The 72,089-nt window shown below is 45.0% G+C and overlaps 2 protein-coding genes and 2 long non-coding RNA genes across 5 annotated transcripts in view; 3 read left to right on the top strand and 1 right to left on the bottom strand.

The window, feature by feature from the left end:
• Window positions 1-42,510: 42,510 nt before the first annotated feature.
• Window positions 42,511-46,627, top strand: LOC119279327. Its single transcript, XM_037560600.1, has 7 exons — window positions 42,511-42,871; window positions 43,380-43,965; window positions 44,704-44,892; window positions 45,194-45,259; window positions 45,881-45,946; window positions 46,045-46,107; window positions 46,278-46,627. Exons 1-7 carry the CDS (start codon window positions 42,711-42,713, stop codon window positions 46,419-46,421), a joined length of 1,275 nt encoding a protein of 424 aa, XP_037416497.1. The 5' UTR covers window positions 42,511-42,710; the 3' UTR covers window positions 46,422-46,627.
• A 3,645-nt stretch (window positions 46,628-50,272) lies between these two features.
• Window positions 50,273-52,379, top strand: LOC119280833. Its single transcript, XR_005138192.1, has 2 exons — window positions 50,273-51,907; window positions 51,989-52,379. It is a non-coding gene; the product is annotated as an uncharacterized LOC119280833 (long non-coding RNA).
• Window positions 52,380-53,348: 969 nt separating this feature from the next.
• Window positions 53,349-55,755, bottom strand: LOC119274805 (putative pentatricopeptide repeat-containing protein At3g15200). The gene is made up of 2 exons (XM_037555525.1): window positions 55,503-55,755; window positions 53,349-55,287 (listed from the first exon to the last, which is right to left on the bottom strand). The coding sequence occupies exons 1-2, from the start codon at window positions 55,564-55,566 to the stop codon at window positions 53,735-53,737; spliced, it is 1,617 nt and encodes a 538-aa protein (XP_037411422.1). The 5' UTR covers window positions 55,567-55,755; the 3' UTR covers window positions 53,349-53,734.
• Window positions 55,756-70,210: 14,455 nt separating this feature from the next.
• LOC119280832 overlaps window positions 70,211-72,089 on the top strand; it is a 3,930-nt gene continuing 2,051 nt past the window's right edge. For both annotated transcript variants that reach the window (XR_005138190.1, XR_005138191.1), the window contains exons 1-3: window positions 70,211-70,361; window positions 71,143-71,249; window positions 71,723-71,848. This is a non-coding gene — a long non-coding RNA (uncharacterized LOC119280832). The remainder of the gene's footprint in view (window positions 70,362-71,142; window positions 71,250-71,722; window positions 71,849-72,089) is intronic.

Below are 72,089 nucleotides of genomic sequence, written 5' to 3'. Positions count from 1 at the left end.
CATGGGGCATCTTACCCACCATGGCACCCCCGCACTCCGCTTGCTGGCCGCCCACCACCTTTGGCTTCACGTTGAAGGTCTTCAGCCATAGGCCGAAGTGGGGCATAATGCGAAGGAAGGCCTCGCACATGACGATAAATGCCGAGATGTTGAGGATGAAGTTGGGGGCCAGATCATGGAAGTCCAGCCCGTAGTAGAACATAAGTCCGCGGATGAACGGGTGGAGGGGGAATCCCAATCCACGGACGAAGTGAGAGAGGAATACTACCCTTTCCTGGGGTTTCGGGGTAGGGATGATCTGCCCTTCGGCCGGAAGCCGACGCGTGATGTTTGCGGACAGGTATCCGGCTCCCGAAGCTTCATGATGTCCTCCTCCGTAACGGAGGAGACCATCCACTTGCCTCCCGCTCTGGACATGTTCGGGGTGACTTTGCGGAGAAGGTGAAATCTTGGGCGCTGGAGATCGAGCGAGAGAGAATGGATGAGCAGAGGAAGAAGAAGGCATGGGTGAAAAGGGGGGAATCCTTATCCCTTTATAAAGGCAGTAGAAACTATGTGCCTCCCCACTTGCCCTGGAAACTCGCTTATTTCCCAAGCGCCGTTTTGATGAGACGGTTGGGTTACCCACACCCGTATTGATGAGAATCCCGTGCTAAGGGGAAACAATCTCTGCTTCGACAAGACGTGCCAATAAAACCGCCTCTCAAGATGTCTAGTAGCAGGTTGGGAAAACGGTTCGAATAATGACCGGGCCGCGTCATGATGTCATGCTATGAAAAAGTTGTCAGCAGATTAGACTTGTGGAATATTGTGCTCTCTACGGTGGTATGTGGAATTTGTTTTGCACAGCCGGAGATGATTCTTGTGTTCAAGATCTTCTTTGGAGTATTCGGGGAAGGAACCCGCCTTGCAATGCTGAAGACAATCTGCGCGCCGGACTCATCGTCATTGAAGCCTGGTTCAGGGGCTACTGATGGAGTCTTGGATTAGGGGGTCCTCGGATAGCCGGACTATATGCTTATGCCGGACTGTTGGACTATGAAGATACAAAATTGAAGACTTCGTCCAGTGTACGGGTGGGACTCTCCTTTGCATGGAAGACAAGCTTGGCAATTCGGATATGTAGATTTCCTTCTCTGTAACCGACTCTGTGTAACCCTAGCCCCCTCCGGTGTCTATATAAACCGGAGGGTTTAGTCCGTAGGACAACAACAATCAGAATCATAGGCTAGCTTCTAGGGTTAGCCTCTACGATATCTAGGTAGATCAACTCTTGTAGTACTCATATCATCAAGATCAATCAGGCAGGAAGTAGGGTATTACCTCCATAGAGAGGGCCCGAACCTGGGTAAACATTGTGCCCCCCGCCTCCTGTTACCATTAGCCTTAGACGCACAATTTGGGACGCCCTACCCGAGATCCGCCGGTTTTGACACCAACAGCCACAAATACGATGTCAACTACATGATCATGCAAAGCAATATGACAATGATGAAGAGTGTCATAATAAACGGAATGGTGGAAAGTTGCATGACAATATATCTCGGAATGGCTATGGAAATGCCATAATAGGTAGGTATGGTGGCTATTTTGAGGAAGGTATATGGTGGGTGTATGGTACCAACGGAAGTCGCGCGGTACAAGAGAGGCTGGCAATGGTGGAAGGGTGAGAGTGCGTATAATCCATGGACTCAATATTAGTCAAAAAGAACTCACACACTTGTTGCAAAAATCTATTAGTCATTGAACGAAGTACTACGTGCATGCTCCTAGGGGGATACATTGGTAGGAAAAGACCATCGCTTGTCCCCGACCGCCACTCATAAGGAAGACAATCAATGAATACCTCATGCTCCAAATTTGTTACACAACGGTTCACCATAGGTGCATGCTATGGGACTCACAAACCTCAACACAAGTATTTCTTAAATTCACAATTACTCCACTAGCATGACTCTAATATCACCATATTCATATCTCAAAACAATCATAAAGAATCAAACTTCTCATTGTATTCAATGCACTTTATATGAAAGTTCTAAGAGACTCTCAAAATAATATAAGTGAAGCATGAGAGTTCAACAATTCCTTCAATGAGTAGTCGAATAATTATGTAACTATGTGAAGACTCTCTAACATTTAAGAATTTCAGATCTTGGGATATTATTCAAACAGAAAGAAAAACAAAATAAAATAAAATGACGCTCCAAGAAAAACACATATCATGTGGTGAATAAAAATATAGCTCTAAGTAAAGTTACCGATGAACGAAGACGAAAGAGGGGATGCCATTCGGGGCATCCCCAAGATTAGCCTCTTGGTTGTCCTTGAATATTACCTTGGGGTGCCTTGGGAATCCCCAAGCTTAGACCCTTGCCACTCCTTATTCCATAGTCCATCAAATCTTTACCCAAAACTTGAAAACTTCACAACGCAAAACTCAACAGAAAACTCGTAAGCTCCGTTAGTATAAGAAAATAAAATCACCACTTAGGTACTGTTCTGAACTCATTATAAATTCATATTGGTGTAATATATATTGTATTCCAACTTATCTAGGGTTCATACCCTCCGATACTACTCATAGATTCATCAAAAATAAGCAAACAGCACATTGTGTACGAATCTCTAAAAAACAGAACAGTATGTAGTAATCTGTAACTCTAGAATACTTCTGTAACTCCAAAAATCCAGACAAATTAGGAAAACCTGAGAAATTTGTGTACGAATCCAGATAAAAAAGAATCAAATCAAATTCTCGTTTCTGTGAATTATTAAAACTAATTTTCTGGGCTTAAAAGTTTCTGATTTTCAGCAGGATCAACACAACTATCACGACAAGCTATCCCAAAGGTCTTACTTGGAAATTTATTGAAACAAAAGCTATAAAACATTATTACTACAGTAGCTTAATCATGTGGACACACAAAAACATTAGGGGTAAATGTTGGGTTGTCTCCCAACAAGTGCTTTTATTTAATGCCTTTTTAGCTGGGCATGATGATTTCAATGATGCTCACATAAAGGATAAGAATTGAAACATAATGGAAGCATCATGAAGCATATGACTAGCACATTTAAGTCTAACCCACTTCCTATGCATAGGGATTTTGTGAGCAAACAACTTATGGGAACAAGAATCAACTAGCATAGGAAGGCAAAACAAGCATAACTTTGAGATTTTCAAACAGATAGAGAGGAAACTTGATATTATTGCAACTCTTACAAACATATATTCCTCCCTCATAATAATTTCCAGTAGCATCATGAATGAATTCAACAATAGAACCATCACATAAATCATTATTTTCATGATCTACAAGCATAGAATATTTTTTACTCTCCTTGTAAGCAAAATTCTTCTCATTTGGAATAGTGGGAGTATCATAAGAAACTCGAATACTATAAATTGTTTCCACATTAAAAGAGTAATGTTCAGAAAAAGGGTAATCAAAATCATGACAAGTTTTATAAATATAATCATCACTACTTTTTATAACATAAGTATCATCACAATAATCATCATAAGTAGCAACTTTATTCTCATCATAATCAATTGAAACCTCTTCCAAGATAGTGGAATCATCACTAAATAAAGTCATGACCTCTCCAAATACACTTTTATAATTATTATAATAAGATTCAACACCCTCCAAAATAGTGGGATCATTACTTCCTAGACACTCTTCCAAACCCACTTTCATCAATATAATCATCATAAGTAGGAGGCATGCTATCATCATAATAAATTTGCATATCAAAACTTGGGAGACTAAAAATATCATCTTCATTAAATATAGCATCCCCAAGCTTGGGACAAACATTAATTGCAGCAAATAAATTCTCAAACATGTCATTCTCATCAAACATATCATCCCCAAGCTTGGGCCTTTGCATACCATAAGCATAATCACTCTCATCATTAATAGTATGGATAGCACCAATAGTATAGAAATTATCATCATCACAATGAGTAATAGGAGCAATATCATTTGGTAGGGATACATTTTTAACTTTGCTTCTCCATCTTTTCTTTTTCTTCTTCACATTATGTGTGGGTTTAATCCTATTTTGGAGCTCCTTATTAATGAGATTGGTTGAATAGAAAGCTCCTCCTCATTACCTGATTCATCATAAGAAAGAATAGGAGGATATTGGGAAACCTTTTCCCTTTCATTACTATTCTCTTCATATTCTATTTATTTTCTTGTGTTTATGTAATTGACAATATAAGGATTTTCAATGCAATTCACCGCACAATACATATAAATTTCCTCTAGATCAAAATCAAGAACATTATCAAGGACAAATTCTAGAATATCCTTAGTTATACGTTTCATTTCTTCATAACCTAGAAGAAAACTAAGTTCATTATGATGCGCAAGGGAAATCAAGTCATCACAATTTTTGGACACGATTCGATCATGAAACAATTTGCATTGGAGATTTAAATGACCATGTTCATTGCAAAGTTCACAAGTATGGCTAAGAAAATTTAAATTTTTAGAACAAACATCTAGCCTTTCTTGCAACCATTTAGTTTCTAAATACTTATGCCTCTTACAAAATCTATCTCCCCTATTTGGTGTGTACTTGCAAACTCTATGCACTCCACAAAAATTGACATGCTTATAAGAAACATTTTCATCATGACTAGTGCAATCATCATTAGTACTATGGATATTCAAAGAGTTCATACTAAAAACATTGCAATCATGCTCATCAATCAAAGATCTAGTGCCAAACATTTTAATGTATTCTTCTTCTAGCACTTGGGCACAATTTTCCTTTCCATCAATTTCATGAAAGACATTAAAAAGATGAAGCATATGAGGCACCCTCAATTCCATTTTTTGTAGTTTCTTTTATAAACTAAACTAGTGATAAAACAAGAAACAAAAAGATCCAGTTGCAAGATCTAAAGATATACCTTCAAGCACTAACCTCCCTGGCAACGGCGCTAGAAAAGAGCTTCGTTGACGGGATGTGAGTGTCGCTTACCTAGCCTCCCCGGCAACGGCGCCGCAAAAGAGCTTGATGTCTACTACAAAACCTTCTTCTTGTAGACGTTGTAGGGCCTCCAAGTGCAGAGGTTTGTAGGACAGTAGAAAATTTCCCTCAAGTGGATGACCTAAGGTTTATCAATCCGTGGGAGGTGTAGGATGAAGATGGTATCTCTCAAACAACCCTCCAACCAAAGAACAAAGAGTCTCTTGTGTCCCCAACACACCCAATACAATGGTAAATTGTATAGGTGCCACTAGTTCGGCAAAGAGATGGTGATACAAGTGCAATATGATAGTAGCTATAGGTTTTTGTAATCTGAAATTATAAAAACAACAAGGTAGCAAGTAACAAAAGTGAGCGAAAACAGTATTGCAATGCTTCAAAACAAGGCCAAGGGTTCATACTTTCACTAGTTCAAGTTCTCTCAACAATGATAACATAATTAGATCATATAACAATCCCTCAACGTGCAACAAATAGTCACTCCAAAGTCACTAATAGAAGAGAACAAATGAAGAGATTATGGTAGGGTACAGAACCACCTCAAAGTTATTCTTTCCGATCAATCCATTGGGCTATTCCTATAAGTGTCACAAACAGCCCTAGAGTTTGTAGTAAAATAACACCTTAAGACACAAATCAACCAAAACCCTAATGTCACCTAGATACTCCAATGTCACCACAAGTATCCACGGGTATGATTATACGATATGCATCACACAATCTCAGATTCATCTATTCAACCAACACAAAGAACTTCAAAGAGTGCCCCAAAGTTTCTACCAGAGAGTCAAGACAAAAACGTGTGCCAACCCCTATGCATAAGTTCACAAGGTCACTGAACCCACAAGTTGATCACCAAAACATACATCAAGTGGATCACGTGAATATCCCATTGTCACCACATATAAGCACATGCAAGACATATATCAAGTGTTCTCAAATCCTTAAAGATTCAATCCGATAAGATAACTTCAAAGGGAAAACTCAATCCATTACAAGAAGGTAGAGGGGGAGAAACATCATAAGATCCAACTATAGTAGCAAAGCTCGTGGTACATCAAGATCGTGCCAAATCAAGAACACGAGAGAGAGATCAAACACATAGCTACTGGTAAATACCCTTAGCCCCGAGGGTGAACTACTCCCTCCTCGTCATGGAGAGCGCCGGGATGATGAAGATGGCCACCGGTGATGGATCCCCCCCTCTGGCAAGGTGCCGGAACAGGGTCCCAATTGGTTTTTGGTCGCTACAGAGGCTTGCAGCAACGGAACTCCCGATCTAGGTTTCTTTTCGGGGGTTTCTGTATTTATAGGATTTTTTGGCGTCGGTTTCACGTCAGGGGGGTCTCCGAGTCAACCACGAGGTAGGGGCACGCTCCCTGGGGGGTAGGGCACGCCCCCACCCTCGTGGATGACTCGAGACTCTTCTAGCTCAACTATTTTGCTTCGGGGGCTTCTTCTGGTTCATAAAAAATCTCTGTAAATTGGTAGGTCAGTTGGACTCCATTTGGTATTCCTTTTCTGTAAAACTCAAAAACAAGGAAAAAATAGAAACTGGCACTGGGCTCTAGGTTAATAGGTTAGTACCAAAAATCATATAAAATAGCATATAAATGCATATAAAACATCTAAGATGGATAATATAATAGCATGGAACAATTAAAAATTATAGATACGTTGGAGACGTATCAAGGAAATATTTGTTCTACATTTAGCTCCTCGTTGAGTTCGACACTCTTACTTATCGAGAAAGGCTACAATTGATCCCCTATACTTGTGGGTTATCAAGACCTTTTTCTGGCGCTGTTGCCAAGGAGCAATAGCTTGGGGTGAATATTCTCGTGTGTGCTTGTTTGCTTTATCACTAAGTAATATGTATTTCCTGTTCTAAGTTGTTCTCTATCTTCAGTTATGGATATGGAACACGAAATACTAAAAAAATTAGGTGTACTTGCTACTCATGGAGATGGGGAACCTCCTAAAATCCTCGATGCTCGTTATGTGGAAAATATTAAACACTACTTTGATAATCCTGAGAAAACCCCATTCAACTTGATAATGGGAGACACATTGGATCAACATGAATACTTTAGGGATTATCACATGACTCAAAAAGGGAAACTATTATGGGATCAAATTCATATGTTGCATTGGTATGCTTGGAATATGCTTGAGATATGATTATACTTGTTGCTCTAGGATGAAGGCTCCACACCTTCTCTTTTCGTGTAAATTTAACGATAAGAAAACCTTAGCTTCTTACGCTAATGGTATATATGATTACTATGATGTGGGACAAATAGAATAATTCGTTGCTTTTAAGGGTGCTTATGAAATTGAATCTTTGTTTGTAAAGTGTGAAAATTATGAGGATGTTGTTTACAGACCTGAAAATTATGTTGTACTTCAATATTGCTATGAGAATTATGAATATAATGTCGATGTTAATGATTTTATTGAAAAAGTCTCCGCTGTCCAAGAAGAGATTAATATTTTGCAGGAATCTATGGAAGAAGAAATTGGTGACACTATGAGCTCATTAGATGAAAAAGATGATGTGGAGAGCGAAGAACAAAAGTAGGAAGAGCGGATTAGCTACCCGTGCCCACCTTCTAATGAGAGTAACTCTTCAACTCATACATTGTTTAATTTCCCTTCATGCACCGAAGGATGATTGCTATGATCCCTTTGATCCGTTTGAAATATCCCTTTTTGATGAACTTGGTGCTTGCTATGCTTGTGGCCGTGATGCCAATATGAATTATGCTTATGGAGATGAACTTGATATAGTTCCTTATGTTAAGAATGAAATTGTTTCTATTGCACCCACACATGATAGTCCTATTATCCTTTTGAATTCTGCCAACTACACTATATCAGAGAAGTTTGCGCTTATTAAGGACTATATTGATGGGTTGCGTTCTACTATTGCACATGATGATTTTGACAAATATAATATGCATGTGCTTGCTGCTCCTACTTGTAAATATTACGAGAGAGGAACTACATCTCCGCCTCTATATGTTTCCAATACGATAAAATTGCAAGAAGCTATTTATGCTATGTATCGTCCTTTACTATGTGTGCATGAATTGTTCTTTTATGACATTCCAATGCACAGGAAGAGAGTTAGACTTCGTTGTTGCATGATATATGTTACTTTGTGCTCACTACTAAATCACAAATCATTGTTAATTAACATTGGATTTGATATACCTTGGGATCTGGGTGGATCCATTACTTGAGCACTATATGCCTAGCTTAATGGCTTTAAAGAAAGCGCTGCTAGGGAGACAACCCGGAATTTTTAGAGAGTCATTTTATTCTATTGTGTGCTTTTAAAAAGTTTTAAAAAAATATAGAGGGGAACCTAAAACTTTTATAAAAGGAAAGTGAAAGTAAGAAAGACGAGCATCGTTGAAGTGGGGGAGCTCCTTGAACTTTGTTCATGCCCATGGAAACTTTGCAAATCTTGAATTACAAAAACTTCTCAACAAAAATAATTATCCCCTTGTAAAAATCCATTGTATTATAAAAATAATGTGCCAAGATTTGCCTTTAGGATGATTAGATTGCTTGTTTGGTTTGTGCCGTGCAAAAACAGAAACTTTGGATGTAGTGCGTGATTTTTCATGTTTTACTGGAACGTCTAATATTTCTAAAATTTTAGTACTGCTATACAATTTTTTTTATTTTTTTCCTAATTTGTCAGAATTTTTGGAGTTACAAAAGTATGGTAGATGTTTAGATTTCTATAGACTGTCCTGTTTAAGAAAGATTATGTTTCTAATGCATTGTTTTGCTAGTTTTGATGAAACTATCGACTTTATCGGTGGTATAAGACATGGAGAAGTTATAATAAAGTAGCTACAATGCAAAAACAAAATATGAATGGGTTTGCAACAGTAATTAAAGTGGTGATTTGTTTTATTATAGTAATGGATGTCACGAGGGTTTTGTTAAGTTTTGTGTGGTTAAAGTTTTCAAGTTTTGGGTGAGATCACGATGGATGAAGGAATAAGGAGTGGCAAGAGCCTAAGCTTGGGGATGCCCGAGTCACCCCAAGGTATATTCAAGGAATCCCAAGCAACTAAGCTTGGGGATGCCCCGGAAGGCATCCCCTCTTTCTTCCAACGACCATCGGTAATTTTACTTGGAGCTATATTTTTGTTCATCACATGATATGCGTAAATCTTGGAGCATCTTTTGTGTTTATTTTTATTTTTATTTTATGCACCATTCTGGTATGAGATAGTCCTTGGTTGATTTATAGAATGCTCTTTGCACTTCACTTATATCTTTTGAGTATGGCTTTATAGAATGCTTCATGTGCTTCACTTATATCTTTTGAAGTTTGGATTGCCTGTTTCTCTACACATAAAAAACCTCCATTTGTAGAATGCTCTTTGCTTCACTTACATTTGTTAGAGCATGGGCATATCTTTTGTAGATAGAATTAAACTCTCATGCTTCGCTTATATCTATTTAGAGAGTTGACATGAATTGGTCATTCACATGGTTAGTCATAAAATCCTACATAAAACTTGTAGATCATTGGATATGATATGTTTGATTCCTTGAAATAGTTTTGCGATATAAAGATGGCGATATTAGAGTCATGCTAATGAGTAATTATGGATTGGTAGAAATACTTGTGTTAAGGTTTGTGATTCCCGAAGCATGCACGTATGGAGAACTGTTATGTGATGAAGTTGGAGCATGATTTATTTTTTGATTGCCATCCTTTGTGTGGAGGTCGGGATCGTGTGATGGTTAACTCCTACCAACCATCCCCTAGGAGCATGCGTATTAGTACTTTGTTTCGATGGCTAATAGACTTTTGCAATAAGTATGTCAGTTCTTTATGACTAATGTTGAGTCCATGGATTATACGCACTGTCACCTTTCCGCCATTGCTAGCATTTCTAGTACCGCACAACTTTCGCCGGTGCATAAACCCTCCTTATATCTTCCTCAAAACAGCCACCATACCTACCTATTATAGCTATTTCATAGCCATTTCGACGTATATTGCCATGCAAATTCCATCATCATCATATACATGACTTGAGCATTCATTGTCATATTGCTTTGCATGATGGTAATATAAGTAGCATGATATTTTCGTGGCTTGTCCATTTTTTATATCTTTGCTATGCTAGATCATTACACATCCTGGTACACCGCTAGAGGAATTTATATAGTCATCATGTATCAGTTTTATCGAGTTGTAAGTAAATAAAAGTGTGATGATCATCATTATAGAGCATTGTCCCATGTGAGGAAAGTATGATGGAGACTATGATTCCCTCACAAGTTGGGATGAGACTCCGGACTAAAAAAATAAAAAGAGGCCAAAGAGCCCAAAATAAAAAAAGCGAGGCCAAAGAGCTGCTACGTCTCGAGCTTGCGTTGGTTTTCCCCGAAGAGGAGGGGGTGATGCAGCACAGTAGCGTAAGTATTTCCCTTAGTTTTTAAGAACCAAGGTATCAATCCAGTAGGAGGTCACGCGCAAGTCCCTCGTACCTGCACAAAACGATAGCAACTCGCAACCAACGCTTAGGGGTTGTCAATCCCTTCACGGTCACTTACGAGAGTGAGATTTGATAGAGATGATATTTTTGGTATTTTTGGTATAACGATGCAAAGTAAAAAGTAAAATAAAAACAAGTAAATAAAGTGATGGAGATTGATATGATGAGAATAGACCCAGGGGCCATAGGTTTCACTAGTGGCTTCTCTCAAGAGCATAAGTATTCTACGGTGGGTGAACAAATTACTGTTGAGCAATTGATAGAACTGAGCATAGTTATGAGGTTATCTAGGTATGGTCATGTATATAGGCATCACTTCCGTGACAAGTAGATTGAAACGATTCTGCATCTACTACTATTACTCCACTCATCGACCGCTATCCAGCATGCATCTAGAGTATTAAGTTAAAAACAGAGTAACGCCTTAAGCAAGATGACATGATGTAGAGGAATAAATTCATGCAATATGATAAATACCCCATCTGGTTGTCCTCGATGGCAACAATACAATACGTGCCTTGCAACTCTTTCTGTCACTGAGTAAGGACACCGCAAGATTGAACCCAAAGCCATGCACTTCTTCCATTGCAAGAACTACCAATCTAGTTGGCCAAACCAAACGGATAATTCAAAGAGACTTCCAAAGATAACTCAATCATACATAAAAGAATTCAGATAAGATTCAAATATTATTCATAGATAAGCTGGATCATAAACCCACAATTCATCGGTCTCAACAAACACACCGCAAAAAGAAGATTACATCGAATAGATCTCCATGAGAGAGGGGCAGAACATTGTATTGAGATCCAAAAAAGAGAGAAGAAGCCATCTAGCTACTAACTATGGACCCGAAGGTCTGAAGTAAACTACTCACACTTCATCGGAGGGGCTATGGTGTTGATGTAGAAGCCCTCCATGGTGGATGCCCTCTCCGGCGGAGCTCCGGAACAGGCCCCAAGATGGGATCTCGTGGATACAGGAAGTTGCGACGGTGGAATTAGGTTTTTGGCTCCGTTTTTGGTCTATTGTGGGTACGTAGGTATATATAGGAGGAAGGAGTACGTCGGTGGAGCTCCGAAGGGCCCACGAGGTAGGGCGGCGCGCCCAGGGGGGCCGCCCTCCACCCTCGTGACCTCCCCGGAAGCTTCTTGGAGTAGGGTCCAAGTCTCCTGGATCACGTTCGGTGAGAAGATCACGTTCCCGAAGGTTTCATTCCGTTTGGACTCCGTTTGATATTTCGTTTCTTCGAAACACTGAAATAGGCAAAAACAGCAATTCTGGGCTGGGCCTCCGGTTAAGATACATTGGAGATGTATAAAAGTGGAAAATAAAGCCCAATATAGTCCCATACAGTAGATAAAGTAGCATGGAGCAATCAAAAATTATAGATACATTGGAGACGTATCAGGCATCCCCAAGCTTAATTCCTACTCGTCCTCGAGTAGGTAAATGATAAAAAGAAGAATTTTTGATGCGGAGTGATACTTTGGCATAATTTCAATGTAAATCTTCTTAATCATGGCGTGAATATTCAGATCCGAAAGATTCAAGATAAAAGTTCATATTGACATAAAAATAATAATACTTCAAGCATACTAATCAAGCAATTATGTCATCTCAAAATAACATGGCCAAAGAAAGTTCACCCCTACAAAATCATATGGTTAGGCTATGCTTCATTTTCGTCACACAAAGATCATCCCAACTTCTATACCCCCGATGACAAGCCAAGCAATTGTTTCATACTCAAATAATCTCAAACTCTTTCAACCTTCACGCAATACATGAGCGCGAGCCATGGATATAGCACTATGGGTGGAATAGAATATGATGATGGGGATTGTGTGAGAAGACAAAAAAGGAGAAAGTCTCATATTGACGAGGATAATCAACGGGATATGGAGATGCTCATCAATTGATGTCAACATGAGGAGTAGGGATTGCCATGCAACGGATGCACTAGAGCCATGAATGCTCAACAAAAGAAAACTAAGTGGGTGTGCATCCAACTTGCTTGCTTACGAAGACCTAGGGCACTTTGAGGAAGCCCATCATTGGAATATACAAGCCAAGTTTTATAATGAAAAATTCCCCACTAGTATAAACAAGACAATTTATGAGACTCACTATATGAAAAACATGGTGCTACTTTCAAGCACAAATATATGAGACTCACTACATGAAGAACAAGGTGCTACTTTGAAGCACAAGTGTGGTAAAAGGATAGTAACATTGCCCCTTCTCTCTTTTTCTCTCATTTTTTTTATTATATATATTTTTTAGTGGGCTTCTTTGGCCTCTCTTTTTTCTCTTTTTTTTTATTTTTTTATTTGGGCTTCTTTGGCCTCTTTTTTTTGTAAAGTCTGGAGTCTCATCCCGACTTGTGGGGGAATCATAGTCTCCATCATCCTTTTCCTCACTAGGGAAATGCTCTAATAATGATGATCATCACACTTTTATTTTTCTTACAACTCGATATTACAACTTGATATTTAGAACAAAGATATGAATCTATATGAATGCCTCCGGCGGTGTACCGGGATGGTGCAATGAATCAAGAGTACATGTATGAAAAATAATGCATGGTGGCTTTGCCACAAATACGATGTTAACTACATGATCATGCAATGGCAATATGACAAAAGTAAAGTATGTCATGATAATGATGATGGAAGTTGCATGGCAATATATCTCAGAATGGCTATGGAAATGCCATAATAGGTAGGTATGGTGGCTGTTTTGAGGAAGATATAAGGAGGTTTATGTGTGAAAGAGCGTATCATATCACGGAGTTTGGATGCACCGGCGAAGTTTGCTCCAACTCTCAATGTGAGAAAGAGCAATGCACGGTACCGAAGAGGCTAGCAAATGCGTAAAGGTAAAAGTGTGTATGATCCATGGACTCAACATTAGTCAAAAGAACTCATATACTTATTGCAAAAATCTATAAGCCATGAAAAATCAAGTACTACGTACAATGCTCCTAGGGGGATAGATTGGTAGGAAAAGACCATTGCTCGTCCCCAACCGCCACTCATAAGGATGCACAAGCCAGGTACACTTCATGCTTCAAATTTGTTACACAACTTTACCCATACGTGCATGCTACGGGACTCACAAACTTCAACACAAGTATTTCTCAAATTCACAACTACTCAACTAGCACGACTTTGATATTATTACCTCCATATCTTAAAACAATTATTAAGCATTAGATTTATCTTAGTATTCAATTCATTCAAAAGAAAGTTTCACATATCTCGAACACTAAGTATATTAACATTAAGCAAATTACCATGCTATTAATGACTCAAAATAATCTAAGTGAAGCATGAGAGGTCAAGTTTCTTTAAAACAAATCCACCACCATGCTCTAAAAGATCTATGTGAAGCACTAGAGCAAAAAATTATCACGCTCAAAAGATATAAGTGAAGCACTATGAGCAAAACTATCAAGCTCAAAAGATATAAGTGAAGCACATAGAGTATTCTAACAAATTCCAATACATGTATGGCTCTCTCAAAAGGTGTGTACAGCAAGGATGATTGTGGTAGACTAACAAGCAAAGACACAAATAATACAAGACGCTCCAAGCAAAACACATATCATGTGGTGAATAAAAATATAGCTCCAAGTAAATTACCGATGGAAGTGGACGAAAGAGGGGATGCCTTCCGGGGCCTCCCCAAGCTTTGACTTTTTGGTGTCCTTGGATTATCTTGGGGGTGCCATGGGCATCCCCAAGCTTAGGCTCTTGCCACTCCCTGTTCCATAATCCATCAAAAGAATTCACCCAAAACTTGAAAACTTCACAACACAAAACTCAATAGAAATCTCATGAGCTCCGTTAGAGAAAGAAAACAAAAGACTACTTCAAGGTACTGTAATGAACTCATTCTTTATTTATATTGGTGTTAAACCTACTGTATTCCAACTTCTCTATGGATCATAAACTATTTTACTAGCCATAGATTCATCAAAATAAGCAAACAACACACGCAAAATAGAATCTGTCAAAAACAGAACAGTCTGTAGTAATCTGTAACTAACGCCAACTTCTGGAACCCAAAAATTCTATCAAAATTAGAAGACCTGGAAAATTTGTCTATTGATCAGCAGCAATTGGAATCACTATTTTACCACGTTCTGGTGATTTTTAACAATTCGGGCACTGAGCGCAAAGATTCTGGAAAATACAGCAAGATCAAATAACTATCTTCCAAGAAGATCTAATAGGTTTAACTTGGCACAAACACTAATTAAAAGATAAAACCACATCTAAACATAATCTAGATGGATTATTTATTCCTAAGCAGAACTAAAAACAAAAAACACAAAATAAAATTGGGTTGCCTCCCAACAAGCGCTATCGTTTAACGCCGCATAAAAGCAAAGATAGATCTAGGTATTGCCATCTTTGGTAGGCAATCCATAAGTGGCTCTCATGATAGATTCATATAGTAATTTTATTTTCTTTCTAGGAAAGTGTTCCATGCCCTTCTTTAAGGGAAATTGGAATTTAATATTCCCTTCCTTCATATCAATAATTGCACCAATCGTTCTAAGGAAAGGTCTACCAAGAATAATAGGACATGAAGGATTGCAATCTATATCAAGAACGATAAAATCTACGGGCACATAATTCCTATTTGCAACAATAAGAACATCATTAATTCTTCCCATAGGTTTTTTAATAGTGGAATTCGCAAGATGCAAGTTTAGAGAGCAATCATCAAAGTCACGGAAATCTAGCAAATCACACAAAGCTTTGGGAACAGTAGAAACACTAGCACCCAAAATCGCACAAAGCATGAAACTCATAATCTTTAATTTTAATTTTAATGGTAGGTTCTCACTCATCATGGAGTTTCCTAGGGATAGAAACTTTCAACTCAAGCTTTTCTTCATAAGATTGCATTAAGGCATCAACAATGTGTTCGGTAAAGTCCTTATTTTGACTATAAGCATGAGGAGAATTTAACACATATTGCAACAAGGAAATACAATCAATTAAAGAGCAATTTTCATAATTAAATTCCTTGAGATGCAAAATAGTGGGTTTAGCAATATCTAGATTTTTATTTCTTTCAATCCCACTTTTATCAATTTCATCATCAAGTTCTAAAAACTCATAATTCTTAGAACGTCTTCTAGGTAAAGGAAGATCATAATCAGATTCATCAAGATTCATATTGCAAAACAAGGATTTAATAGGGGACACATCAATAACTTTTAGATCTTCATCTTGATTCTCATAGTTATTCGGTTTAGCGGCCATCTTATTAACTAAGGTAGCTTGCATATCCGAAATTTCAGCGGTCATCTTTTCAAGACGAGCAATTTGGGCTTTTACACCATCAAATTCTTTGGACATATCATCGAGCTCTTTATTCATATAACTCATAAAACTCTTTTGTTCCTTAAGCTCGTTTCTAAAGAAATTATTATGTTCAAATTGCAAGACCATAAACTTCCTGACATTGTTTTTGATATCTTCTAGCCTTTTAAGGTGAAGATCACCAAAATTAGGTAAGGCCATCGCGACAAACAAGCAAACTGACACACGAGCAAACAAAAGGCAAAGGGAAAAAGAGGAGGAGATTGGGAAAGAGAGGGCGAACAAAACGGCAAGGGTGAAGTGGGCGAGAGGAAAACGAGAGGCAAATGGCAAATAGTGTAATGCGAGAGATAGGGATTGTGATGGGTACTTGGTATGTTGACTTTTGCGTAGGCCTCCCCGGCAACGGCGCCAGAAATCCTTTTTGCTACGTCTCGAGCTTGCGTTGGTTTTCCCAGAAGAGGAGGGGGTGATGCAGCATAGTAGCGTAAGTATTTCCCTCAGTTTTTGAGAACCAAGGTATCAATCCAGTAGGAGGTCACACGCAAGTCCCTCGTACCTGCACAAAACGATAGTAACTCGCAACCAACGCTTAGGGGTTGTCAATCCCTTCACGGTCACTTACGAGAGTGAGATTTGATAGAGATAATATTTTTGGTATTTTTGGTATAAAGATGCAAAGTAAAAAGTAAAAGCAAAACAAGTAAATAAAGTGATGGAGATTGATATGATGAGAATAGACCCGGGGGCCATAGGTTTCACTAGTGGCTTCTCTCAAGAGCATAAGTATTCTACGGTGGGTGAACAAATTACTGTTGAGCAATTGATCGAATTGAGCATAGTTATGAGGTTATCTAGGTATGATCATGTATATAGGCATCACGTCCGTGACAAGTAGATCGAAACGATTCTGCATCTACTACTATTACTCCACTCATCGACCGCTATCCAGCATGCATCTAGAGTATTAAGTTAAAAACAGAGTAACGCCTTAAGCAAGATGACATGATGCAGAGGAATAAATTCATGCAATATGATAAATACCCCATCTTGTTATCCTCGATGGCAACAATACAATACGTGCCTTGCAACTCTTTCTGTCACTGAGTCAGGACACCGCAAGATTGAACCAAAAACCATGCACTTCTCCCATTGCAAGAACTACCAATCTAGTCCTCCAAACCAAACGGATAATTCGAAGAGACTTGCAAAGATAACTCAATCATACATAAAAGAATTCAGAGAAGATTCAAATGTTATTCATAGATAAGCTGGATCATAAACCCACAATTCATCGGTCTCAACAAACACACCGCAAAAAGAAGATTAAATCGAATAGATCTCCATGAGAGAGGGGGAGAACATTGTATTGAGATCCAAAAAAGAGAGAAGAAGCCATCTAGCTACTAACTATGGACCCGAAGGTCTGAAATAAACTACTCACACTTCATCGGAGGGGCTATGGTGTTGATGTAGAAGCCCTCCGTGGTGGATGCCCTCTCCAGCGGAGCTCCGGAACAGGCCCCAAGATGGGATCTCGTGGATACAGGAAGTTGCGGTGGTGGAATTAGGTTTTTGGCTCCGTTTTTGGTCTATTGGGGGTACGTAGGTATATATAGGAGGAAGGAGTACGTCGGTGGAGCTCCGAAGGGCCCACGAGGTAGGGGGCGCGCCCAGGGGGGACGCGCCCTCCACCCTCGTGACCTCCCCGGTAGCTTCTTGGAGTAGGGTCCAAGTCTCCTGGATCACGTTCGGTGAGAAGATCACGTTCCCGAAGGTTTCATTCCGTTTGGACTCCGTTTGATATTCCGTTTCTTCGAAACACTGAAATAGGCAAAAAAACAACAATTCTGGGATGGGCCTCCGGTTAATAGGTTAGTCCCAAAAATAATATAAAAGTGGAAAATAAAGCCCAATATAGTCCAAAACAGTAGATAAAGTAGCATGGAGCAATCAAAAATTATAGATAGGTTGGAGACGTATCAAGAGCCCCCAAAAGAGAGAAAATAAAAAAATGAGAGACAAAGAGAGAAGGGACAATGTTACTATCCTTTTATCACCCTTGTGCTTCCGAGGAGCACCATGCTCTTCATATAGAGAGTCTCTTGAGTTATCAATTTCATATACTAGTGGGAATTTTCATTATAGAACTTGGCTTGTATACTCCGATGATGGGCTTCGTCAAATGCCCGAGGTCTTCATGAGCAAGCAAGTTGGATGCACACCCACTTAGTTTTCAGCTTGAGCTTTCATACACTTATAGCTCTAGTGCATCCGCTGCATGGCAATTCCTACTCACTTGCATCGATATCGATTAATGGGCATCTCCATAGCTCATTAACTTGCCTAGTTGCTGTGAGACTATGTCCTTCTTTTTGTCTTCTCCACAACCACCATATTCTATTCCACTTATAGTGCCATATCCATGGCTCACCCCCATGTATTACGTGAAATTTGAAAAAGTTTGAGAACACTAAAGTATGAAACAATTGCTTGACTAATATCGGGGTTGTGCATGATGAAATATTTTGCGTGATGAAGATGGATCATAACCAGATAATATGATTTTGTAGGGACAACTTTCTTTAGCCATGATATTTTGAGAGGACATGATTGCTTTATTATTATGCTTGAAGTATTATTTTCTTTATGTCAAATTATAGACTATTGCTTTGAATCACTCGTGTCTTAATATGTTGGGGAACGCAGTAATTTCCAAAAAATTCGTACGATCACGCAAGATCTATCTAGGTGATGCATAGCAACAAGAGGGAAGAGTGTGTCCACGTACCCTCGTAGACCGAAAGCGGAAGCGTTAAGTAACGTGGTTGATGTAGTCGAACTTCTTCGCGATCCAACCGATCAAGTACCGAATGCATGGCACCTCCGCGATCTACACACGTTCAGCTCAGTGACATCCCTCAAACTCTAGATCCAGCTGAGGCTGAGGGAGAGTTCCGTCAGCACGATGATGTGGTGGCGATGATGAAGAAGTTACTGGCACAGGGCTTCGCCTAAGCACTACGACGATATGACCGAGGTGGAAATCTGTGGAGGGGGGCACCTCACATGGCTAAAAGATCAACTTGATCAACTTGTGTGTCTAAGGGGTGCCCCCCTCCTCCGTATATAAAGGAGTGGAGGAGGGGGAGGGCCGTCCCTCTATTGCGCGCCCAAGGGGGGGTCCTACTCCCAGCGGGAGTAGTATTCCCCCTTCCCAAGTTGGAGTAGGAGAGGAAGGAAGGGGGAGAGAGAGGGAAGGAAAGGGGGGCCGGCCCCCCACCCAATTCGGATTGGCCTTGGGGGGCGCACCCTCCACCTGGCCACCTCCTCCTCTCTCCCACTAAGAGCATCCCAGCCTTTGCGCCCCCCAGCCGGCGTTTTTTCGGCCTCCTGGGGTTGCCCCGGCGATAATTTTGCACTGGGGTCGAACAATTTTCCAGTCATTCCCCCGCCCCGTCCTGCCCGCACCGTGCCCGTCCCGCCTGCGTCGTGCCGCACCATCCAGGCCACGGTCACCCTCGCGGTCCGGCGCGAATGGGAAACCTCACCATGGCGTCCTCCATCGTCTCCCTCTCCTTCCCGACGACGGTGTTGCCGAGGCATCGCATGAGGACGACAGCGTCCTCCAGCACGACGCGCGCGCCCTATGCTAGGTCCGGAAGCCATGGCCATCGGGGTACTTGGCGTGCCCCTGCATGGCCCCGTGCCCCGAGTCGGACAGCTTTGCGAGCCCTCGTCGTCCCGCCCACGGGCGCCCGTCCTCCCGGGCCGCGCCGCCCCTGTCCGCCCGCCCAGGCCGCGCCGCACTTGTCCGCCCGCCCAGGCCGCGCCCGCCCATGCCGTACGCACCAGGGCAACCCCACACGCCCCCACGCGTCGAAGATGCCCCGACTAGCCCGGCGTCCCCACGTGCCGCTCGCGCTTGCCCCGGCTCCCCGCTGGTCGCTGCCAGCCGTGCCCGTGTGAGGCTCAAGGTTGCGCTCGCCGGTGCGTGGCTCGGGGCCGGGGCCGCTCGGGGCCGGCCGTGGTCGCCATGCTGGGGCCCGGGGACGCCCGTGGCCGGCGCGCCCGGTGCCGGGGCCGCCCGTGGAGGAGAGAGCTGCTCCGGTGACGGGCTCGGTAGCGCACGGAGGCCTGCGGGGGCTGGCTACTGGCGACTGGGCCAGTGGCGTGAAGCCGCTCTTGGGAGGCACGGCACGGGGTCGGTGGCGTGAAGCTGCTCCATGGAGGCGCGGCGCGGGGCCAGCGACGGGCGTCGGGCCGACCGCTTGCGGCTTCTCTGCATTGTCTTTTTTGCATGCGTCACGTGGTGGGCCTAGCCAGGAAAAGGAGAGAGAGAGATTAGAGGCTGGCAGTGGACCTTTCACAGCTAAAATATAGCGCCGGCGCCCCTAGCTACATCCCGGTTTTCTGAGTTTCCCTTGCGCGCGTCGGCCGTAATTTTCGTCAGATCCAGCGAAAAACATGACTCTCAGGTTGCGGCTGGGACGATTTTTACTCGCCGGTGATAAAAAGGCTTCTGGGGGCCGTCTTGGGGGCATGGGTGGAGATGCTCTAAGGCCAAATAAGGCCCATACACTCCCCGGGGGGTTCCGGTAATCCCCCGGTACTCCGGTAAATGCCCGAACTCACTCGGAACCATTCCGATGTCCAAACATAGTCGACCAATATATTAATCTTTATGTATCGACCATTTCGAGACTCCTCGTCATCTCCATGATCACATCCGGGACTCCAAACAATCTTCGGTACAACATATCACATAAACTCATAATACTAGTCGTCATTGAACGTTAAGCGTGCGGACCCTACGGGTTCGAGAACTATGTTGACATGACCGAGACACGTCTCCGGTTAATAACCAATAGCGGAACCTAGATGCTCATGTTGGTTCCTACATATTATACGAAGATCTTTATCGGTCAAACCGCATAACAACATACATTGTTCCCTTTGTCATCGGTATGTTACTTGCCCGAGATTCAATCGTCGGTATCTCAATACCTAGTTCAATCTCGTTACCGGCAAGTCTCTTTACTCGTTCCGTAATACTTAATCCCACAACTAACTCATTAGTCACAATGCTTGCAAGGCTTATAGTGATGAGTGTTACCGAGAGGGCCCAGAGATACCTCTCCGAAACACAGAGTGACAAATCTTAATAGCAATCTATGCCAACCCAACAAACACCTTCGAAGACACCTATAGAGCACCTTTATAATCACCCATTTATGTTGTGACGTTTGGTAACACACAAAGTGTTCCTCCGGTATTCGGGAGTTGCATAATCTCATATTTTGAGGAACATGTATAAGTCATTAAGAGAGCAGTAGCAATGAAACTGTAACAATCATAATGCTAAGCTAACGGATGGGTCATGTCCATCACATCATTCTCCTAATGATGTGACCCCGTTCATCAAATGACAACACATGTTTATGGTTAGGAAACATAACCATCTCTGATTAACGAGCTAGTCAAGTAGAGGCATACTAGGGACACGATGCATGTATTCACACATGTACTAAGTTTCCGGTTAATACAATTCTAGCATGAATAATAAACATTTATCATGAAATAAGGAAATAAATAATAACTTTATTATTGCCTCTAGGGCATATTTCCTTCATAATATTCATGCCAAGATTAGATTACATGATCAAGATTATGCTAGGTAGCATTCCACATCAAAAATTATCTTTTTTATCATTTACCTACTCGAGGACGAGCATTAAGCTTGGGGATGCTAATATGTCTCCGTCGTATCTATAATTTTGGATTGTTTCATGCCAATATTCTACAGCTTTCATATACTTTTGGAAAGTTTTATACTATTTTTGGGACTAACATATTGATCGAGTGCCAAGTGCCAGTTCCTGTTTCTTGCATGTTATTTGTTTCACATAATATCCATATCAAACAAGGTCCAAATGCGATAAAAACTTACGTAGATTTTTTGTGTGGAATATATGTGATTTTTTGGAAAAAAGAATCAACGTGAGACGATGCCCGAGGGGCCCACAAGCCCTAGGGGCGTGCCCCCTACCCTGGGCGCGCCTGGAAGGATTGTAGCCACCCCGTAAGGTGGTTGGTGCCCTTCTTTCGCCACAAGAAAGATAATATCCGAATAAAAATCGTGTTAAAATTTCAGCCCAATCAGAGTTACGGATCTCCGGGAATTTAAGAAATGGTGAAAGGCGAATCTGGGCAGAAACAGAGAGAGATCCAATGTCAGAGGGGCTCCGGCCCCTCTGCCGCCATGGAGGCCAAGGACTAGAGGGGAAACCCTCCTCCCATCTATGGGCGAGGTCAAGGAAGAAGAAGAAGGAGTGGGTCTCTCTCCCCCTCTCTCTGGATGGTGCCGGAACGCCGCCGGGGCCATCATCGTGACGGCGATCTACACCAACAACTTCGCCGCCGTCACCACCAACTCTCTTCCCTCTATGAAGCGGTGTAACACCTCTTCTCACCGCTGTAATCTCTACTTAAACGTGGTTCTCAATGCTATATATTATTCCCCAATGATGTATGGATATTCTATGATGTTTGAGTAGATTTGTTTTGTCCTATGGGTTGATTGATGATCATGATTGGTTTGAGTTGTATGTTTTATTATTGGTGCTGTCCTATGGTGCTCTCCGTGTTGCATAAGCGTGAGGGATCCCTGCTGTAGGGTTTGCAATATGTTCATAGATTTTCTTATGGTGGGTGGCGTGAGTGACAGAAGCACAGACCCGAGTAAGTAGGTTATTTGCGTATGTGAGTAAAGAGGACTTGATAGTTTAATGTTATGGTTGGGTTTTACCTTAATGATATAGTTCCAATCATAAGTGCATATGATCCAAGTAGAGAAAGTATGTTAGCTTATGCCTCTCCCTCATATAAAATTGCAATAATGATTACCGATCTAGTTATCGATTGCCTAGGGACAAATAACTTTCTTGTGACAAAAAGCTCTCTACTAAAACTAATTTAGTTGTTTCTTTATCTAAACAGTCCCTATCTTTTATTTATGTTCTCTTTATTATCTTGCAAACTATCTCTTTATACCTACAAAGTACTTCTAGTTTCATAGTTGTTATAGGTAAAGCGAACGTTAAGCGAGCGTAGAGTTGTATCGGTGGTCGATAGAACTTGAGGGAATATTTGTTCTACCTTTAGCTCATCGCTGGGTTCGACACTCTTACTTATCGGGAAAGGATACAATTAATCCCCTATACTTGTGGGTTATCAATGTTCTAAAATAAAATGAACCAATATGGATTGGTGAACCTTGGCATGTATGTGGATATTGTTCATATTCTTTTCATATGCTTTACATTTATCTAGCTATAATTTTCATGTGCCCTAGAACTAACCATAGTGATACGGGGCTAACCCAGTGTAGGCCGATCTTTCACGAATGGAGTGGATTCCCTCGAAGAACACGGGGAAGAACGGAGAGAAATCACAAGAGGAAACACTCAAGAACAAGTCCAATCACACATCCACTAGCAATCAAACACACAAGATCCACAAGGTACATGAAAAACAAAAGGAAAGATACAAGGTAAAGTTCATCCCAAATCCAAAGGATATGGGGGCTTGAATCCTAGAAGGATCTTCTCCGTGATCAGGTCTTGATGATCTAGATAGATCCTTCCCCGAAGGGGTCTTGATATCCCTCGGGATCTTCTCCTAGGAGGCCTTGGCCTCCAATGGAGTAGTCTCTCTCTCTCAAGAGGAGAATGTAGGAGCAAAGCTCACATAAAAATGAGCTATCATATTTGCTAACCCTAGAAAGGAGGAGCGGGAGTTCTATTTATAGTATGAGCCATGAAGGGGTAAGTGGGAGAGGGATACAAGGACAAAGGCCCGGCTGCGCACTGGCAGGCGTCGGACGTCCGAGGGACGTCGGTCGTCCGGTGGCTTGCGGGGGTCCAGACGTCCAGAGGGCGTCGGAATTCCTATGTTTTGGCTCTGGACAGGTGGAGTCGGATTTCCAAGAGGCGTCGGTCGTCCGGTCGCTGGGGCTTGTCAGACGTCCGGTGGGCGTTGGTCGTCCGGCCGTTGCAGCACGCATCAGCTGTAGCTCTTTTGGCTGGTGAAGTCTCCAGGCGTCGGACGTCCGGAGGTCGTCAGTCGTCCGGAGGCCGTCGGTCGTCCGAGAGTTGTAGCTTGTAGCAGCTCCATTTCTTATGTCTTCGCTTCCACACTTACCTTACGGATGGTGTGGTTGTTCCTTGGCGCTTGCGCTCCTCGTCGTTATCTGTGAAGCTCCGGCAATACCTATGCATGCACATGAGTGGAGTGTCAAGTAGTATACCATCCTCGAAGGGGTCAAGAGAACATGTGTAAAGGGGAAGATTCACCTTTATGTATGTGAAGTCGAGGTCGCACGTGTCACTTGCCAAAGGGACTCTTGACATGGTGTTGTCCGTAGGATGCTCTGCAACATCTGCCCCCTAGGAAAGATCTGACCTCGGACCAAAAACCAAATCACCATGGGAAAGAGATGGCTTTGCCGTGTAGACATGGACGTTCACCAAGTACTCGTCATCTTGACAACCGGAATGTGCACTCTCCAATGTCGCACCATCTTGTGATTCCTTCAAAAGGAGCAAGGACAACAAACACTTGGAAAAACAAATTTGGTTGGCATTAGTGTAAAACCTAGCATTGAAGTGTTGATTCACCCAACAAGTGTCATCATCATGCAAAGCATATGGTTTGACAAAAGATTGTGACATGGCATGTAAGCACATAAATTTAGCACAAGCAAAGATATCATGGGTACAAGCATGTAAATGTGAGGTAGTGATGCAAATATGTGTGACAAGCGAATAAGCATCGACCTCAAGTTCATAGCAATCATGCTTAATGTGCTCAATGAAAGGTCTATGGTAGGCATAGGAAGGACTCACGACACCAAATTAAATGAAGTTTCTAAACACATGGGTCAAGTGCAAGACAATCCAAGCATAACGTGCATAGGGTGTAGTGAAGATAGTGTAGCACTCAACACAATAGAAACAACAATTGTTCATCATGTGTGAGGCAATAAAGCAAGCAATGGGACATGGCATATGTGAAGAAAAGACATTGTTGCAACCAAACATATGATAGGGGCAAGTAATCCAAGAATTGGATGCAACACACAAGGTATATATGTCATGAGGCATGGAAATGTGTAAATGACAAGTCGAAGCTAGATCTCTAGCATGTGTGCAATCAAGTGGTCCAAGATGGCCAATAGGTCGCATGGTACAAGCAACACAAGTAGTAAGATCGTCAATATCCATGCTCAAGAAAGATGTCACCTTGAAGGCGTGCCCTTGTGCATTCTTCACAATGCCAAAACACAAGCAAGTGCGATGTAGAATCATCCTGGTAGAAGGTGGTTCGCTCTTAAGAGCTCGAATGGTCAACTCGCGTGAAGTGGAAGTTGACACGAAGTCCAAGTATCCTACACATGCACACAACAAAACAACGAGCGTATGCGCATGGTAGATAAACACGTCATCCATCATGATGGTTCTCTTCTCTTGCACAAAAACATTAGAAGCACAAGTGCATGAATAATATGATGCAACAATGGTGATATTCATGGCACAAGGTATATGGTGCAAAGAGGTAAGACAAGCATGCTTCACAAGGAATATGTCAAAATCTCCAAATATATGCGAGAATGCTATGGGGGCAATCTCATTAGCAAGACTAAAATTATTCTTGCACTCAATACATGGAAAATCATCTAGCATGAGAGAGGCAACACATGGAGATATATGACAAGAAGCAATAACAATCATGTGCAAAGCATGTAGATGGTTGTCATAAACCGCATGAATAGAGCAAGTATGAATCATTGGTGATGCAACATGAGTAAGCATAGACATCATGTCATGCAAACTAGTGGAGCGAAGATGCAACACACTAGGGGAAATCATAGCAATCAAGTCATGTGAGCAAATAGTATACATAGATAATGTACATGACATATTGCAAGCACGAAAATCAAACATGATCAAAGCATCATCATAAGCATTGGGAACAAAGCAATCATGGCAATAACAAGCAATATCTCCACCAAGCTTGCAAATACACATACAAGTACTAGAATCAATCATCATGTGTAATGCAAAGCATGGGTCACAAATGCATGTCAAAGGAGTAGGAATGAGCATATCATGCAAAGTGAACTTGGCAATATGGGCAAAGGATAAGTAATGGACAATAAGCCATAACCATGGGAGGGCCATGTAGAAGTTGTTGCGCAATGGGAATGGTGTGAAATACAATCCACGTGATCCCAAGTCATCGTTGCTCTCTAGAGCTCGTTTTTGCCAACTCATGGGATTGTGAGGTTGACAAGTATTCATGGGTACCTACACAAAAGAGACACAAACCGAAGAAATTGTGTGTGTGGTAAATTTACACATCATCCATCTTGACGTGTATGTGCACGGTGAGTTAGCACAAGATAAGCATCGCTCAAAGAAATTTGATGCATGGTATAAGAACATGTCATTCATCATGAAAGAATAGTTATTGTGTATAACACGATGGGGATGCAAATTTAGCATGCAAGTATATGGCACATCAATAGCATGTTTATTCATGGGAGCATATGGTGCACATAATGATTGGGATCATGCAATGGATGGGATGGATCAAAAACCCTATCATGTATGAGGAAATTATGAGGGTCTCCTAATGAGAAATATCGGAAACATCATATGGAGAAAATGGACAACATCCAAAACAATGCATATCTGAAGCTACGTGGTCATGACATGGCATATGAGATAAATGATGCAAAGGGAGCATGTTAATATCATCACAAGAAAAACAAATGCCAATAACCATGGGCTTGTCATTTATGCCATATGTGCAAATTGGGTTTATTTTAATGGCATATGCATAGTCACTATGAAGATATTGCAAAAAATACATATGGTTGATCTCATGCATAGCATATGACAAGTCAAGCGGATTGTCAAACATGATGTGACCTAAAGAATTGTCACAATAAATCCTATGTAACATGGCATCACAACTAATAGACTCCACGTGAGAATCATCATACTCATCATAAATGGGCAAATCATCGCATGGGGAAGTCGCACTAACATGAAACATGGAAATAGGTTGATCAACATCATGCAAGCAATCAATGTCAAGTATGTCCACTAGTGGGACTAGAGCATCACCTTCACCTATGTTACCTTGTTCATTCCACTCAAGTGCTATAGGTGAGGTGGGAAATAAAAATGGTGGTCATCATCATCAACTTGATGGAACCATGTGGGGGTGCATCATATTCCACCATGGCAATCGTCTTGTCCAAAGGGAGGACGAAGTCGTCGAGAATCGGCACATCATTGTATATGGGACCTAGCACCAAATGACAAGACACAATAGAGGTACAGGTTAAGCCGTTAGAAATCGAAGTGGCCTCACATGCTCTATCAAATACCTCACTCTCTCTATGTGGTGGCTCACTCACTCCCTCAAAATACGTGCACTCAAAGTCACATATGGTGGATTCACTCATCTCACTCAAGTGATGGGGGTTGTGGCTCTCCTCACATGGGAATTTGGGCAACTCATCATATATGGGGCTAGTGGTGAACTCGCTCTCACTCTCAATATGGTGGCACAAGTCACTCAAGTCATCATACGTCGTCGTTAAAGGGAAAATCCCATGCTCAACCTTCCCGTTGTCGTCGCCGTGGATGAAGACCGAAGATGGCACATCATCACTATCCTCCATGACCGAAGGGAAAATCCCATGCTCGATCATCTCTTCACCGTCACCGTGGATGAAAGCCGAAGATGACACATCATCACTCTCGCCTCCTAAGATGGAAGCATCATCCTTGCTCGCCACCATGTCGCTCGCCTCCAAAGCATGTTCCTTGATTGGCTCCATAGTCGTAGTCGTCACCGCACCATCTTGAAAAAGAGTCGAGGTAGACTCGGCACCATCAATGCCACAAAGAGGGATGGCGGTGAAGTTGAACTTGGGAGCATCATCTTGGAGCTCATCAGGCTTGGACATCATGGTGGTACTAGCCTCATGCTCGCCGTCTTGGAGCTTGGTATTCGAGAAGTGTGCTTGGGGTGGAGAATCCTTGGCCATCATGAGTTCTTGTTCCGCCTTGAGAGCACCAATGTAGTTGTCGTCGAGGGACTTGTGGTTCTAAAGGAAGATTGTCTTGGATATGTTGTTGTGCAATCCCATCATGAAGTGGGACTTCATCGAAATGGGGTCGTCCACTCTGGCTCGTTGCAAGGCATTCTTCATCTTCTTTAAGTACGCGTCGATGGACTTGGATCCTTGGATGGTATTCTCCAATTGGCGTAGAAGTTGTTCTGTGTAGGTTGGAGGCACAAATTCTCGCCGCATAGCTCTCTTCGTCTTGGTCCAACTCATGTCGTAGATCTCCGAAGGTGTGTGAAGCCACCATGTCGACGCATAGTCGTGGAAGTTTCTTGTGGCGCACTTCACTTGATCTTCCGGAGGAACTTGATGTAGCTTGAGGTAGTCGTCCATCAAGCGCTCCCACTCAAGATACTCCTCGGGTTCTTGAGTCTCATAGAAAGGAATCGTGTGGTCTATGTCAAGGTCGTAGTAGCTCGTGAAAGTCGCGGACTTGAGCTTGGGGAGCTTCTCTTGGGTGTAGTCTTAAGGTGCTTGTATGCGAACATGTCGTATGTCCATAGGCGAAGATGCCTTGAAGTCTCTTGGCTAAGATTCCAAGGGATATGGTGAAGTCATTGAGCGGTTGTTGGTGTAGAGCTCTTGACCTTCACGTCCTTGTCCGTGGTGGTGTCGTTGCTGATGTGATCTTGCCAGCGATGGTAGCTCGAATGGATGTGCACTTGAGCGTCTTCTCCAAGATGAGGAGGATCTCTTGTAGGACTTGATGAGGGCTTTGATCTCCTCCATTTGATCTTGCATATTGGCGTCGAAGTTTTTTTTGTGGCATCAAACTCGTCGTCGTAGACCGGAGGGGGTGTGCTTTGCCTATCCATCCCAAGACTCGAGCACATGTCAGTAGGAAATGAGATAAACAATACCAAGTTACCTTTTCCCAAAGTTGAGGATGTATCCCATTTCACTCAATGTGAAATGAAAGAATAGTCGAATTGTTACCGGACTTGTTCACTCACACCTATCAAGTAAAGCTTATGGTGGAGCTCGGTGAGGATAGTGGCCCAAAAAATTTGATGCAAAATGTTAGCAAGAGACAATAATTTTGAAAGAAATTCACAAATTTGCAAGTGAAACAAGTAGACCAATAGCAATGAATGGCAGACGGAAACACACACACGGATAGATAAATGGGGTCGTGCAACCAAGGAATGAGCACAAAATGTGGAGTCCATGAAAAACGCTCGTGTTGCACAACTCAAGAGAGACAGTAGCACTGTTGCTCAATAGGTGGATACGACACTTGTGCACAAGCTATAAGATGCAAACGGATAAACATTTTATCCCAAGTATGCTATTTTTGTATGATGTTCCGGTGCTTTAGCACAAGATGATCCAAGATGATCGGATATGATACCATATGATACATTGTAGCACTATGGTACGATGATATGGCTCTTGCATACAAGCTCTTTGCTCTTTCTCTTTGCTTAAAAGCTTATTTTTATTTTTATTTTTTTGTATGGCCACTATGCGAAATGCACAAACCAAGATAGCAATTGTATATATGCGGGAACAATCTCATGACACAAGAGATGATATGATGATGCCAAGATGATATGGTATGTATGCAATGGAAGGGACGATCTCTAATGTGCACAAGTAACGTTGCCGGCAATACTCAATGGCTAGTCTCGATAGGCAAGTGACGCAAAATGGACTAGGGGTTATCAATGCAATTGCAAGGGGAATATACAATGGTGTCATCAAGGTTACCGTCGATGGTTTGTCGTGTGTACATAAGGGCGTGTTATGATGAAGTGGTCGTTGTCGATGACGACCTCGTGGCGGTGTTCTTGATATAGAACCATTCCTAATTAGCCAGAGCACCTTAGGAAACGAAAAAACCACGAACTCAAAATCTCAAATGTCAAATGGTGGTAGCGGAGCACGGTGGTGGTTCTGCACTCGGCAATGCGGAAGTGGAATGATGGGCTATGCGAGCCGAAGTTGAAGTTGTTGTCCCTAAGGATTCGAAACACCTTAGGAGACACAAGCCACAACTCAAACAAGCTCAAACATAAATGGGTTAAGTTGGGTGGCGGAAGTGTATGGTGGTCTAGGTTATGCGGAAGTTATGGTGGTGGTGGTGGTTGATGAAGAAGTAACCATCCCTAAGTAGCCGAAACACCTTAGGAGACTCGAATCACTACTCAAGCAACCACTAATTCTATATGTATCAAAATGGGTTAGGTTGCGGAAGGCTATGGTGGTATGCGGTTGATGTGGTGAAAATCCTAGGCAAAGATGCCAAAGTTCCAAAATTTTGATGAAGTCAAATGATGGAGGTAGTATTGTTGGGAATGGGGAAGGCAATAGCTTCAAAATGAGCTAAAGAACGTCAAAATCGGAGTCCGGATGAATTAGTTATGGGCAAAACAAAATTCAGCCAAAGTCTGAATCTACAGGTGTCGGACGTCCGAGAAGGGTCGGACTTCCGATGGATGGAGCGTGGAACGGACGTCCGGAAATGGACGGAAATCCGATGTTTTGGCACTGGGTCGGGGGTGTCGGACGTTCGGTAAGTGTCAGTTGTCCGATGGTTCCGGGGGCATCAGACGTCCTGTGGGTCTGGGTCACCTCGAGATCCGAGTTTCGGGATGCGATTTTGGGCGGAAATTGGGGATTTTGGGGTCAAAATTGATGAGATTTCGTGGATGGAAAGTAGGGGAAATTATGGAGATGCTAGATCCACTCGAAACCAAGCAAATCCATGGATCAAAATCAACAAAACATCATCAAACCAACAAATCACACTAAATTTTGGGGCTATTTTTGGTGAGGATTTTCGAAATTTCGGACGAAATCACACAAAAGAAGGCTAGAAACGGAGGGGGAGACTCCAAATACGTGATCAACGTGGCTCATGATACCATATGATGCGGGCATAACCCGGTGTAGGCTGATCTTTCACGATTGGAGTGGATACCCTCGAAGAACTCGAAGAACACGAGGAAGAACAGAGAGAAATCACAAGGGGAAACACTCAAGAACAAGTCCAATCAGACATCCACTAGACAATCAGACACACAAGATCCACAAGGTACATGAAAAACAAAAGGAAAGTTACAAGGTAAAGTTCATCCCAAATCCAAAGGAGATGGGGGCTTGAATCCTAGAAGGATCTTCTCCGTGAGGAGGTCTTGATGATCTAGATAGATCCTTCCCAGAAGGGGTCTTGATATCCCTCGGGATCTTCTCCTAGGAAGTCTTGGCCTCCAATGGAGTAGTCTCTCTCTCTCAAGAGGAGAAGGTAGGAGCAAAGCTCATGTACAAATGAGCTATCATATTTGCTAACCCTAGAAAGGAGGAGGGGGAGTTCTATTTAGGGTATGAGCCACGAAGGGGTAAGTGAGAGAGGAATACAAGGCCAAAGGCCCGGCTGTGCACTGGCAGGCGTCGGTCGTCCAAGGGACGTCGGTCGTCCGGTGGCTCGCGGGGGTCCGGACGTCCGGAGGGCGTCGGACTTCCGACGTTTTGGCTCTAGACAGGTGGCGTCGGATTTCCGGGAGGTGTCGGTCGTCCGGTCGCTGGGGCTTGTCAGACGTCCGGTGGGCGTCGGTCGTCCGGCCGTTGTAGAATGCATCGGCTGTAGTTCTTTTGGCTGGTGAAGTCTCCAGGCGTCGGACGTCCAGAGGTCGTCGGTCATCTGGAGGCTGTCGGTCGTCCGAGAGTTGTAGCTTGTAGCAGCTCCGCTTCTTCCGTCTTTGCTTCCATGTTTCCCTTAAAGATGGGGTAGTCGTTCCTTATCGCTTGCACTGCTCCTCCTCGTCCGTGAAGCTCCGGTAATACCTATGCATGCACATGAGTGGAGTGTCAAGGGGTCAAGTGAACACGTGTAAAGGAGATGATTCACCTTTATGTATGTGAAGTAGAGGTTACACGTGTTACTTGCCAAACAGACTCTTGACATGGTGTTGTCCGTAGGATGCTCCACATCACATAGAGTTTCTATATTTGAGTTGTCGAAAGATCCTGGATGTCGCCTAAAGGGGGGTGGATAGGCGTTTTAAAATAATTACGGTTTAGGCTTGAACAAATGCAGAATAAAACTAGCGTTTAATTTGTCAAGCAGAAAACCTAAAGCAACTAGGCTCACCTATGTGCACCAATGACTTATGCTAAGCAAGACAAACAACTAAGTGATAGCAAGATATATAACATCAAACACTATGGCTATCACAAAGTAAAGTGCATAATTAAAGGGCTTGGGTAAGAGATAACTGAAGCACACAGAGACAACGATGTATCCAGAAGTTCACACCCTTGCGGATGCTAATCTCCGTTTGGAGCGGTGTTGAGGCACAATGCTCACCAAAATGCCACTAGGGTCACAGTAATCTCCTCACATCCTTGCACAATGCAAGATGTCGTGACTTCACTAAGGGACCCTTGAGGGTGGTCACCGAGCCCGTACAATTGGCAACCCTTGGGGGAGGTCATCGGAACCGTACAAATTGCTCGAGGCACTCTCCACAACTTAATTAGAGTCTCCTGAAGCTTGTCTGAAGTTTTATAGCACAATGTTTGAGCTTCGACAACACCAACTGTCTAGAGCACCAAAGCACCCAAGAGGAACAAGCTCTAGGGTGCCCAAACATCCAAGAGTAATGAGCTTCTCAACTTTCACTTCCACGTATCACCATGGAGAACTCAAACCTATGCACCAAATGCAATGGCAAGGGCACACGGAGTGCCCAAGTCCTTCTCTCTCAAATCCAATACAACAACGAAAGCTATGAAGGAATATGAGAGGAAGAAAAAGGAGGAGAACACAAAGAACTCCAAGATCTGGATCCAAGGGGTTCCCATCACTTAGAGAAGAGATAGATTGGTGGAAATGTGAATCTAGATCTCATCTCCCTCTTTTCCCTCGAAAACTAGCAAGAATCATTGGAGGGGTTGAGAGATAGCAAGCTCAAAGAAGGTCAGTAATGGAGGGGAAACATGAGCTTCAAGGATAAGAACCTTTGGGGAAAAAGACCCCTTAAATAGCCCCCCCCCCCACCGAATCCAATCGTTATGTCCACTAGTCGTCCACAAGCGGTAGTACAGCTTGGGGGAGTGGTACTGCCATTTAGCATGGTCAACACAACCCAATGAGACAGAAATACAAGAGCAATAGTTCTATCGGAGCAGTACTACCGCTTGCGGGAGCAGTATAACGCTCGTGAGCAGTACCACCGCTTAGTGCAGTACTACCGCTAAAGCAGATTAGGCAACATACGCATAAAAATAAGCGGAAGTGGAAGCAGCACTGGTCAGCGAAGTACCACCTAAGTGGTACTACCACTAGGAAGCAGCAAAACAGCCCATGTAAAATAGATGGATGCAAGGAAGACCAAAACTGCCAAAACTTCTGCAAAAGAACATTGATTTTGACGAACTCAAGCTTGATGGAAAGCTAACGACTAGAGTTGTCAAATCATGACTGGAAATCTTCAGAAGTGGCAAGGGGAGTATTCCTATGATATAGAGGTGTGAAACCTCCATCAGTGAAGAACTGGCATAAACGCCAACATCGAAAACACAAGAGATGATGCATGCGAACTCCGCTTTCGATGAGCTTGAGCTTGTCATGAAGATGACCACAAGCTAAACAACTCACTCGGAGAAAATCCAAACAAGACCAAGAAGGATGATGCCAAGGATGCAATGGTTTGAGCTTTCTACAAACGATACGATCAAGCTACTCACTCCAGAGCCCCCCTTGATAGCAAGTCATCAATCCTATAACCCGATCTCCCAACTAACACCATGAGACCGGTAAAATAGAAAACCTATCAAGGACAAACCTTTGCCTTGCGCATAGTCTATTTGAGCTAGATGATGACGATCTTGTCCTCCTCAAGTTGGACCACCTTTCTTGATTGCGCAGGCTCGATGAAGACTAGTGAATTGCTCCCCCATACTCCACTATGGGTGAGCCTCTCTTCGGCACATCTTCACATGTCCGTTGTCACCAAATGGACGGCAAGCTTCAAGCAAGATCTCTTCGTGATGCTCCACTTGAACTTGCACAATGCAACCTTGATGACGATCACTTGATGTCATCCTCCATGGGACATATGGGATCTTCCTTTTGATGCACGCCTATGGAAACAAAATAAACCTCACAACAAACTCTCACATAGACCATGGGTTAGTACACAAAGCGTAATGGACAATGCTTACCATACCATGAGATCACTTGATCCCACTCGTTACATCTTCTACACTTTGTGTATTGATTAATTTGAATTACTCTTTGTACTTAGTCTTGATCAACATTGCATCGTGTCACCTACTTATAGCCTTGAAACCAACAGATGATCTTTAAGAAAAGCCTATGGACAAATCCTTCAAATGTAACTCAAGGCAACAATTAGTCCATAAAGATTGTCATCAATTACCACAATCAAACATGGGGGCACCATGCTCTTTCAGTTGTTTTCATAAAAAGGTTGTTGTGCCTCTCCTGCATGATGGCATGGCAATTTTGTCGTGAAGTTTGAAACAAAACTTTATCTAACTTTTCCATGTTCCACGAACTCAACATTTTCCTCCTCCCCCTCCTCCTGATTTACCTTGTGACTAGCACAAAACAAAATTTCTCTCGAATTCATACATACACTACGACAAAAGTCGGACAATGCATAACCACAAATCACCGGGAGCTAAAAAACTATCATATGAGGATAGTGACTACAGGAATTGCCAGGCAACATGAACACAAAATGCCTACATTCAGACCCAAAAAATTCTTTAGACATGTCTCAGTATGAACATGACAAATCTTCAGACATGTGTCAATATGAATATGCCGATGGCCCGGTCGCCGACCTTTCACTCGCCTCGATACTGTCCAAATCAACTGCCACCTCCCCAATGCCCTCACCCCTACCACCGCCTCACCCCCTTGCTCCAGGCCACCACCAACCTTCTCCTCCGCAAAGGACAGCTGCAATGCCGGTCGCGAGTCATCGGCGAGCACAAGCCACCAGCGCTTGGCGAGATGCCCTCACGGGGATACGTGCATCCTCCGACAGCATGGGCGCCGGGTCCGGTCGCCATTGCGTTCTCCGGAACCGTCGATCTCTCTCTGCTCTCCTCTCTCCTCTTCACTTTCTGTGGTCAGCCCCGAGTGAAATGGAGGAACGTGAATGGGCATCAGTGGGTAAAGGGAATAGGCGCGTATGCGTTCACGGCGGACACCTTCCCAGGGAACGAGTTGGAATCCCTCACGTGGCAAACCAGAGCGCTTTTCGTGTTTTTCATCCGACGATTGTCGGGTAGTTCGCTGGGAAATCCCTCCCAGGGGACGTAAGCCAGATAATATTCCCAAAAAATGGTAATCTTAGTTCCATCAAGTATTGGTGTCGTTTACTTTGCTCCTCAACCTACTTTTAGACAACTGGCTCTGTTGAGGGTGGATCATGTTTGACGGTTTTCACCATGTTACCCTCTGCGCCATGTTCCCTAGTTTTTTGACATGTAACTAACACCTCATGCGACATGTCATCTATGTTTGTCACCTCTCTTTCTCCCCTCCATTGACATAACCCAAACCATTCAATGAAACCGGATCATGTGTCAAGGGTTACTTAAATTTTTTGATACCTGAAGTGAGTAAAATTATGCAGCGCATTTACTTCAGAGATTATCGAACAATCATAATTTTGGGGGGAGTAAAAAATGACCATTCTTCTCCATGTTAGACAATTTTATGTATATGCATGTACACTTGTGTAAAGCCTAGAATCTAGGATCTGTAACAGCCGCCCTAGCCTGCGTGCCGCCTCCCAAGGGCTCCCTTCTGTATATGTTGTAACATTGTAACCGATCCTATGCAATCAACCAAGAGTAATTCTCTCCAACTTGGTATCAAACTCCAGGAGCACCCATGGCCGGCCCTCCTCCCTTCTCCTCCGGCGGCACCTCGAGCACCGCCACCTCGCCAGGCTCTCTCTCCTCCTCCTCCACGGCGCCTGCTGCCGATTCCTCTGCGGCTACTTCCCCCGCAACCTCACCGGCCTTCTCTTTCGGTACCACCCCGTCCCTCTTCAGCGGCTCTTCTGCGGCATCTGGCACCCAGTTCGCCCCACTGTTCACCGCCGGCACCACTCCCTCGCCCATGCCGGCTACCCCTGCCCCTAGCCCCTCCATCTTCCATGACCACATAACCAACCACATCAAGTTCCTCCTCAACCCAGCAGATCACAATTACCACAAGTGGAAGACCTTCTTCCTCATGGTGCTTCTCCGCTATGGCGTCACCTACCTCATCGAGCACCCTCCTCCGCCCAACGCCACCTCCCAATATCTCGAGCTGGATGCCCATGTCGTTCTGTGGATCTATGCCACTCTCTCCGACACCATGTGTGATCATGTCGTCGGTGCCACGACCACGTTCGCCCTCTGGCACAAGATCAAGGATTACTTCCTTGCCAACCGCGTCGCCCGCTACATGATCCTCAACCGCCAATACCGCAACCTCAAGCAGGGCGACCTCTCGGTCTTCGAGTATGCGCGTCGCATGAAGCTCCTCACCAACGGCTTCGCCGACATCGACCACGCCGTTACCGAGACTGATCTCACCACTCAGTTTCTTCATGGCAAACCATTTGGGTCATCCTCGGTGACCAGACCCTCCCCTTCGACACGGTTCTCTCTCGCGTGGTCTTGGCCGAGGAGTCTCAGGTGCAGCACGCGGCCGAGGAGAGCACCTCCGCCTTTGCCATCACCGGTTCTAGCTCCTCCGGCGGCCCCTCCGGTGCGGGTGGTCGTGCCGCTGGAGATCGCGGCGACCGCTCCTCCGACCGCCTCCCCGACCGGCCTCAGGGAGCGCCTCATCCAAACCCCCCACCTTCCGGGCGTGGCCGTGGTGATCGTGGCGGCGAGGGTGGTGACCGCGGCCGTGGGCGTGGCCGCGGACGAAACGACAGCGGGGGACGCGGCCAGTCGCATCCCGCGTTCTCCCCGTTCACCGGCTACTTCGCTCCATACGGGATGGCACTCCCGTCTCCTCGCTCTAGCTGGATCCCACCCAACGCCGCCGGCGTCCTTGGGCCGCGTCCCGGCTCCCACGCCCAGGCGTACCATGCCTACGCCCCGCCGCCGACGCCCAACCCGTACTACCCGCCGCCGCCACCATCATGGGATCACATCGCCATGCTCAATGCCGCCTACAGCAACGGTGGCTATCCTTCTACACCGGCGCCCGAATGGTTCCTCGACAGCGGTGCCTCCTCTCACGTGACAGGCAATCCAGGTACCTTGACCGCACCGAGTTCTTCATTAAAGCATATACCATCTAGCATTCTTGTTGGCAATGGGCAGCATCTTCCCATCACCGCCTCCGGATCCACCACTCTTTCCCCCCATGACTTCCGCCTTACCGACATTCTTGTCTCTCCTCATGTTGTTACTAGTCTTATCTTTGTTCGTTGTTTTACTAAGGATAACTCGTGTTCCATTGAATTTTACCCATGTGGCTTTCTTGTGAAGGATCTTCGCACTCGGAAGGTGCTCATGATCTCCGTTAGCAACGGCGATCTCTACCCCTTCGTTGGCACAACTCCATCTCCGGCGTCTGCACTTTTCAACGTCTCCACCTCGGACTTGTGGCATCGACGGCTCGGCCACCACAGCGCCAACACTCTTTCATCCTTAGGACTTGATTTTCTCTCCACTTGTAATAAGGCAGCTCATTCTCCATGTACCGCTTGCCAACTAGGGCGCCAGCCACGGCTTCCGTTTTCTTCTTCCCTTAGTAAAACTTATGCTCCCTTTGATTTGATCCATTGTGATCTATGGACCTCTCCCGTTGTAAGTTTCTCCGGTTATCAATATTACTTGATTATTTTGGATGATTTCACGCACTACTCCTGGTCCTTTCCCCTTCGCAACAAATATGATACATCATCCACACTCCAACGCTTCTTTTCGTACGTGTACACTCAGTTTCACGTGATCATCAAAGCCATGCAGTGCGACAACGGCGGCGAGTTCATTAACGCAACCCTACGACACTTCTTCTCCTCCAATGGCGTCGTATATCGCTTCTCATGCCCCCATACTTCTCCTCAAAACGGCAAGGCCGAACGGCTCATCCGCACTACCAACGATATTGTCCGCACTCTTCTCCAACAAGCCACGCTTCCACCACCATTTTGGGTCGAGGCCTTACACACCGCAACATATCTTCTCAACCGGCGTCCCTCTCGTGCCATTCATCCCCACACCCCCTACTTCCTACTACACGGCACTCATCCCACTTATGACCACTTACACGTTTTTGGTTGCCTTTGCTTCCCCAACACTTCCGCTACCATGCCTCACAAGCTTGCGCCGCGCTCCACTCGCTGTGTCTTTCTTGGGTATCCCCTAGAGCATAAAGGGTATCGGTGTTTCGATCTTACGACCCGTCGCGTCATCGTTTCACGCCATGTCATATTTGATGAACAAACCTTTCCATACACGACGTCCACACCTACGCCACAGCCAGGCACGTCCACAAATGATCCCATGCAGCAGATCCCGCCCATCCCAACCGCCTCAGATCGCCCGACCCCACCGGATCTCTCGGATCCGCCACCCCGCCCGTCGCTATCGCACGCGCACCCTCCGTCCGGTCCCCACACTCCCACTACGCCGACCGCCTCCACGCGTTCCCCCGCCAACGGCTCGCTCGACCCCCGATCAGTATCTTCCTCGCCTGTCGTGCCCACTCCCCGCGCCTCCCTCCAATCCGGTCCGCAGCCCCGCTCTGCGCCACCTACCCTGGACCCACCTGACCCAGCATCCACCCCGGGATCCACTCCGGTCGGCTCTGACTCCCCTGCAGCCCGGCCCACCGCATCCACCTCGCATGCCGCGCCATCCACTCCCAGTCCGCCACGCCTGCCTCGCCATGCAGTGCCAATAGAGCCTCCACGTAATTCTCACCGCATGACCACTCGCGCTAAGCGTGGTTACTGTATGCCTCGTCGTTTATTCTTAGCCACCTCTACTACTCCTCTCTCCCCTATACCAGCCACATATAAATCTGCACTCAAGGACCCCAATTGGCAACAAGCGATGCGTGATGAATATTTTGCTTTAATGAATAACTCCACTTGGTCTTTGGTACCCAAGCCTGCAGGTGTGAATGTGGTGACCGGCAAATGGATTTTTTGGCATAAGTTCAATGCGGATGGCTCTCTCGCTCGCTACAAGGCACGCTATGTGGTTCGTGGCTTCACCCAATAGGAAGGTGTCGATTATGACGAGACGTTCAGTCCCGTGGTCAAGCCATCCACCATCCGTGTTGTTCTCAGTCTTGCCACGTCAGAGTCATGGCCTATTCATCAACTCGACGTCAAGAATGCATTCCTCCACGGTGAGCTCAATGAAACTATGTATTGTGCTCAGCCTGCCGGGTTCGTTGACCCAGCTCGTCCTGATCATGTTTGCTTGCTGCACAAGTCTCTTTACGGGCTCAAACAGGCGCCTCGCCAGTGGTTCCTTCGGTTCAAGCAGTTCCTGCTCTCCCTCGGGTTCTCTGCTTCCCGAAGTGATTCTTCCCTATACATTCTCCATCGTGGTACGTCCATTGCTTACCTTCTAGTGTATGTTGACGATATCATCCTCACTGCCAACTCCACCCACACACTCAACACTATCATCGCTTCCCTTAAGTCCGAATTCTCCATGAGCGACTTAGGTGATCTCCACCACTTCTTGGGCATCAATGTCACACCCAACAGCGCCGGCCTCTTCCTTTGTCAATAGCAATACACTTTAGAGATCCTAGACCGTGCCAAAATGTTAAACTGTAAACCCGTGTCCACACCAATTGACACCAGCTCCAAACTATCCTCCACCGATGGTCTTCCTATCTCTAACCCCACACACTATAGGAGCCTTGCCGGTGCGCTCCAATATCTTACCCTCACTAGGCCTGACATCTCCTATGCCGTACAGCAAGTCTGCTTGTTCATGCATGAGCCCCGGGACAGCCACATGCAATTGATCAAGCGCATTCTTCGTTACTTGCGGGGTACAACGCACTACGGTCTTCAGTTGTACCGGTCCACCTCTCGCGATCTGGTTGCTTACACCGATGCAGATTGGGCCGGTTGTCCGGATACCCGGAAATCAACGTTTGGGTTCTGTGTTTTTCTTGGCTCCAATTTGGTGTCGTGGTCTTCCAAACGACAGCCAACCGTGAGTCGTTCCAGTGCCGAGGCTGAATACCGCGGGGTTGCCAACTGTGTCGCCGGGTCGTGTTGGCTGCGCCAACTTCTTCATGAGCTGAAGTGTCCACCGCGGCATGCAACTGTGGTTTATTGCGACAACATCTCCGCTACTTATCTTGCCAGCAACCCTGTACAGCATCAACGAACGAAGCACATTGAGATCGATTTGCACTTCGTCCGTGATCGTGTTGCTCTTGGTGAAGCTCGCGTGCTGCATGTTCCATCCAGCTCTCAATTTGCTGATCTCTTCACCAAAGGACTGCCATCACAGGTGTATCATGAATTCAGATCCAGCCTAAACGTTCATCCAAATGGCGTTCCGGCTGAGGGGGGGTGTTAGACAGTTTTATGTATATGCATGTACACTTGTGTAAAGCCTAGAATCTAGGATCTGTAATAGCCGCCCTGGCCTGCGTGCCGCCTCCCAAGGGCTCCCTTCTGTATATGTTGTAACACTGTAACCGATCCTATGCAATCAATCAAGAGTAATTCTCTCCAACTCTCCATACCACACTACCAATATATGTTCAAGATGAGATCTTTCATGTAAAGGGAGGGAGGGCGTATGTAGGAAAGAGCCCTAATTTGGATACCATACTTGCACATGCATCACGTGGAAAGTAGAGGCCCTAGCTAGTGTATACATTGAAAAAGATACACGATTGCAAGAAGGGAAAGGCAACAGCATTTGCCCATACTCTGCACCTGCTGATCCCTCATGCCTCAGTAGTAACAGAACATCTCCCTTTAGCTTCTCATCTGACATGACATGAATGGCCGTGGGGCTAGCCCTCTCATCATCTGATGGACCTGCGGTCCTCTCCTATTTTTCTTCTCCATTTTCTGGGGTTCGAGGACAGGCGGTTTTGCGTCAAGTTGGGCATTCTCCAATTTTGTTCTTGGAGGAAAGAGAAGGTGTACTAGCTACTGGACAAAGCCCCCAGCAGACACCAACTTTTTTGCACCCCTTTGCTGCCATGGAATCATGCACCACAATTACCGAGGCCGCCCCAAAGTATCTTTCTTTCTTCCTGAAGAAAGGGATCTACCCCTCCTGGTCCCTTAATTCACTGAAAAGAAGTAAAGTTGGCGTGCCGCAAATATATTCAAGAAAAGATTCACTCCCCAGCTTTACACTGGTTGTATATACAGTTCTAAAAAAAATACTCCATGCGGATCAGTATACAATAAGGTGCCATTGTAGTATTAAGTCTAATTTTGGTAACCAGTTTTCACAATACGTAGTCAATATTATTAGATGCACCATGAATTTAATTTTCATTTGTATAACTTTATTGTTGTAGATGTTGATATTTTTTCATATAAATATGGTCAAACTTTAGGAAGTTTGACTTCAAAAAAATCTTATATACACAGTAAAAAGGACTGGAGGGAGTAGCAGAAAAGTTACATCATTGGATTTGCATTTGAAAGATGTTTTTAAAAATAAACCTTTTGCTGAACGTAACTCGTATATTCTTTTTTATATCGGTGATCAAAGTTAGGCTCAAATACTGTGGGGCCTTGTATGCCGGCCGCGAGGACCTTTAACAGTTTAACTACATAACTTCTAGCTAGTTCTGTTCTGCCAGGCAATTTCAAGTACTTTAGTTTGTGCTGTTTAGGACATATGTATAGCTACTCCACCACAGTTGGAGTACTAATTAGCTATGTTAATTATAACCTACTGTCATCACTCACATATATGGTTGGTTTTCAATTATGGACCTTTTCTACTTCCACCCCAGTTGCAACATGATTTGACATGTACGTGCATCAGCCTGTCATTCATGCATATATATGGACAAATACAAGCTATATAGATGTTCCAAGACAGATAATTGACATACCTTGGCAGTTTGCTTGACCCGTTTTCTTTTCTGGAGAACAATGTTGTACCATGTCTGTACTAGAGGCTGACACGTACAGCTTATGGGTAATAATACATCCCCAGGGCGGGAGAGAAAGACTGTCTCTTTGTGTTGGAGCCTATGCTCCGGGATCTAAAGGCAGAGATCCTATGATCCTAGCAGAAAATGTTATAATGATTCACCTGTAATTGGCAGAGGGGAGAGAGAGAGTGTATGTGCAAGAGAGAGAGAGGGGAGAGAGGAGAGAGGAGAGAGAGTCACCTTTCTTGGCTGATGCCTTGAAAGGGGTAAGAGAGAGAAAAAGTTACCCAAGATAAAAGGGTGAAAGCCTTATGAGAAAGAGAAAGGTTCATGGGCATCTCCATTTTCAAACTCAACAGTAGCAGCATTATAGTTTCCCATTGGAGGGTGTGTTCTTGAGAAAGCTTAGAGAGAGCTAGCTTGACTGGCATTTTCTAAGCTTTCCTTCCCATCTTGGAAGTAGCACATCAAGATCTCCTAACTTTTAATTAGTATAGCTAGTGTAGTGTAGCACCATGATGGCCTCCTCGTCTTCCTCCTCCGACCTCAGCGCGGATCACCAGCTCTTGCAAGATGACCTCCCATGGCCTTCTTCTTCCCTGCCGCCGCCGCTCGCTCCAGCTCTTCATCATGCTGTCGGAGGCAACCACCACCAATGGAGCCAACCACTAATGCTGTAAGCACCTTCAATTTTGCTCATGTGTTCAGCAGTTTTCATCTTCACCTTTTTTTTCTTGTTGAGAAAATGTTGAAAGAGAGGATAGAATCTTCCTAATAGTTGAAAGTAGAAAATTAAGCGAAGAAGGTGTGCTCACAGTCATGGTGTTTGAGTTTGTATCCCTCTCTCAGATGCATATATGAATGATTCCTAGGATTTGGAGTTTTCTTCTGGGTTGCTTGTTTGCTAGAGTAGCACCTGGTTCTGGTTGTCCCGTGCATTGGGAATTGTGGCACAGCAAAATGACAAGCTCAGAGAGAGAATAAAAGAAGGGAAGAAACAAATTTAATGTGCGTGCCAAGCAACTAGTAGATCTTACTATTTTGTTGGTTTCCTACAAGAGGTGCTGTGTGTATGTTTCCTCTTGTCATCGTCAATCTCATGTTAGTAATTTATTTATTATGTTGGATGAATCATTAAGCAGACCACATCTATCTACATATATATAAAATTGAACTCTTTGCAGTGAGCAGTTGAGTTCAGACGAGCTTGAGGCACTCTTGTCAGCACAAGGCCACCAGCATCATAGCACTCACAGCCAGTTGCTTGCTGCTCCATTGACAACAAACCCTCATCATCAGCTGAGCTCACTGCTGATGATGCAAGAGCTAGGGTTCCAATGGAGTAGCAGCTGTGGCACCGCCGATGGAGACTCAAACGAGACAGCGCAAGATGCGGTCAAAGAGGACGCCGAGCTACCGGGGCCCCTTGTGCTCCCAAGACCGTCATCGTCGTCGAGCATCGCTTACGACGACGACATGGCCGTCGACGTGCTCCCGAGCGTCAACATCTCGCGGCTGCAGAAGATTCCGTGCCCAGTCGCGGCGGGGCCTTTTGGCGGCCGGGCGGAGGCGACACTCGAGATGCTAGCTTCGGCTAAATTCTGCAAGAGCCTGCTGAGCTGCAGCCAAGCTTCTTCGACGGTGCTGCTCCATAATGGCGGTGGGACGGCGCCATTGCTGGGGATGGGAGGGCATCATGTGGCATATGGCCCTCCTCCTCCTGTTCATCGTCTTCAAGGCCCATCCTCCATTCTCCACACCTACAACAAGGTCAGTGCTACTACTGTACCGTCCTCCTCGATCTAATTAAGGAGATGGGGAATTAATTGCGAGATATGATGGAAAATGTACAATTAACGAGGTAGAGAACTGTAGGGCAGTAGGACTGAATTGTGAATTTGCTGGCACAACAGTTGTATAAGTACAGAAATTAATACTAACCAGGGATCTAAGCTGCTAGGTGGCTGAAAGGAAAAAAGGCCTTTTGACCATTTACTGCAAACTCATGGCCGATCTATAGCCTAGCTTAGCTGAAAGGGAAAAGCTTAATTTTGCTGACCCATTTGCAAGAGGTAGCTAGATGGTACAGTACATATGCATGCAGCCTTTTGGTCTGGTCTGCGTGTGATGCAGCAAGCAAGCAAGCAGCTTTAGGATGGATGGATGGATCGATGGCATGGATGGGTCATCTTTTCTCTCGCCCGCCCAAAAGTACTACTATAGCATATGACCCTCTTGCAGTTCCACATCCATCCATTTTAATTGGTGCTTACTAATTAGTTAGTGATGAACTGCAAGGCTGCAACTCACTACTGCTGAGCAATTGCATGCATGTCGCCCAGATCGACCCAGTTCTGCGATCAACACAATTATTACAAATTACAATGTACTACTAGCCAGTATCCATTCATTTGCATTTCTATCTTGAAAACATGCAAAAATGTGTGTACAAGACTACCCAATTGTGTGCTTACTGTCTGGATACATAATTTGGTACGACGTGTGCAGATGAGTGTGCCTGCTGCTTTAGTGAGCGGAAACGGAAGTGCGCTGCAACCAGCCGCGGGGAGATCATCAGGAGGGGGAGGCCTGCACGACGAGCAGCAATTGCAAGTGGTAGCAGTATCGTCGAAGAAGAAGCCTCGGCTGCTCCACTCGCGCCCCGCCACCAACAACAATATCCTCCCTTCTTTCAAGGTATGTACTACTCCTGACTACATCTCCAACATTTTCTCTATCTACACATGCATTGCATTTCTCTATCTACTCTACTCCCAAGAGAATGTCTTGTTTTGTCTTGTCAAGTCTATTCTCCTCATGTGTGTGTATGTGTGTGTTGTGCTGTGTTATGTTGGGTAGTGTGTGTGTTTTGCACTGATCACTAATTCACTACTGCTCATGTGTTACTGAGCATGTGTTTTTCACTTTATCTTTATCTGCATATCGCTTGTTAATTAATGAGTGAGTACCTGCATGCATGTGTTGTCCTTTTTATTAGGTAAGGAAAGAGAAGCTAGGGGATAGGATTGCTGCTCTTCAACAGCTGGTCTCACCCTTCGGCAAGGTACGTACTGCTACTGCTAGCTAGCTTAACTAATTACCATTTACCCCCAAAAATTTAACATGTAATTTGGTTCAGAGTTCAGACTGTGAGAATTGTGTTGTACTGGACTTAATTTATAATTGGAAAATTCATGGTCACAAGAATAGAGAAAAAAAACTGGTTAATTAATCAACAAGAAAGTAGACAAAAACTAGTTGGGTAAATGAAATATATTATCACAATGACAATACACGGCCTTATGGTAATTGCACATTCACAAAAGTACATGACCAGCATGGTTTAGTCCTTTTCGTACCTAAATTTGTCAATAATGACAATGCTACTACCAAGCATATGAACCTGCATAGCCCAAACCCCAAAGAACAATGTTTTCAGACTTAAACGATATTTCAGGTCAACATGTCCTATATATGTATGCACAGACCCTCTTGTGCTGAATTTACTCTTTGGGGTACAGAGTACAGTTGGCAAAAGATAAATTTAGCAAATAAATAATATTTCGACGCATAATTTACCTCTTAGATGCTTCTACATGTAGTTGATATCTTGCAAAAAAAAAAACAGTAAAATCTTCATTAAAAGGAGAATCCCTCACATGTATATCTTCCTGGCTGTGTGCAGACTGACACAGCATCAGTGCTGATGGAGGCCATTGGGTACATCAAGTTTCTTCAAGACCAGGTCGAGGTAATTCAATTAATTCTTAGTCAGGTCAAACTAATTAATGCCTCTATGTGCCATATAGCACTGCATCCTGACCATCATCGCTCATTTACTTCATGCAGACTTTAAGCGGGCCGTACATGAGATCAGCCAAACATAAGAAAGCCAGGACAACACAACAGCGGGTACATGACTATTTATACTTTATGAACTTTATTAAATCCATTTGGAAAAAAATTAAAACCTGTTAATAAGCAATGGGTAGACTTAAACTGTTATATTTGCCTGATGTTCAATCTAAGAAATACTACTTGCCTGATGATGCTTACGCATTCATGTTGGTTTCTGTCGACAGGGGCCGTCAGACACCGGAGATCAGAAGGAGGAAGCAAAGGTTGATCTTCGCAGTAGAGGGCTGTGCTTGGTGCCTCTCGCGTGCACATCCTACGTCACCAACGAGAATGGCATCTGGGCCCCACCTAATTTTAGGGGAAACTAATCAGTGTTAGCTGCAATTAATAGATCGATCAAGCACACAGGTGTACTCTGAAAGAAAACATTAACTGATTAATTCCAGATTTCCTGAGAAAAATATGTTCTCTTTCTCTCTCACAGGCATCGAAACGGGATGTACATATTTCCTTTGCTTTCACCATTTCGATCAAATCTCTATAGCCAAGTGAATCATCTGAAAAAAAAGAACTAGCCATGTGAAACTATGTAATTGCAGATCATGGAAGCATGACATGCATGACATGATGTCATGGAGATGTCATGCTGCTGGTTACTCTGAATTTGTAACTTACTTTGTTTACGGAAGTGTCAACCCATAAAATTAGTTGCTTGTTCTGAAGCACTGTTCACCTATCATGAATTCAAAGACTAGGCAGGAAAACAGAAAAGCAGGGGTGAGCAGTTAAGTGTCAGCTGTAGGGCTATAGCTTACCTGAGCATTAGCAGTGTGGAAGTGGACATCCACCACTCTGGTTCTGACTAAGAAATGATGAGCTCGCACATATGTAGCCACTCGTTGATTGATCTGCAAATCCAACAGGAAATATGTACATGATAAATAACTTTGAACAGAAAGATGAATAATGTTCAGGGTAGACAGGGCCAAACAGCCAACAGTATTTCAGCAAAAAAGAAGAAAGCCAGTTGTACGTCAGTTGGTAATTTTTTGCCATGTCAAACTCAATATATCATGTGCAAATCACTACCTGAAGTTCAAACAGCCGAACATTGAAAATGCACCCACCGAGCTTCTGATTCTTCCTTTCAATACATGTACACTTGATCTCACATTGTGAATACAACAAGAACTTATGAAGAATATTCAGATGCAGGAGTTCTCGTTGTTGATGGATCAGTGTCCTACTAAATACTGTATTATTTTGGTGCTATGCAACCCCATTTCCTGCTCTGCAGCTGTATTGCAGCAACCGCATGCCGCTTATCAGCACAATGGTCCTAGAAAATTAGTCCTTCAAACATTTATGCAGCTCCGTTGAGGCCTTCAGATGCATTGTATTCCAAGAGACAAGGCTGTGGTGTATTTATCAAACAAAAATACAGCAGTCATTAACTACAATTGGAAGCACCTCCCTTTACCAATTATTTATAACGAAGAGACAAGGCTGTGGTGTATTTATTCCCCAAATGATGTTTACCATTCCAATACAGTATATACTTATTATTTCATCCAGAATTTTGGTCATTCGTACCACTGTTCATGAAGTACGGTCATTTCAATAGAAGTTCACACGTATGGTACATAGAGTTTCTGTGCTAAATATCTCCAGAGTGAAAGAAAATGGCCCTCAACTATTGTTCCAAAACACTGGGAGTGGTGGCTTAATTTTTGACTTCCGGATTCCCAACTAGAGAACTAGAAATCCTGAGGTAATTTTTTTTTTAGAAAAGGAGGATGACCCCCGGCCTCTGCATCTGGGAGATGCATACGGCCACTTTATTGATTATTCTCGATAACCATACAAAGTATTACAACAATGTGTCTGAATCCACCATCTTGGCAACATGTGCCGCTACTCCTATCCAATATGATGAGGGGGTGCTAGCTGGGCCACTACCCAAACCACTCACCTAAGCCTAACATCAAAAGCCGGAAGCCGAAACTCATTCGGTAACCCCAGCCGAGCCACATACTGGGTCTGGGGCGCAATCCGGTCAGACGCACTCGTGTGTCGTCGCCGCCATCTTCCACAGGTCCGTCTTCAGATCAAATTGAGGCTTCTACCTTGTCTGGCCAGTCTGCCATCGACGTCCCCATGACGCCAGACAGCTTCCTCCTCCTGCACGAGTCCATCTCCGCGCATCAGACGCCGAGTCTCCACAGCACCATGCCGCCGAGATCCGCCATCATCAATGTGAAAGATGAAGCACCGCTCCACCAACGTGGCCGTCCTCTAGACAGCGCCACCACCTTGCAGAGCGGAAAGATACAATGGCGATGGAAAGCAAGAGCTAGGACGAGGAGGGTACCACCGCCGCCACCCCCCGCACCCCAACAGCGCCCACCGACCACCAAGCTCCCTAAACGGCGCCTTCAAGAAGGATACGACGCCGATGGCGCCGCTGCCGCCCAACAAAGTTGGAGCTTTCGCCCGGGAGAACTAGGGGAAGGGGGAGTGGGGGGATCAGACCTGTCAGACGCCTCCAAGGAGGGACACGGCGCCCTCAGGCGTCGCCGTCGACGCAGCCGAGCATGGTCGGCCATGGCTTTCGCCCGGACTGGATTCCCCACCACTAGCACCACCAGCGCCGGCGTCCCATGGAACACGAGCGGGCCGGATGGGGGAGAACACGCCGTACAGGGAGGAGGGGCGCCAGATCTGGCGCCGTCGCCCTCGTCCTCCGAGATTCCGCCGCCCGCGCGGCCAAGAACGCCGGAACCAAACGCCCGCACCACCGCCCGCCGCTAAGCCGGTGGTGCCTCACCAGAGGGGCCGCCGCCCCAGATCCGAATGCCCCCGCGGAAGCAGAGCAGCAACTTGCCCCGCCGCCACCTTCCTTGGCGGCGCCCCGGACTTGCCCGGAGACCGCCTCTGGCGGCGGCGAGGAGAGGTGGGGGTGGAGGAGGGCTGGGCGCGGCTAGGGTTGGCGGCGGCGAGGAGAGGTGGGGGTGGAGGAGGGCAGGGCGGCGGCTAGGGTTGGCGGCTAGGGCTCAGTTAGAACCTAGCCCATGTAATGATAGTTTTGGTTTACTAGAACCATCCGCATATTGTTTCAGCTCGGCGGAAAACCAATTTGTTTTCTTATGATCTCTAGAATGAAATTAGGGAACGAAGTAAGTAGATCGTCTCTCCGCAGAAGCATCTCTCATCAGTGTTCACTCTCATGGGTTCCGCTCTGAGCAGGATACGCCAAACGCAATCAGTGAAACCAAATGTTCCTCTCTTCTGGTTCTTACCATATTGTTTACATCGGCAGCACCTAAGTCTTTCGCTTCTTCATCCAGCCAAACTGTTGGATCATCTCCATGGCTCTGCTGGGAAGAGCAGCTACAGCAAATTTATGCAGGTTCAAACTTTGAGCATGTCATCAGTAGAGCTCCTTCTGGTAAACATCTCAAGCAATAGTATACCGAGACTGGAAAAATGCCCAAGAGTTGAAACAATATAACCTTCGCCATACTCTACAATTATTCAAGTATTAACATATTGATCACTATGAAGTATTCGCGAAAGTATATGCAAGTAAAAGATGTCACAAGCACTGGTATGCTAATAATGTGAACATCCCAAGGAGGTGAGAAGTCAGAAAATACAGAACCCTTGGCAATACTATTCGATTATTTAAATTTCATATGTTTTACTTGATTATTACAAATCAATCATTTAAATATATGCAAGATATGGAAGGCTGGAAGTCAAGACTCACAAGCGAAAATAATAAGAAATGTGTGTTATCCGAAGAACTGTAACCAATGGAACCCCTTATTCCAGCAAAGCTAATTGAATTTAACAAAGTTCGGTTTCTGCATCAAGGTCTGTTGCTTGGCTTGAGACCGCAATGAATTGTTGGTGGCTGGCAATGATTGTGAAGATAGTTCAAAGCATTGATGATATCAACAGCAATATCTAGTCTCAGGACTAGGCTGAGCGTGGCTCAGAGTGGGGAACTTAGATTTTGGAGGAAGCCAACCTTCAAACTGCCATTGGGCATGAGCTAAAAAACCGAGTAAATAGCATAAAACTACTACTTTACAGGTTAGGGTTTCAAAAAACTACCGGTTTTTAATTTTTCGCTGATAACTATCAAGTCAGGGGTTGGCTGTTTTAAAAGACCCCTAGTCACTCGGTGCTTTAAAATTGATCGTGATTATGACAGTTGGGACCCGCATGTAAGAGAACCGTTTGTTTGACCGTTTATTTGACTGTTACCTTACATGTAGGGCCCACATGTCAGTATTTCTGTAAGTTTTTTAGAAAAGCAATCAGGTCCCTGTAACTTTTTAAAAAAGCAATCGGGTCCCTGAATGTTTTATGGAAAAAGCAATCGGGCCCTTGCTCCTCTGTGCGCGCTCTCCCGTGCTCAAGATCGAGAGGAGCGCGCCCGTCACCGTGCCCGCCGGCCAGCAGCCGACGTAAAGAGCGCGCCGGCCAGAAGCCATGGCGCCGCTGCGGAGATCCCTCCCGTCGCCCGTCCGATGCGCGCCGCCGCGGAGCTCCCTTCCAGCGTGCGTGGCGGCCGCGACCTCCTCCTGCCGACGAGCTCCCTCGCCGCACGGCCTATCTCTCTCTCTCTCTCCCTTTCCTGGGCGTGGCGACCTGAGCCCGTGGCCATGGAGCTCGGCTGGCGGCGGCCCTGGCCATGGCGCAAGGATGGCGGCGGCCCATGCCCCTGGACGCGACGGGCCGAGTCCCTGCCCCCTGGCCATGGCGAGCAGTTGGTGGCGGCCCGTGCTGCTGGGTGGCAGCTGGTCCTCCGCGCGGCGCTCCTTCCCGCGGTCGGCCATGGTTTGCGTGCAGCGGGTGGTGGAGCTTTGGCCTTGGTCAGGAGAAGGAAGAGGATAAAAGATAAGAGGAAGAAGAGAGAACTTACATGTGGGTCCCACATGTAAGTTAACAGTCAAACAAACGGATTATTTAGGAGTGGGTCCAACCTGTCATAAAACGGTTTAAGTCACTAGCAACGAGTTATTAGGGTTTTTTGAAACAGCCAACCCCTGACTTAGTAGTTATCAGCGAAAAATTAAAAATCGGTAGTTTTTTGAAACCGTAGCATGTAAAGTAGTAGTTTTATGCTATTTACTCTAAAAAACCAGAGCCTTGAATTCTTAACCTCAAAGGTTAATGCTGGAGCAACATATGATGATCTTAATGAGGCAGCGATGACGCACTCTTCTCAGAGCTTCGCATTCAACCATGAAATTTCTGGTAGATCCAGATTGTATCAGGAATACAACCAGACAGCAAATTCAGAGATTCAGAAAAGTGAGAGCTTCTATATTCTTCAGAGATTGAGGTATGCTTCTGTCAAACAAGTTCAGATCCAGCAATAGTCGTTCCAATACCATGCAATTTCTAGTGGCATCAGGTATGCTACCTGACAATTTGTTTCCTGATAAGAGTTTTTTTTTTTTTGAAACGGAGGCAAAAGCTTTGCCTCATCCATTAAATAAGAGAGAATAGAGTTAGTTGCAAACAACCCGAGTATACGGCATGCGGATTACTCGCGCAATAACAAAGACCCTAGTTTCCTGATAAGAGTCAGTTGATTAAGGTATCCCAAGCTACCAACTTCAGTAGGAAGAGGTCCGGATAGTGTATGATAAGTCCAAGTAAAAGGAAAGTGAAAGAAGCTTTAAAATCTCTAACTTACTTAGATATATAGGATTCGCTCACAGGTCAAGGGCAAACAGAGTCTTCAACTTCCCCAGGCTTGCTGGAATCGGTCCCTCCAAGTTGCCATAGTATGCATAAAGCCTACTACTAACCTGTCTAAGATTTCCAGGTGATGAAGGTATGAAGCCTGACAAACCAATGCTGTATATAGGCTTAACCAACTTGTCCAGCTTACCAATGCTCTCTGGAATCATGCCAGATAGGTAAGTATTCGCCAACTCAGCGTCGCCACCCGTTGTCCATGGCTACATGCCATGCCCTCCAGCTGCAGAAGCTAGTGCTACCGTTCCAGGAGATGAGCAGGTCAGAGCCATGGCTGCTGAGTCCCGCCCTGACCGCGAGCAGTGTGCCAGCCTCATTGCTCTCCAGGAGGCCATTAGTACAGTCATGATGGAAAGGGCGAAAGACAGCAAAAGCTTATGTGTACCTGCTACCTACCAACAAAGATTGCTGACATGGCCTTCTTATAGGCCTTCCCTGGTCAAAGCTGGCATGTACTACATTGACAGCTTGTGAGAATCCCAGCTGCCTTTTGACATCACTTTTCAATGTATTCACGCATGACATATCCTTATGGTTGTTATTATCTTTTGAGTGTTGGCTTAGCGACAGTGACTTTGCTTGGGCCCAAATTGTATTAGAAAAGCTTACCAACAAGCTTACTCCTACAATGGTCATGGGTTACAGGGATTAAGCAATAAGCATTTGGTAAACATGGTATCTTTCTGCCTCGAGACAAAATATTGATTCAGATATTCACAAATAACCCACCCGTGCTCAACAGTTGGAGGTTGACTTCACGGTGTTATATTGGTAAAAAAAACTCCAGTTATTTGTTCAATGAAAAAGTTAGTGAAATCATTTGCCTCAGTTAGGATCCAAAATGATGGAGCATATATTTTAGCAAATAAAAAGCACAATGCTTAGGTTATCTATTGCTTTTGGTTCCCTGAATAAAGCAATCAGCAAACATGCTATTTCCATTCCTAAAAAACTTGAATTAATTTGTCACAATTTAGTCAGCCTGATAAACATGCAGAAGTTGGCATCATGATATTAACTTTTCTCCACAAAATTAAGTCAAAATTAATCTTCGCCAAAACACAATATATAAATAGCTCTAGTACTTTAGGAACCTAAACCGCCTACGAAAAGAACACAGAATTATAGACAGTGGCTCCTTCCTCAAAAAGCAAAATTGATACTTATAATTTTGTTAACAAAAATAAATCACTCATTCCCTTCTCTTGAGCATAAGATAGAAAAGTACAAAGAAAACAAGGAAAATAAGTGGCGGGTGGTTCAGTGGCAGCAGTTAGTGACAGGTCAATTGCTTACCTAGTAGCTTCTACCCATTGGCTGTGCGAAAATGGCTGATGGAACTGTGGTTTTGAACTAGATATGATTAGTCATGTGTACTGTGTAGCCATTCATTGATAGATATATAAATTCAACAGAAACAAAAGGTGGTACAATTTTAGCACACAAATGTGAATTGGACTAGACTAAGAATTCAGTAGTTAGTACCATTAGCTCAACTGGTAATTATTCGCCATACAGAACCAGCAGTATCATCACTTAGCAAACCTTTCCAGTTCTACAAGATATTTGGACATATTTTTATCCCTGTTTTATGTGTTCATTTGTCAGAAACAACTACGAACGACATATATAATGCAAGAAGAAACAAACATATGTAAGTATTACACATACATCTCCAGAATACAAGCATCTAAGCAAGTACCTGCAATTGAATTGCCCAATACATCCTAAACATATCCTGCTGTGACATTTCAAACAGCATAAATTTTGGGGCATCGTATTGTCAATGACTCTTCTCTTGTGGATTTCTTTTAGCCCAAGGTTGAAAGTCACTGGATGATGTTCCATAAGCCCAGATGCTCAGCATCTTCTGCTAGGATAATTAAGCAGAATCTTCCGGTGACTATTTACGAACATGGAAAAGTCCTGATCGACGATCCAATTTTAGATTTTTCCCAGTCATACTTGGGGATCGATCTTCAGTCTCAGGCCCATCCTTCTTCATATGTATTGCTTTCACCAATATCCTGGTTCTTGGCTCTGGAGTCATCCCTCTCGACTTCATTGTCGTGTAATATTGCAAAGCCTGGTCCAGCTGTCCCTGGGAATGAAGTCCATGGACCATAATAGTAAATGATCGCTGATCTGGACCTGATCCATTCCTCTCCATCTCCTCCCATACTTGCTGTACCCCCTTCTCATATTTCATACTGACATACAGGTTCAATATTAAGTTATACGTGTCAGAGTCCAACTTACAACCTGATTCCTCCATCCTCTGGATCAAATTCATAACATCTCTCGGTTTCTCAGTTGTCTTCAGAATGTAGGTGTATGTCATGTTGTTTGGAGAGCATCCCTTCTTCTCCATATCATCCAAAAGCTCATAAACTTTTTCCGTCCGCCTTATCTTACAGAAGTGTTTGATCAAAGTGTTGTAGGTGGCCACATCTGCTTGACAACCACGGTCATTCATCTCACCAAAAATCTTAAGTGCTTCTGGAATCTTTTTCTTGAAGCACAACTGGTCAATGATACAGTTGCAAATTGCCACGTCGGGATTGATTCCCTTCTCCCACATGCTTGTGAATAGTTTCACAGCCGTACTAAGTTTGCCAGCTTTGGTTAGTGCATTTATGAACGTACCATATGTGAACAGGTCCGGCTTAAGTTTAGATGCAATGATCTCGTTCCAAACCCTTTTAGCATCAGCCAGGCTTCCCTTGACACAGCAACCATTAAGAATGATGTTCCAGCTCTTTATGACAGGAGGAAACTCATCTTTCTTCTGGAGAAAGAGGGCCTCAGCCTCCTCAACATGCTTGTACCGACAGAGCGACATCAGAAGTATCTGGAATCCAACCAAGTCAACCTCGAACCCATAATCCTTCCTCTTGTAGAATATCTCGATCGCTTCTTGCACCTTGTGCGCCCCTGCATACCGGTTCAACAAGACAGCAAACATCCTGTTCGTTACGACCAACCCACGGCGTTGTTCAGGAATCTCATCGAAGAGCTGTCTCATAAGCCTGACCTTCTTCATCCGCCCAAGGATGTCAAGCATCTCAGTGTAGGTCCTCGGGCCGTGCTCATACGAAGGCAGCCTGGCAGCCCAATTGAAGAACAACAGCGCGACCTGCCAATTGGACCTCTGCTTCTGGAGGACTTTCAGAACAACGTCCTCGTCCATCTCATCGGCAAACTGACGAAGGTCTTTGCTGAGGTCAGCATCGGCAGCACAGGACTTGAGAACTCTCAGAACTTCACCGACGCGGACATCTAGGGAATCCTCCTCTGAAGCACTGCTATGGCAAAGCCTTGGTGACCCGAGAAGATATCCTCTTGGAACAATGCTTGGGTGGAAGCGTGGAGGCAAGGCTGCATCAGGAAGCACCTCCAACGCATTCTGTCGAACAGTTGGCGTGCGCGAACCAAGAACAGCAAGCCACCTAGGGACTGCGCACAAAAATGTTTGAGTTAGCATCTCTCTCGAGTTTCCATAGCGTGTCGCTTTGTTTTCCTAACGCTACGTCTGGAAATCAGGCAAAGTTGGATCTGGGGTGTGCCAGCTGATGCCGAGATGGGATTCATGGACCCGTTCGCGGGATGGGCGAGGAGAGTAATAATCAGAGCAACGAGAGGCGCAAAGGAGGGGTGGATAATATTCGTACCGCAGATGGGGTTTCTGGTCCTGAATGCTGCAGCGAGGACGGCGTACGCCGGCGCCGGCGGCATCGCGCCGGAGGTGCGCACGAGGGAGAGCGGCGTGAGCTCGTGCACGGAGATGACCTGCAGCCAGCCTTGCGCGCTCGGTCGACCTCGGTCGCGCTTGGTCGGCTCCGAGTCCCCGCCGGCGCCGGCTCGTCGGTCGTGAGCTCACGGCGGCGGAAGCGGGAGCGCGGGGCCTCTGAACGGTTACGAGCATCAGCCGGGGAGCGTGGAAAATCCTATATGCTGCGTAGTTGTCGAGCTTTCACCCCAAGGTTCGCGAGCGAGGGATGATCTGGGCCGGCCCGCCCAGCGGGCAAGCTTTTTTGGAAAAGCTCTCCATCCCGGTTTTGGGAACCTTCTAAGAGAATCCTAGCTGGTTTTTCTGGTTTTGGAAACCTTCTAGGAGGTTCCTGAAGCGGATTTTTTTTCTTTTTTCTCCTTTTCCTGTTTCTTTTTCTATTTTCTCTTCTATTTTCTGTTTCTTCTGATTTCCTTTTTTCGTTTTTATTTCAAAACATGTTCGTATTTTTTAAAATTTGTTCACAAATTTATAAAAAGGTTCGCATTCTACAAAAAATGAGAGATTCAAAAAATTCACGTTTTCAAAAAATGTTCTCGTCTCCGAAAAAATGTTTGTATTCCAAAATTGTTCACATTTTCTCTTTCCCAAAAAAATTAGTGTTTCCAACAATTATTCATGTTTTTAAATTTGTTCCATGGTTTCAAAAATTGTTCGCCTTTTCAAAAAACTTTTGAGTTTCCAAACATTGCTTCTGTTTTGAGAAACTATTTGCAAATTTCAAAATATGTTCTCGTTTTCAGAAAATGTTCATGTTTCCCAAAATTGTTCACACTTTCAAAAAAAATTCTGTAGTTTCAAAAAATGTTTGCGTTTTCAAAAAACTCTTGTGGTTCCAAAACGTGTTCCTGTTTTCCAAAAATTGTTGGCAAACTTCAAAAAATGTCCCTATTTTCAAATTCGTTTGGGGATTTTAAAAAATATTCACGTTATCAAAATAATTTTAAGACTTTTAAAAGATTTTCCCTGTTTTCAAAAAGGTTCATATGTTAAAATTTGTGTGATTTTAAAAAAAATATTCGCATTTTTTGAAATGTTTGTATTTTTTCAAAGTTTGTTAGGAAATTTGAAAAGTTTTTGTGTTTCATAAAATATTATATTTTTAGAAAATATATAATATTTCTGTAAATATGCACAATTTTTTAAATACTAAACATCTTTTGAAAAATATGCGAATTATATCTGAAACACGAACATTTTTTGAATTTGTGAAAAAAAATCAGTATCGAGAACACTTTTTTGTAATGTTGAACAAGAAATTTAAATACACAAAAAAGAAAAAAAAACTGGAAAAGAAAAGAAAATGTTTGGATCTGTGTTGCTTTTGGTTCTTATAAATATACACTGCTCTCTAATCATTCACGCTCATTATCTCTGTTGGCTATCACAACAAGCTCTCATGCGGGAGGTCTTAGGTTCGATCTCTGGTAGCGCGATAAGCGGCAGATAGAAGCTCTTGGGGAGCTTTGCTACATCTACTAGACAATTCTTCATCTCTTCGTAGAACCAGTCCGTAGTAGTATTCCGCTCTGACGACTCCGGCAGGCGCTCCGACTCAGACCTCGATGTCAACGAGGAGCTGGCCCTCCTCGTTGCCTCGAGAGGTATAAGGTGGACACGGGTGTAGTTCCAGATCTGCCGCCTCGCCTCTCCCTGTCGGTGTAGCGAGGACCCCGTAGCTGGCTCCTCTGAGCTCGTGCGTAGCTGTGTGAGGGCTACGAAATCCAGGCCGCTCCTGTGCCACCCCGGCTCAGAGAAAACCGGAACGCCCCATATTCCAGCCCAGAGATCGAGATGAAGTCTTCTAGAATACGGCACTGCTTAGCATAGAACAAACCAGCTCTTTATTACAATATTTTTGGGTACAATGGTTACATCGGCACGTCGACACTACGACTGCCACTATTGCTCTATGCAAGCAGCAGAACAACACGATGCAGCGGAAGAACTCTAGCAGCGGAACAACGACGACGGTGGTGAACTCCACTCCGCAGGGACTCTGGCTGGAACGCTTATCCTAGCTCGCAAACAAAGACTCCACGGCAAACAAGCAATCAAATCTGAAATGACCTGCAAGATGGCATGACACGCTAGGTCAGTACATTGAATGTACTTGCAAGCTCACAATAACCAGAAGCATTCAAGACAGACAACAGCATGGCAATTACAGGTTAAGCAGGAATTATCATGAGATCATTAGAATAACATGGCATGACCAATATGAACATGATACAGCTAACACAACATGAGCATATTAATCTAACGATACTAGCATGCAACATGATGACACTATATGCACCAATTATTCCGCCCGGGTTAATTGGTAACCATCACATGCATCACTTACCAACCACGGACATCACACGATCATCTCAGGATCAAATCAAGCTTGGTATAAACAATACCGTAGCGATCAGTAAATGACCACAAGGAGCTTGATCTTTACCCACGACTCTCGCACAACATCACGAATATACAACAACTCGGTATCCTCGATGCCACCGTGATTCTTACGGTGATCACAACCACGACCAACACTTGGTCCCAAACCGTGATCCTTACGGCGATCACAACCACGGGTTGTCATTAATCAAGTTATTCTTATTACTGTTGACTCATGATGTACCCTACTTTCAACCTGGGCCCTTATCCGCAGGCGCGGCTATCGATAGATTTAATATACACTCTGCAGAGGTTAGTATACTGTACTCATACTACGGAACCCATGACCTCGCACTCCCATTTGGGTGGACCAACGGCGTTCCGACAAAACCGTCCTACTGCCATGACACTCTCCCGGCCACTCCAACTCACTCCCCTCTGGGCTAAGTCATGGATGGCCCCGTGTCTACCTCAAGACACCTCAACGACCATCATCGTGGCCTAAAATAATAAACCGTCCCAAACAGGGACATGTGCACATAACAACAACAACGGGCACACAAGGCTTATGTCCGCCTACCTGATCAGGGTAGCGCGCGCCCATAACCTTCCCTCGTTGGACCCAGTTAGGACCGTCCCATATCGGTAAGCGTGGTTGCACTGGTCAGTATCGTTTCAGCGGCACCATGACTCAGCCAACAGTTGTTCAAGTTCAGTTTAATCTGGTTAACTTGAATGCAAATATGCTGAGCCATGATAAAATGCATGAACATGATATCAACATAATCTAGAACATTATAACATAGCACAAAAGTGAACATGCAAATCTAACATCACCGGAACAACGATAACTATCTTTTCAACAAGCAAATATTTAATAAAGATTCAAGTTGAAAACCATGGCTACTGCATGACTATCATGCAAGTGGGTATTGTGGCTTGCCTGGGGATGAAGAAGGCACCGGGGAGAAGTGCGAGAAACTTGCGGAACGAATCGCCAGAAAACGTTCTCTCTCGGGGAGTGCTGAATAAGGGCAAGGGCATAATGGTCATTTTCACAATGTCAAACCATAGTGAAAGCATTACCAACAGAACGGGCTCAATGAAACAAAGAAGTAGGCTTTGGAATCACCTCATTTGGAGTTACGGATAAAAAGTTATGGATGTTTTTCTGCCAGGGACCTATCTGCAAGAAAAAGATTTTCAAACAGGGGCCTGGACAGAAAAACAGAACGCGTAATAGAGAAATACGCTTTCAGAAAGCGAAGACGTAATCAGTGGATTACGCCTCCACTTATCCACGTCAGCGTACCTGGGTCAACGCGGGGCCGGCGGCTGGGAGGCTGACAGGAGGGGCCCGCGGCTAGCTGGCAGGCCCGAGGAGGGTCAACGCTGCTGTCTTCTTCCTCCCGACGGGGCGCTGGGAAGAGGCGAGGCCGCGCGCTCCGGCGACGAGTCCAGCCGACTCCGGCCACCACTCAGGTCGTGCGACATATGGGCGAGCTCAAGGGGACGAGCCGCACCCGTTCCAGGTCGTAGAAAGCGTCGATGGTCACCGGAGGGGGCGGGGCAGGGGACACGGAGGAGGAGGGCTGCGGGTGGAGTTGGGCTCGTGGTCATAGTGGTTCCAGCGAGAGGGAAAGGGCATGGGCAGGGGCGCCGGGGTGAGTGGATCTCACTGGTGGTGGCTAGGTGGAGAGGCAGGGGCTGGAACGCTCGAATTTGAGCGGCGGCCGGCGATGACCGTAGCAACGAGGGGAGGGAAAGAGAGCTCCTCGAGCTCAAACGAGAGGCTGGGGAGGTAGCTAGGAGGTGCGGGAGGCTGGAGATGAGCTCGGACGAGGCCGGGGATGGTTTATATAGCCACGGGACGAGGAGGCCACGCTGGCACCGCCGCGGACGCGTGGCTGGCTCCGCGGACGCGTGCTTGCGTGCATGAACTCGGGGGCAAACGACAAAGGAGGAGCAGTGGGGGCTCTCACGGGGCAGAGGAGGCCAAGGGGGCGCAGGGAGGAACACGACGGCGACGAACGGATCCAAAACTCCACTGTACGTCCGTGGGCACGCGGCGGTTTACGGTGGTGAGCAAGCGGACGGAGGGGGAGAGGGGTCCAGGGGAACGATGACGACGCGGGCTACCTACTGGACATCATCACGAGTGCGAAGCCGACGAGAGGGGAAGGGGGTCCAGCACAAACAGCCACTAGACGCGCTCATGGCATGCCAAAGTGGTGGTCGCCACCAGTACTAGCATGTGTGGGAGGCAAACAGTTGGCAAATGATGTCTAGAGGTAAGTCCTTCGAAGGGTGGTTTCAACTGAGATGGTAACTTGGTGAAAAAGGCTCTGGTCAAAAGGTTAGTGAGCTCTGAAGTTTACTGCAGTAAACTTTATCAGCTCAATGTGATCAACAAGGATAAGGTATGGGCCAAATAAGTTGTTTGGGGTGTCAGGCTATGGAGGGAATATGATCCTGGAGGTTTTGAGGGTAAATGGGCCAATATTTACTGCAGTTGCTTCACAACTAACCAAAATGGTTCAGAAACTAGATCATGATGATGCACTCACATGGAGTGTCAACTTGAGCTCAAATTGGGCAAAGCTTGATCATTTGGTCATATGAAGATGCTCAAAAAGTCTCATACCATTTGGCAAAGCCAAACTGGTACTTGCTTCACAAACATCTCCTCTGGACAAAAACTTGAAATAATTTTGGTGATCAAATGGATCAATGAAATGATACCAAATTGAGTGGAGAGATGTTTTATGGGCATAAGAATGATCTCCTAATTTATCAGGATTTTTGAAGCAATATAAAATATACTTGCTTCACAACCTGAAAATATTGCCAGAAACAAAGATTTGCTCCTCTGCTCACATAGATGATTGGATGGGGCTGAAAATGGATGGAGGGGATTAATATGAGCACATTAAGGAGTGTGCAAAAGTTTAACTTATTTGGGTACTCCTAGCTAGTACTTCACAAAGCTTTCTATTTGACAGAAACTTTGAAAAATCACTGAGGAAGATTGGCTAGGCAAATAAATTTGAACTTGTGCATGAGGCAATTATTTGGACATATAAACATGACCAAAAAGGTTGGGATCCACTAGGAAAGATATAAATCACACTTCCTTCACAAAGTGTCATTCAGGGCAGAATAGAAAAAGGAATATTGGGGAATTATTTTTGAACATGGCAATGAAAAGTTTTGCCATATTTGATCAAGATATGACCCAAACAATTTATGAGAATTATTTGGGAATTTTAGGAGTGAGGGAAATATAGGTTGCTTCACAACCTAGGGTAATTTGAGTTATTCCTTTAACAGAAAAGGAATATTCCCAATAAAAAGAATATTGGGATTAGGGCTAGGATGAAAATGACAGGGTCTAGGGAAATATTTGGGAATGACAAGCCACTCTCGAAGCAAAGAAGAGGGCATCTTCTTCAGTTTTTCGGACCACAAAGCCACGAAAAAAGAAAACTCAGGCAAAAACCTCGGAAAAACAAAAGAAAAAGAAAGGGCCAAAAATCAGGCTGTCATAGCTCCCATCGACCACTGCTCCACACGGGCAGCGGTGGGTGCTAGCCCGAACATGCATGCCAGAATCGGAGGCACGCGCCGCCCGCCGCGAGAGGCAGCGGGCAAGGGAGACAAACGCGACGAAGTAGTTTGTGCGCAGTTGCCACGGGTTGCCGGCGGAGCCCGACGAGGACAAGCGGCTCCTTACTTTGGGTTGTCGGCGGAGCCTGCTTCGATTACATTTTTCTGTTATACTAGATGTTTATTCGCCTGTTGTGATAGCATATCTGATTGTTTATATTGTTTGACATGTATTCCGTGCACAGAGTCACTTGGTTGTTTGATGTGTTCGTGCTCGTCGCCGGGGCGGTGCAAGGCGCAGATCTGACACGGTTCCTCGTCGGTTGGACGACGTTCAGGCGCAACCCCAGTGCTCACTGAGTACTACCTCGGCTACAACCTCCCTCGGTGAGCTCCATCTTCCTCCTGCTCATCTGCTTCGGCTACTGTATTTGACATGGCCGTGGCTATATCTCTACTCCTAATGTCTCAGTTGGTAGTCTCCGTTTCGGGTTTATTTTCGTCCCACCAACATCGGATTTTTCCGTCCTCCCTCCCACCTCCCACGTACCAGCAATTCCGCCCCCGATCCGGCGCCGAACCAATAAAAAAATTAGCGATGCCCCCCACGAGAGGTCCAGGCGGGAATCGTCTGATCGATCCAGAAAAAAACGTGTGAAAAAAGTCTACGAAAATAAACCTACGAAAATTAACCTGGTTAAAAAAACAGTAACGAATCTCGTCACCCCGCTCGATCTGGATCACCCCACTCGATCTGCATCTCGTCGGCGGACGAGACTTGCCTGCTCCCCGCGTGTATGTCCATCCGTGCTCCCGCATATGTGGCATGATTTGATTGAAACAAAATAAGGCCCGGCCCAACCCCCTTAAAATCAGGGGGGAGATGATTAGATTAGAAAGAGAAAAGGAAAAAAACAACCTTAAGATGAAGTGGGAGCACAGATGGGAGTATGGGAAGGGAACAGGCAAGCCGGATCCCTCGTCGGCGGTGGCTCCTCCTCACACACCGACGCATCCCCAGAGCCCTCCCCACCTCCTCCCAGAACCGATGACTTCGCCTCCCGCCGCGGCCCACTCTCTTCCCCTCCCCTCGTGGCAGATCGAGCGACAACCGCGGTGTGGGTGGGCAACGCCAACGCGCTGCTCTCGGCCGCCGAGATGCTCCTGCTCGGCCACCCGTACCCGTCCGTCGCCTGCTCGCCTCCCGCAACGTCTTCTCCGAGCACACAACCGACGGTAGCCGGAGGCTATACGCGCTTGTGCTGTCGTGGCCGTGGCTCCACAAGGCCGTGCGCGACCCCGCCAGCGCCAAGCCCTTCGCGCGCGCGCCCACGCCGGCGTCCCCGCCTACACCTACTACACCCAGGACCGGGAGGCGAACAGGTGATGCTCGATGACGAACATCTGCTCGAGGACACCCTGCTCGACGATGCTCCTCTTCACCAGCATCTCCATTGCATGATGAGCTTCCCCTGTCTCCTCTCTTTAAATTTGGAGTGCTGCTTGGGTACAGATTAGGAGTAGGGGTAAGTTTATTTGTATGAGTATGGGTACAGATTATGAGTAGGAGATGTAGTCGTAGGCACAATTTTAGTAAAATTTCAGTAACTTCAATTATCCTGCTTGAAGTACTTTGAAAATATACTCAAAAAATGTATTGTTTGTACTGCTGATCTTGCAGATAGGGGGAGAGTTCTTGAACTCAGAGCAGCTGTTGATCTGCAGCAACTCTAGAAGTAGGATTTAGGATAATCATAGTTTCAGTTTGCCAAGCAGGGAGTATAATTGAACTGGAGTATAATTACGGAAGCGGGTCGAAGTGGGATGATATGGTTCGGTGGTCAACGGCGGCTGCGCGGAATGCAGTATGGTATGGCTCGAGCATCTCAAGGAGGGGCTCTCTCCGCAAGGCATCCTCTACGCCAGTACGTTCTCTGATCTGAACCTTCTTCTCTTCGCTCATGCACGCACCAACGCACTTGACCTGTCGTTGACCACCGACGGAGGTTTTCGAGTAGTCTGTCCCGGGGCTGCGCGTCTCCGTCTTGCCATTGCTCAGCACCGCCCTGCCGTATGGGGTTCTTATTTTCTATCGAGGCCTTCCACAACAGGGACCATGGTGCCTGATAGCTTCCTCTCCGGCTGGATCGGCGGTCCATCCACACCCAGTAAATTTTTGCTCTTCTCTTAAATTTTCTATGTTTCTTTGTCTGATTCTCAATAAAGAGTTCAAACTCGAGGTGAGTTTTTGGTTATGACCTGGCCTATTTTGTTGATCGGTCACCGGTGGCGACGACGCGGCCGGCTGATCTGCCGCCTCCACACCAGTAGTTGCGAGATTTGTGCGTCCCATTCAAAATTAGCCGCTCCGTGATTAGGGCTTCATGTTCAGCAGATTAGAACACGGATTTAGCACTAGGATCCATCGCCATTGGAGGGCCTTGAGTCGTTCCTTGCGAGAACGGTTCCTGCCATGATCGACGGGGCTCTCTATGTGGCCCTCGTCCAAAAGCTAAAATAGTGAACAAGATATGTCTTCTCGTTTGCAGCATTGGGTACGTATCTTTTGCATATGCTCCCTAAAAAAATAACCAGCTAAATTAACTACAGCCCAAAGGCAGCAGCCTGTTACTATTGTATATCATTTGTTGTTGATTTGTTTTTTCATAATTGCATTGGCAAATCATGAAAGATGTAATGTTCACGGATTTTTGTTAGATGATCTGTTGGTCCGGTTTACTTTTAGCAGGCATGAGGCATCTAGGTACTGTTTATGAATTGATAGCGCATCTTGCTTAAATCCTACTAACTCTCAAGAATTCATACTAACAAGTGTCTTTGCTTTTTGTTTGATGCATTTAACATGTTCAGGAAACATGTTTCAAGGGCCTAGTTTGTCGATCTGGAGCCCACTGTTAGTAGATTATGGCAGTAAATCATAGTTAGTTTCATCGTAATTTGAATAGAGAATTTTGTGTTAGGCGAGTAGAGCTTTACCAACTTAATAACAAAGGATGATGCTTGCAGTTGTTGTGGGTGCTGATGGTTCCCATGTCTTGGTTTCTTGGAATGGTGATTCAAGAAGGGACACCATCGTGTGGATGGACCATAGGGCTCTTGACCAAATCGAGTGAATTAATTCTCACAGTTCACCGGTATTGCAATTTTATGGTGGGAGTGTCTCTCCAGAATACAGATAAATAGTTTTGAATTATTTCGTAAGATCGGTAGACAACATTTGCTGTGTATTTTACAGTTACCGGCGTTGATTGTATCGTATTGATTTATCTTTTAAAACATTTATGGATGAAGATCTACGAAAATTAGCCAGACGCTCGCACCCGAATCCTCGTGCCCTCGATGCACTTGCCCGCACGAGTCGCCGCCATCCCTACGTCCACGCAGCTAACGTCGCCGCTCAACCCCTTCGCCGCCGCCATCCAAGTGCAAAGCCTCCACCCATCTGCACCTGCGTTGAGGGCCCCTGACATTCATCGGATCGGATCGTTTTTGTTGTCGATCATCGGACCGGATCGGATATTCGGCCGATCATCGGAGCGGATCGGCGGGGCGCTGTTGTCGTTGATCGTTTTCGTTGCTTGCAGGGGCCGCCGCCGACCGCTTCCGCGGCGACACAGATCGGTTCCAGTTCCCATAGCCGACGTTCCAGGCCCTCCCATAGCCGACGTTCCAGGCCCCGCCGACGATCGCTAGCGAAGGTATTGCACAGTACACAGTTTATCATACATCCAACGCATGCTCATCAGGCAATAAAAAAATTATACACACATTGTGGGACATCACTTTTGAGTGTTGACACTGGTGACACCGCTCAAGCCCTTTATAACCTGCAATGGAAGTAAACATGAATAAATACAAAACAGCAGGTGCAGCACTAAATTTACACGTTTTTGGAGCAGCACATAACTGACACCAGTTTTGTAGTTTGCAAGTGGTGAGACCGCTCAGTCCCATAGTCATCAGAAGCAGCAAGTGACACCAGTCGCCGAGTTTGCAGCTCACAATCTCAGGCTTAGTTATTTGGTGCACTTAGCTATTTATTTCTATTAGTATTTATCTTTTTTCCTGTTCAATGCTTAGTTATTTTATGCTTGAGTGCAGAACTCATTGTACTCTATATATCTCACGTTTTGTTTGTATCAGGTTCGTGTGAGGCGGTCTCTGTGAAGTATGTCGACAAGGCAGATGAATTACGTCACTTGTTAGTATGCTTAATGATTATGGCTCCGTAGTTGGCTCTTATGTTGCTCTTGCTTTTGGCATCGAACTTCGTGTTGAGTATCCATCTTTTGTGGTCGGATGAACCCACCTAGCTTGATCCTGTATATAATCTGATGTTGATCTTGAGATTCATTGTGTTTTACTTCTGCCGCAATTGAATGTTTCTTTGCTTCATTATCATCATGTATAAGTACAAATTCTATACTTGGTTCCTACTGGCAGGTTGTTACATGCTTCGGCAAAACGTTGAGACCGGCATCCTCGCGCCAAGGCGCGTTCCTAATCTAGTCTATATAGGCACATGGTCACACAGCAGCAGCAAGTAAGCACTAGCACAAGATGAAGGCACAAACAAAGGAAGGAGGGCGAGCAGAGGAACTACCTGAGGGAGGAGCTCGGGAAGTCGGGGTGGAGGAAGGGGAGCACATCCTGCCTCGGATAGGCCGGGGAAGGCCGTAAGGGGAGGCAGCTAGATAGAGGAGCGGAGTAGCTTAGGTTGGGTGGCCTCCACGACGAGAACGCCTGCACGTGAAGCCGCTGCCGCCGTGACGAGGACGCCGCCACATGGTTGTTCCGATGTAGACACGAGAGCGCCGGGAGCAGGTCGCCGGCGGCCGCCGGCAGCGGCGAGCCCTTCTGTGCCGACCAGCCGGATCAAGCTGACCAGGATGCCAGCCCGGGGGGAGCGCTGGCTCGGTGCCGATGCATCGGCGCGAGAGGTTGTCGGCAGAGAAGCCGTCCGGGGACGCAGTGGCGGGGAGAGGAGAATGTGGGCGACACCATCAATGGAAGGGACGCGACGGGGAGAGAAGCGGGTGGGCGGCTTTGAGGGGGAGAGAAGCGGGTGGGCGGCTGTGAGGGGGAGAGAGTGAGAGGACTGGCAGTGCGGTGGTGAGAATAAGGATGCCGGGCAAATAAAGAGTACTGTATGTGAAGAAAAACAGTTTTTTTGAAGTACCCATTTCTCTGACAAACTCGGACGGTATAGCTCAAAAAACTAATTCCGGATGAAGGGAGTATGTTGATATAAGAGCAACTCCAACGGGCCGACCCAAACGAACGTCGCATTTGTCCGCTTTTTGTCCATTTGGGTCGGCCGCCCGCCCGTCGTCCGCCCTCTTTTAGATTTGGGTCGGCAGCGCGCCCAATGCGCCGACCCATTTCATGACTGCACGCTTTAGATCATACCAGCGACCATGCCAGCGCGCGGGAAAGATTGGCGCGCGCGGCGGAAATTTGGCCTAGCACACACTGGCTTTGGCGCTCCAGAGCGTGGGAAATGTTCGCGCGCGCATTTTGGCGTGCCACGACCGGCGCTCGTTATAAAGGTGGCGCTCCCTTCACAGTCAGTCCGCCACCGCCGCCCACTCGTCTTGCCCCCTCTCACTAGCCTCGCCGCCTGTGCGCCACCATGTCGATGCACATACTTGACGCTTCGGATTTCCGCGGAGTCCGCGAGCGCCCCTCCGTCGCCTTCTCCGCCGAGATCTTGTTTGGCGAGAAACAACTCATCCTAGGCACCTTCGACACCGCTGAGCAGGCGGCCCGCGCGTACGACGCAGCGGCGTGCCGCCTCCGGCGGCCGAGACGGGAGATGAATTTTCCCGACGTGTCGAGCCAGCGGGCGCAGGATCTGGCGCCTCTCCCGCGACTTTTCACCAACGACACCGGAGGCGGATGCGTTGCCTCGCCCTCGCCGAGATGGACGTGCAAGCCTTGGTGGTGTGGCGCGAACGCTTCCCGCAGGACATTGTCGACGAACGTCAGTTCTATGAGCAGAGGAGGACGGAGAGGAAGGCCAGGAGGACGGAGCGAGCCGCCTATCGGGAGGGCAAGCATACGCGAAAGCTGACCGCTCAAATAAGACTGAGGCTGCGAGAAACATCGGAGTGGGACTTCACGGACGAGCATGCTGATGACGCCTATATTCAGACGTCGGAGGAGGACATTACCGTGTCAGAATCGGAAAGCGACGAGTAGTTGATCTTTTCTTTTATCTGTGTACGCAAGAACTATCTATATATCCTTTTTTATCGGAAAAAATGGCCGGCGGCGTCGGTCACGAAGCCGGTGGTGGAGGTTGTGCACGCGCGGGGAGGAGAGAGGGCGCGCGCGCGCGTCCGTCTTGTGTCCGCGCCGACGCAAATCCGGCTTTAAAATGGGCCGGGAAAGGGTCGGCAGGCGGACGAAATCGGACACGCGTCTGTTTGGGTCGGCGTGTTGGGCCGTCTTTTCTGTCCGCGCCGACCCAAACGGACGCGGGCGGACGAAATGGGTCGCCCCATTGGAGTTGCTCTAATGCAGTATAAAATATCAGTTATATTTTATATATTTCACTTTTGTCTGGCAGAAGTAAGAAGTGATGGATTCAGATGATGTTTTGAACACATTAATTAAAATATGCAATGGACTGAAACAGCACGAGAAGAGATGCACACAACTAATCCTTCTTTGTTTCATTATTATACATGATAACAAAAGGGGTGTATTTTCATATGATTTTTTTTTCAAAATATGAGAGAGATAGAGATGGATTTTGGCGATGTTCAAAAAGAAACCATCGACAAGGGTTTCAAGGCGACGTCACTGGAAGGGTTCATAAATTCATCGAGGTTTTTAAAACATAATGATATGCAAGCGTTGATATCTCTTAAAAAAATCTTCGACTTTAAGTATTCGTACTAACTACATATATTGCTTGTGTTGAATGAGTATGAGTTGTGGAAGGAGTTTCTATTATACTTGCTCAAATATCTGTGAATGTAGCTAAAAACAACATTTCTAATATTGTGCGAGAATTTCTTAAATGCATCACGTACATCTTAATTTGTAACGTTTTAGTTGGATCATCGCTCTATATGGTTGCATCATCAAAGTACTTTTTTTTGCGGGTGATCGAAGTACTTTTTTTTAGCAATTTACATTGCAAGCGAAGTGGATTTCAATTATTACCCGATTATGCAGATGCTATTTCTTTCTCTACATGTGAAATTTAACATCCACTGTGTTTATACAACTTTAGCAAAATATTTTTAAAGCCCGTGGCAACGCACGGGCATTCTACTAGTATAGGTGAGTTTCAACTCACAACCTGTCTAAGCCTGTAATAAGCTATGAGCTGAATTTCTAACAAGTTTGCTTTCTAACAGCTAAATTAACTACAGCCCAAAGGCAGCTGCCTGTTACTATTTTATATCATCTGTTGTTGATTTGTTTTTTCAGAATTGCATTGGCAAATCATGAAAGGTGTAATGTTCATGGATTTTTGTTAGATGATCTGTTGGTCCGGTTTAATTTTAGCAGGCATGAGGCATCTGGGTACTGTTTATGAATTGATAGCACACCTTGCTTAAATCCTACTAACAATTTTCTCAAGAATTCATACTAACAAGTGTCTTTGCTTTTTGTTTGATGCATTTAACATGTTCAGGAAACATGTTTCAAGGGCCTTGTTTGTCGATCTGGAGCCCACTGTTAGTAGATTATGGCAGTAAATCACAATCAGTTTCCTCGTCTACCCTTCATCATAGCCTCATATGTACTATTATATGACTGTTGCATTTCAATTTTTTTTGCAGATAGGTCATGTTGTTGGACGAGGGCAGGCTGGCGGAGGGCGTGTCGGCGACCGACCTGGAGGTCGTGTTCGGCTCCATCGGCCGCATCACCGGCATCGAGTTCGTGCGCACCAGCAGCCCTAGCTTCGCCTACGTTGGCTTCCACTGCCCCTCCCACAAGGTCATGACCAAGTTCTTCTCCACCATAAGCATCCACCAGCCCATCAACAATCTCATTGTAACTATGTTTCTACACTTCGGCAGCACTTGATAGTAGCAGATTAGGGTTTTGTTAATTCTCCACATTAGCCGTGTGTATTCAGTAATTTGAATGGAGAATTTTGTGTTAGGCGAGTAGAGCTTTACCGACTTAATAACAGAGGATGGTGCTTGCAGTTGTTGTGGGTGCTGATGGTTCCCCTGTCTTGGTTTCTTGGAATGGCGATTCAAGAAGGGGCATCATCGTGTTGATGGACCATAGGGCTCTTGACCAAGTCCAGTGAATTAATTCTCACAGTTCACCGGTATTGCCATTTTATGGTGGGAGTGTCTCCCCAAAATACAGATAAATAGTTTTGAATTATTTCGTAAGATCGTTAGACAACATTTGATGTGTATTTTACTGTTACCGGCGTTGATTGTATCATATTGATTTACCTTTTAAAACATTTATGGGTAAAGGAAAATCTACAAAAAATCTTGGTTTATGTTATATAGGTGAGTTTCAACTCACAACCTCTCTAAGCTTGTAATAAGCTATGAGCTGAATTTCTAACAAGTTTGCTTTCATTCTTTTTTTTCTAAGGAAACTGGTGATGAAACCCGCAACTTATCACACATGGAGCAGCGCAGGGAGTTAAAACCATGTGGTATGGAACCATGTGGAAGGGGTGAAGTCTTTTGGGCAGAAAGACGTTTGGGAGACCTTTATGAAGAGAGCTAGGCAAAAACAGGTTGAATGCTTATCCATTTCTCCTTTTTTTTCACTAAAGGTGATGTATCATTTGTAGTTCTTAATTTTCTAATACGCCATTCTATGCAACTCAAATAGGACACTCCATTGTGTTTCCTCGTCATCCTCTATGTTCTGGTTTGACACCTACTTCTGCAAAGGCAAGCAAATCAGTTTTGCAGTTCATTTAGTGACACTATTTAAGTTGTCAATGCAAAGTGCTTTCATGAGTGAACAAAGATACAATCGTTTACCTAAGGGACGCGGAGTTTTGGCTCCCGAGCTCATCTGCACCCACGCTCAGGAAAAAAATCAAAATAAATACTAGAAAAATTCAAAAAATTCTAATTTTTTTGGGGGTGGTAGATAATTTGACGCGTGAGGTGCGCCCCAAAATTCAACTGATTTGAACATCTGAGCAGCTCTCGGCAAAAAAGACAAAATCAGGGTCTGTAAAAATGTTTACTGTTCACGCACTGTTTTGACCCGATTTGTCTTTTTTGCCGAGAGCTACTTAGATGTCCAAATAAGTTGAATTTTGGGGCGCACCTCACGAGTCAAATTATCTACCAACCCCCAAAAAAATGGAATTTTTTGAATTTTTCTAATATTTATTTTGATTTTTTTTCTGAGCGGGAGCAGATGAGCCTGGGCACCGAAGTGGATATCCGTTACCTAAGTGCTTTCTTTGTAGTTTTTAATGTTAGAAGCAAGAGAATAAATGTCTGTGCTGTTAATTTCCAGTATTTCATTTTGTAATGGCGTTTACCTCCAATGTTCAGGAGTTAGGCTTGCTTCCCGGGACTCCTGTTGGAACTTCACTTATGATGCTTATGCCGGGTGTCTTGGAGTCATGGAAAGTGTGCCAATGCAGAGTTTAAAGCTGAAAGTAGGTGTCGGTTCCGCTATGTTTTTCTAAAGAAACTATGACTCCTTCTAAAGCTTCACATTTATTTATGTGAAACATTTGTCCCAAAGAAAGACGTAAAAACTTGTGTATTGATGCATTGATAGAGAAAACTAATATGTACAAGCCTAAGATAGGCACACAATGCACAAGATTATGTGGAGCATTTTTTTCTGCGGTATTTGAGGAAGAAGCAATATTCCATTGCATGGTCTTGGTTTGCAGAACATTTACATGCCACATGGCTTTTTCAAAGAATAAGCTATTTATCCCTGGTGTTGGGGAACTATTTTTGTCTGGTGTAGTTTCCTTCATATATTTTACTTCCTTATTACGTTCCTTGCCAACGTCTCTATTAATTTTTGTATGTGGTTTGCTCTCCGCAATCATATGTTGGCTATGTTAAGTTAATGATTTTATTTCTTGAAATTTTAATGCTTATCTTTTCATTGCAGATTCAGCGATGATACCTGAGTTTTGGCTCACGGAATGTGGCCAAAGTGCAACTGGCGCTTTACTTGATTACATTGCTCAAAACCATATTGCGGCTCCCCTTCTTGCTAATCAAGCTGCTTCTGAAAGTAAGTTGCATGTTTCTCCCAATGTAGATTACCTTTTTTCTGACATGATGTAGATTACCTTTTGAGGATGTACCACGTAAAGGTGTATACTATTCATCTCAAATTATCCAGGTGATGAAGAAGACATTGCTTTTGATGTCACATGAACAAAGTATGCCTTTTTTCTTTCTGCCTTGAGTCGATCAAAACACCCATGTCCTTCTAGATTTTCATGGAAATCAGTTAGAGATAATCTGTGCTT

The sequence above is a fragment of the Triticum dicoccoides genome, chromosome 3B, assembly GCF_002162155.2.
Source record: "Triticum dicoccoides isolate Atlit2015 ecotype Zavitan chromosome 3B, WEW_v2.0, whole genome shotgun sequence".
Classification (NCBI taxonomy): Eukaryota; Viridiplantae; Streptophyta; class Magnoliopsida; order Poales; family Poaceae; genus Triticum; species Triticum dicoccoides.
Note: the sequence above shows the minus strand (reverse complement) of the source record. Positions and strands in the feature narration are given on the sequence as shown.

Excerpts from the sequence above, each read along its gene's own strand:
- LOC119279327 (XM_037560600.1), top strand. The coding sequence starts at position 42,711 with ATGATGGCCTCCTCGTCTTCCTCCTCCGACCTCAGCGCGGATCACCAG. Across the intron at positions 45,260-45,880 it reads TGGTCTCACCCTTCGGCAAG|ACTGACACAGCATCAGTGCT; the intron begins GTACGTACTGCT and ends GGCTGTGTGCAG. Across the intron at positions 46,108-46,277 it reads CCAGGACAACACAACAGCGG|GGGCCGTCAGACACCGGAGA; the intron begins GTACATGACTAT and ends TTCTGTCGACAG.
- LOC119274805 (XM_037555525.1), bottom strand. The coding sequence starts at position 55,566 with ATGCCGCCGGCGCCGGCGTACGCCGTCCTCGCTGCAGCATTCAGGACC. Across the intron at positions 55,288-55,502 it reads GACCAGAAACCCCATCTGCG|TCCCTAGGTGGCTTGCTGTT; the intron begins GTACGAATATTA and ends TTTTGTGCGCAG.